Source organism: Sus scrofa, chromosome 7, assembly GCF_054392235.1.
Source record: "Sus scrofa isolate SSC_HxYL_T2T_F1_AM1 chromosome 7, Sscrofa_HxYL_maternal_Yorkshire_Landrace_v2.0, whole genome shotgun sequence".
Classification (NCBI taxonomy): Eukaryota; Metazoa; Chordata; class Mammalia; order Artiodactyla; family Suidae; genus Sus; species Sus scrofa.
In genome coordinates, this window is record NC_139389.1 from 44831691 (window position 1) to 44903779 (window position 72089).

Sequence of the window (72089 nt, forward strand, 5' to 3'; positions counted from 1 at the left end):
TGGTCTCCACTTCTCTGCCCCAGGGCCCTGCCTGCTGGTTTTCCCAAAGACAAACTCACCTTCTACCCCAAATCCTCACATGACCAGCTGCCTCCGAGTGACAGCCTCTTTGGATTAAAAAAACCCAACTCTCAGGGACTGCCGCACCCATGAGGGGCGTGGAGCGTGCTGTCCAGCATGGGGTGGGCCCATGCAAAGCTCCCATCCCTGCCCGTCCCTCTGCCTTTTCAGTTTTCTGCAATGCAACCCAACCATTGCCCCCTCCTGCATGGGTGCGGGCCCAGAGAGCAGAGTGAGAAAGGAGCCTCTTCAAAGAGCTGGGAAGGAGCTTCACGAAGACAGGTGTTCTTTCCACCGCTCAGATTCGGACACCTTTGGATAAGGTTCGCTTGTTCCCATTTGTATTTTTCTCTTTTTCTTTCTTTCTCTCTCTCTCTCTCTCTCTTTTTTTTTTTTTTTTTTTTTTGTCTTTTTAGGGCTGCACCCACGGCACATGGAAGTTCCCAGGCTAGGGGTTGAATCAGAGCTGTAGCCACCAGCCTATACCACAGCTACAGCAACACAAGATCCGAGCCATGTCGGTGACCTACACCACAGCTCACGGCAACACCGGATCCTTAACCCACTGAGCGAGGCCAGGGATCGAACCTGTGTCTTCAAGGATGCTAGTCAGATTTGTTTCCACTGAGCCACAACAGGAATTCCCTGAATTTTCTTTTCTATAGAATGATGGCTTAAGAAAGTCAAATGGAGGTTCCTACTGTGACGCAACGGGATCCGTGGCATCTCTGCAGCACCAAGAGGCAGGTTCCATCCCCAGCCCAGCACAGTGGATTAAAGGATACAGTGTTGCTGCAGCTGTCACGCAGTCTGCAGAGGCAGCATAGATCTGGTGTTACTGTGGCTGTGGCGTAGGCCAACAGCTGCTTGGATCTGATCCCCGGCCTGGGGACTCCATATACCTCAGGGCAGGCAAAAAGGAAAGGGGCTGGCAAAAAGGGGGTGGGGGGAAGGAAGGAAATAAACACGGAGTGCTGGATGCCCAAAGTAAAGTTAAAGGGACGGTATCCATGGCCCCTCCCTGCTGGAGGCACCTCCCAGTACAGGGCCAGCGGCAAAGGCTGCATCCTCCAGACTAGATGGGTTGGAAGCCTGGCCTTGGGAGTTGACGTCTGCTCTGAAGACAGAGAGGCTGTGACCACCAAAGCCCCTTCACCGACTGTGACCCTGTGGCTGGCATGGTCTAGAGGAGCCCACCCATCTTAAGGTCATCAGTGCTGTCAACTGGAAGAAATAGGTGGGGCCTAGGGTCCTCTCGCTTTGTAGATGGCAGATTAACCTGGTATCAAAGCACTAACACTGGGCTTGGTATTAAAGACTCATGGCTCCTGGACCCACCACTCACCAGCCAAAAGACTGCAGGTAAATTCCTTATGCTTGCTGAGCCTCAGGGGTTTGTCTGTAAATGGAAATATTGGAGTTCCCTGTGTGGCTCATCGGGTTAAGAATCCAACATCATATCCGTGAGGATGCAGGTTTGATCCCTGGCCTCGCTCCGTGGGTTAAGGATCCAGCGTTGCCATGGCTGTGACGAAGGCTTGCAGTTACAGCTCCAATTCAGCCCCTAGCCTGGGAACTTTCATATGCCGCAGGTGCAGCCATAAAAAGGAAAAAAAAAAAGAAATGTTAATATTCCACCGAGGTTATGAAGAAGAGAAAACGAAATCGTGCTCATGGCAGGGTCCACCTTAAAGAGCCACGCCTTACATGTAAGGCATCTGATTCTGCACAGACCTCCGGCTTTCCGTGCTTCTCCCCTTCCCACTTCATCATTTGACACCGGTTTCACTGCCTCACGCATCCATGTTTCAATACCAATAAAGTACGTTGATAAAGCCTGACTGGTCAGAGATCATCAGGAACACCCTCAAAGTCAAGGTTCAGTTGGCGAACTTGCTGCAACAACGTGGATCATGGGCAACCGTGGAGAGAACTCCGTAAGATCCTGTTGTAAGATTTGGGCTGGTTTTGCATGAACAAGGTGCTCTCAGGAAGCAGGAGCATTTTGCTGCTTGGGTATCTTTTTTTTTTTTCTTTTTGGGGCCGCACCCATAGCGTATCGAAGTTCTTGAACCAGGGATTGAATCTGAGCCCCAACTACAACCTAGGCAATAGCTGTGGCAAGGCTGGATCCTTAAACCCACTGCTCCAGGCCAGGGATCGAACCCTCACCTCTGCAGTGACCCAAGCTGCTACAGTTGGATTTTTAACCCACTGCCCCACAGCAGAAACTCCCTCCTAATCATGTTTATCTAGGAGACAAGAGGAAGGAAGCAAGGCCAGAGCCGTCAGTGGTAAAGAAGAAGTCACCCGTGTCTGCCGAAAGACAAGGATGTCCATACGTCCTTTTCATAACATGCTTGTGTTTATCATGGTCCCAGAGAAGCCTTGTCTGATGCTGATATGGTTTGATGTTATTTCAACAGGAACCGCCAGAGCCAAGGGTCACGCCAGTGGCCAGGCCAGCCATCTAGACTATTTTTCTTTTTCATTCTCAATATACAACCATAAGTGCTAACTGCTGGAGAATTCAAGTGCCCATGACTCATACTCTATATTGTGTCTACATCCAGGAAATATTAGCCCTAGTCACGCCCCACGGAGGGTTCAGCAGGGGATGGAGGCTGCTAGCAGCGAGCAAGGAGACGGGGGCCTGGGCTGGGGATGAACCAGGCTCAGGTGCCTGGGTAGACGGAAGGGTCTCCAAAGCTTGTGTCTGAAGAAGAGGAAGTCGGCCTTAGATTCTGCTCTTCACACCTGTGTTTGCCAGACCCAGACAGTAGAGTGCCAGCCCCTCCTGGATAAGCTGGCCTGCAGGAAGACGCCTTGCACTCCACCAGGCCAGGAGAACTGTTCTGAAAGAACGTTACTGACTTCGGTAAAGAGCACGGATGGGGGAAACAGGAGAAGTGAGTCTGACACCCAAGGGCTGTGTGACCTTGAGCAAATTGCTTCCCCTCTCTGAACCTGGGTGTCCTTATAAGGGTAAGAAGTAGGGAGTTAAGTAATGGTAAACCCTAGGGAGTTAAGAGCTGAACAAATGAAGAGCAGGCACCTTCCCCACTGAGGATTTGGGTTGGCAGAGGGAAGAAAGAAGAAGCTGGAACCAGGAGAGCTGACCCAGGAGCTCCAGCCCAGCTCACCATGGAAATGAGCATGAGACTCTCAGGTAGTGAAAATGACGTTCCTTGGCTTGTGATGACAAGGGACAGTTACCCACCCAGTGCTCATGATGTGCCCAGTGCTGTTCTAAGAGCTTTACAGGGTTAATAAATGAGTTTCCACAACAACCCTATGGAGCAGACAGTATTATTATTCCCCTTCTATAGATGGAGAAACTGAGGCATGGAGCTATTAAGTCACTTGGCCAGGGTCCCACAACCAATGCGTGGCCCATCTGGGATTGGAACACAGGCAGTCTGGGTCCCCAGCCCACGTTCTCAGCTATACCTGGTGATGCCTGGTGATGCCATACCTGGTGTAAACAGCCGTTTCTCACAGGATCGGCAGATGACCTGTGAACCCCAAAGACAAAACCAGCTGGCCAATTGTTTTTTGTTAGTAAAGTTGCACTGGTAGAGTTCCCACTGTGACACAACAGCAGCACCACTGCAGCGCCAGGATGCAGGTTCGATCTCCAGCCTAGCACAGTGTGTTAAGGAGCTGGTGTTGCTGCGGCTATGGCAGAGGTCACAACTGTGACTCAGATCTGATCCCTGGCCCAGGAACTCCATATGCGGCGATGCAGCCAGAAAAAAAAGGAAAAAAAAAAAAAAAAGTTGCATTGGCACACAGTCACGTTCATTTATTTGTTGACTTTCAAACAACAATGGCAGAGCTGAGTGAATGCAGCCAAGACCAGCCATGACACGCAAAGCATAAAACATTAACTCTCTGGCCCTTTATAGATCAAGGTCGCAGCTCCCAGCCTAGAGCTGGCAACTGCTGGTTCCTAAGTCACCCCAGATAAGTTGTTTTTCTGAATCTCCATTTCCTCACCTGTAAAATGGGCTCATTTGGGGGGTTTGGTGAGCTAGTACCTGCATGCACAAAATGCCAGACCCAAAGCAGGTGCTTCATGAGGGTTAGTTGCTATCATTACCAAGAATGTGATGAAAACTAAGACTGGTTCCTGCAACACCAACGAGGGTAGGTCAGGGAACTTTATTCCTCACTTCCTGGAGGGGAAGCCCAGGCACAGTGAGAGGAAGTGGTTTGCCCAGAGTTTCTTGAAGAGCGAAGCAGAACCCAGGACTGGGGGTCAAGGATCCCCCTCCCCCGCCCCTCCAGACAGAGCCTGGTCCTCATCTGTGTACTCTGGCATGGGGGGCTGCCTGGCTGTGTTTGTGAGTTTTCGGCATCTCTAAGTACCCACAGCCATGCAGAGCCTGCGGGCACAGACATTTGTCAAAGATGACACCCCAGTCATCCATGCCACCAGAGACAGTGACGGATGTGCTCTCTGGCGCTGCCATCCAGGCGGTGGAGGAGGGATGGGGTCCTGGCACCTGCTCCGCCGGCCTGTTCACAGAGCCTCGGACCAGGCAAGAGACAAATTGCAGCCGGTCAGCAGGCCAGAAGATTCAGAGCCTGCCTCCCCTCCCCGACTCGCTGCCAGCCAGAAACCCCTCCCACCTGGCCAAACCTGCCAAACCTGACCTCCACTTAAGACTTATGTCATAGATAAGGTGGATGCTCATGAGACTTAGGTCCTTTTCAGAATAATTTTAATAATAGCCAACACTCCTATAAGCTTCATTGTCCTAAATCTGAGTATTTATCCTCAGCCATCTCCTTGGAGATAGAGAACACTGAACCCAGAGAGGTTAGAGAACTCCTCTAAGGTCACACAGCAAAGGGCAGAGACAGGAGTTGAATCCAAATAGTCTCGCTCCAGAGTCCCCTGTCCCCCAGGACTTCTATTGGAAGGTCTGGGTCCAGGAGAGAGAACAAGAAGAATCCACTGAGGCTGCTGAGGTGTTGTGGGGGGCCCCCGACCAGCTTCAAGGCAGGGGGCCTCTCTCTCTTCTTCTGGGAACCCCAGGCACTGGTTCCTCTGCCTTCACACATTCCTGCCTCCACCCCGAAACCCCAGCCCGGATTCCCCCTGGAATACCATCTCAGAGCTCATTAAACTGTCACCTCTGCATCCCTGAGGCAAGCTCGCAGTCCTCTGAGATTCCGTTGGGATATTTATGGCCAGTGATGGCTAAAGGGAATAGACCGCATAAAACAAAAAGAAAAGAGAAGGAAGAGAGCTCTAAAAAATTTCTGAAATCTTGCTCTAAAGCAAGCATGTTAATTTCACACACACAGGATGACCAGTTTCCCTCTCCTTCTGGCTGAGGTTTTGAAAGATCAAAGTCTGGGGTCTGGTTTGGGCCATCACTTGCTGTGGGGCCCTCCTTTTTCTGAGTCTTGGTTTCCTCGTCTGTAAAATGGGGACAATGATTTAAGCATTTATCTCATCGAAAATGATTGCAAGGACTAAAACCCGAAAAACACTTAGAACAAAGCCTGATACGTATGAATGCTGGATAAATGCCAACTGTTGTTATTCTCTGGTTTTCAATTTCCTCAACGGGGAAATGAGGGGACGGGTCTCACGCTGGGTATGGACTTCGGGCTGGAACCTTCTGTGATTTAGTGACACACCGGTGGCACTTCCCTTTTCTCCTCCCATTCCCTTGGTATCTGTGAGCCCCGGGCAATTGCTTTACAGAAATGGGAGGCATTATGCTCTTATTCAAGGTGGGGAATTTGTTCCAACTGCAACTTTCCCATCAAATGAGCCACCTCTGTTGTCCGACACAGCTGAGGAATCTGCCCAGTGACCAGGTCCCTGCTGACTGCCCCCTGCAGTGACCTGTCCCAGTGCTACCACGGGAAACTGTCCCCATCATCCCACGGATGCAGACCCAGCCCCATCAGCGCAAAGTCTGCAGGAATCAGTAGTTACAGCTTGCGTGGGATTCCTGCAGAAGACACCCACTCTGGGAACGAATTTCTCCTACCGTTCAAGCTCCATAAACACTTGAAAAGTCATTTTATTTTTCAATCTGTGGGCAGGATGTCACCAAACCAGGAAGCATCATTGAAGTATTTCTTTTTTCAGCTTTTGGGGGGGCGTGGGGTAGGGTTTGGTGATGGCTTTCTTTTTCCCCACTGATGCTTTTTGTATAAACACATAAATCAGCATCATCTATATTCATTAGAGAACGTGCCTTGTTCAATACAAAATTACCCTTGTTTTGCATGATTTTCCCCCCTTGTGATTAATATAAATGACTTAAGTTAATTATGTTTCTCTTCGTGGAAAAATGTATTTGTCAGAGTGCTGAAACATCAATAAAAAAAATAAACAGCGTCATTTGAAGAAGGGCAGGATTGCCAACGAGCAGTCAGAGTGCGGGGGAAGGAAAGGAACTGGCCCGTCTGGGGGTGTCACCCTGATTGAGTGGTCACACTTTATATCTACTCACAGTGACAAAAGCATTTTTCTCCGTTAAGCACTCACGGGTCAGATGAGGTAGATGGATGTCATCATCATCAACAATAATGACACGGCAGACATAGAGAAAACGATGCTCTCCAGGTTCCCACTGAACGCTGCCCGGATCAAGCCTCACCTACCATTACCAGAGACAACTAACTCAGGCGATCTTACCAGCCAGCACCGCCCACCCCACCCCCCCACCCCCACTGGCCTGGCATAAGGACTTTAAAAGAGAGACAAAGAGGCAGGTGCAGACAGGGATGAGTGGAGGCGGAGGGGGGATGAAGGCAAGCAAACCGCAAGGCTGTTATGGAGTCTCAGAGGAAGAAGGAGGCTTCCAGATTAAACCGCCCAACCACCTCATCAAGCCGATGACTTGACAACGGTCCAGAGAGGGAAAGAGACTTGACCAAGGGCACACAGCACGGCAGTAGCAGATCCAAGAGAGCCCAGGACCCTTGATGCCCAGACCCTCGCCTTTTCCCTACATTCTGTGGCACCCACCCCACCCCACCCCCGACCTCACCTCGAGGGATCAAGGACAATGATGCCAGCAGACGGCTGGAGTGTTGGACCACAGGGAACAGCTGGGTTAGTGACTTTTTCTCTGGTATCGGAAATGCCTTTACCCTACCCTGCCTGCCTTGGTTTTGGCTTCCTGAAAGCAGACCCAGAGAGAAGGTCATACGTGGTGCTGGAGGTTTATCTGAGAGATGATCCCAAGACGGCCAAGTGAGGGGGAGGGGAAGTGGTGGAGGAGGGGGTGCTAATGAGGGCTTACTGCTCTGGGAACCTGCGCTCACTCCCACCAGGAGACATGGGCGCTGAACAGGAAGGCGGAAATACGCATTCACTCTCTCTCCCCAGTGCTTTGGTCTCCGGCCCCTCGGGGTCACTGTGCACCCAGGCTGAGCAGAAAAACCCAGAGACCTGGACCTGGGCATGTGCGTCGGGGAGCCAGTGCGCATGGCCACTGTTACCCCAGATGCAGGTGAACCTGGGGGTGGGGAGGGGACAGGGGGAAGCGGATGGGGTAGCCCTGGTGTCAGCTACGCCGCCCTTGTCTAAACACCCCCAGCCCCCTGAGACCCCCTCTTTCCAAGTCAACGAGATCATCCTGTCTGTCCTCTGATGGTCCGAAACCACTTACCTAGCTTTTACCACAATCCACCTTTGTTTTATTTATCTGCTTAGACTAATCTTTTCTCTCTCTCCAAATATAAATTGTTCAAAGGCAAAATTAAGGCCATAGATGTGCAGTCACTAAACAAGTATTTTTTTCTGAAAGCTTACTTAAATTCTGTAGTGCTTTATAATTTTCAAAAGTTTCAGACACACGTGGTTCATATAATCCCATAGCAACCCTTTCTCCCCCTGCATCTATCTCGCCCCTCCCCCACACCCTCTCCCCAGCGGCAACCGCTAGTTTGGTCTCTATATTTGAGAGTCTGCTTCTTTTTTGTTTTATTCACTCATTTGTTGTATTTTTCAGAGTCCACATATAAGTGATATTGGACAGTATTTGTCTTTCCCTGTTTATTTCACTTAGCATAATGCCCTCCAAATCCATCCATGTTGCCCCAAATGGCAAAATTTCATTCTTTTTTATGGCTGAGTAGTATTAAGTATTCATTAAACAGCCACTGTGTGTCAGGCCCTCTTTTAGGTGCTTGTGATACAGCACCAAAGATAGAGAAAATTGTTGTCCTCAAGGAGCTTGCATTTTAGCAGTGGAGGCAGATGATAAACAAGTAAACGCCATATTTCCAAGTAACAGTGAGTGAGTGGTCCAAGGAAAAATAAAGCAGGATAATGGAGTCACTGCAATGGGAGGTGAAGCTGCCCTTGGGGACATTTGAGCAAAAGCCTGAATGAAATAAAGGAATGGGTCATTCAAGAATCTGGCAGAAGGGTATTCGTCAGAGAGAACATCTGGGCTAAGGCTTTGGAGCAGGAACTAGCTTGATTTGTTTTTTGGTTTTGGTTTTGGTTTTAGGGTTGCACCCGTGACATATGGAGGTTCCCAGGCTAATGGTGGAATCAGAGCTGCAGCTGCTGCCCTCCACCACAGCCGCAGCAATGCAGGATCCAAGCCTTGACTTTGACCTACACCACAGCTCACGACAGCGCCAGATCCTTCACCCACCAAGCCAGGCCAGGGATCTAATCCACATCCTCATGGATACGCGCTGGGTTTGCTTCCCCTGAGCCACAATGGGAATTCTTGGCTTGATTGCTTAAGGGATAACAAGAAGGCTGCTGTGACCCTCAGCAGAGGGAAGGAGAAAGTGGTAGGAGATGAGACAGTGGAGAGCCAACTTGTGTCAGATCTTACCTTTAAACAATGCCTGGCACAGAAAAAAAAAAAAAAAAAAAAAAAAAGATTCTCAAAGCAAGCCAGATGGATGGATGGACAAAAGATTCTCAAAGCAAGCCAGATGGATAGATGGACAGATGGGTAGATGATGGATGGATGGATGGATGGGTGGGTGGGTGGATGCATGGGTGAATGGGCAGATGGACAAATGGAGGGTAGATGGATGAATAGGGATAACTATATACCAATAAAGAAAGAAGAAATTAGAGCAATTTCTGTTGGAAGAATAGTGTGGTGCCGGTTGCGCATTCAAAGTCAGGCTCTGGAGAAAAAGGAAATTCTGGACCGGAAATACCTAGTGAGTGAGATTTTAGGCCAAGGAGACTATTTATAGAAGGTTGAGTGTCCTTTTCTCCCTTTCTGTTCCCTGCAGGGGTCTGGCCACCCCACCCCCCAGCGGTGAGTATCCAATGACATTAAGTGGTACCACAGGAGTCTTAATTAAACTTCGGTGGTTGGAAGCTGGTGAATTATCCCCTCCATTATATATTATCATGTTTACTCCTCAGGGCTCCATTTTTAATCTCAGTCTTTTAATTAAAGCATGTCACCACAGTCCATTAGTGAGCAATATGGAAGAGGGACGGTGCACGTGGGTGCGGGTATAATTTAATTCGATCATTCTTTACTGAGCACGTATTATGTACTTGGCAAGTTGCTGGGCACTGTGAAAGAAGAAAGTGTCAGAGAAGAGGCTCCAGAAACTTAAGCTATTACACAAAAGTGTGTCACAAACATCTGAGGAGTACGAACATACATTAAAGATCACGCACCATGTGGCCAGAACATTTGGTTAGTAAATTTTCCCACCAGGTTTTATTTGGGAAAACCAGGCTAATCATAAGAAAAGTTCTGGCACTTAATTTTTAATCTAAATGTACAAAGTATGCTGTGTCCTGGATTCTGATGCAGGTGGATATCTTTGGGGAAGCCTCCTAAACCTCGTGAACCGTAGTCAATCTCTTTGTGCATAAAAAAGAGATGGTTCTTTTCTTTCTTTCTTTTTTCTTTTTGTGGATGCATCTGCAGCATATGGAAGTTCCCAGGCTAGAGGTCAAATCAGAGCTGCAGCTGCTGGCTTACACCACAGGCACAGCAAAGCCAGATTCGAGCCACATCTGGGACCTAGGCTGAAGCTTACGGTAATGTCAGATCTTTAACCCACTGACTGAGGCCAGGGATCAAACCTGTATCTTCACGGACACTATGTTAGTTTCATAACCTGCTGAGCCGCAATGGAAACTCCAAGAAAAGATTTTTCTTATCCAGAAACTCCAGATTCCAGCTGTAACAATTTCTCATCTGTGATCCTCCCAACCTCCAGTCCCAGATAGACCATAGGAACAGGTTTCCAGAATGAGGGCTCAAAGTCACCCTGAGAATTTCATTCACCAGAGGAAGATTCCATTATGTTCATGATAGTTGGTTTCCTGAGTCTTTAAAGAGGACCAACAAGATCTGCTTGCAAGTCCAAGTAGTTATGCAAACCACTATGTGAGTGTTGAGACAAGGTAGAGCGATCCAGCTGCTACCAAAGGGAGGTGGGCTAGATTCATGGGATGAGCCAGGGGACATCTGGTCATTTGATATGGACCCCAAAGTGGACGTTTGATCTGGACTCCTCAGGCTGGGCAATCTTTTGAGAGTAGGATAAAGGAAAGCACTTTGAGGAGTAGTCCTTTCCCCTTCCTATCTGTTCAGGATGCTACCTTAAAAGGATGTGATGCAGCAGCCATTTTGAGGCCATGAGACATCACAGACACAAGCAGAGCAGGGCAGGTTAAACCACAGTCCTGGACAAACTGGGTAGGAATAACACACTATGAGAGCCTTCCTCCAGCCATCCTATTAAGTTAAAGCTCCTAATTTAATCTGCTCTTACTCAGGTTTCTGATATTTGCAGCCGAAAGCATCCCAGCTCTTACCTACCCTATGGTACCCACCCTTCACTGTCCTCTCTTCTAGATGTGATTGATCTGTACGCTCTGCTGTTCTGTCTTCACTAGGCTGTGGCCCCTTCATCTCTGTACCCCAAACTTTCCCACCTTTTCCTTCTAGCTCTTCTAGAACTTCTCCTTCCCCACATAGTAGGTGCTAGGATCATGAGTGATAAATTAAGAAATTAAAGAAAGGCCACCCAGGATTTCCCATTGTGGCTCAGCAGTAACAAACCAGACTAGTATCCATGAGGACACAGGTTCGATCCCTGGCCTCGCTCAGTGGGTTAAGGATCTGGCGTTGCTATGGCTGCAGTATAGGTTGCAGATGCGGCTCAGATCCCATGTTGCTGTGGCTGTAGTGTAGGCCAGCAGCTTCAGCTCCAATTCAGCCCCTAGCCTGGGAGCTTCCATATGCCTTGGGTGTGGCCCAAAAAAAGAAAGGCCGCTTAGAAACCTTACCTAATGCCAATAAAAACCATTACCCCTCAGGGATCACTTCACAAATACATTTTTTCATTAAGCCAAGTACCTCTGATGGTGACCTAAAAAAAAAGTTTGAGGAGTTCCCGTCGTGGCGCAGTGGTTAACGAATCCGACTAGGAACCATGAGGTTGCGGGTTTGGTCCCTGCCCTTGCTCAGTGGGTTAACGATCTGGTGTTGCCGTGAGCTGTGGTTAGGTTGCAGACACGGCTCAGATCCCACGTTGCTGTGGCTCTGGCGTAGGCCGGCAGCTACAGCTCCAATTAGACCCCTAGCCTGGGAACCTCCATTTGCCGCAGGAGCGGCCCAAGAAATAGCAAAAAGACAAAATAAAAAAAAAAAAAATTTGAAATGGCACAGGAGACTTGCAAAAATTAAAACGCTTTGCACTGAGGGGTTGGGAGATATGGAGGTGAGTGTATTTAACCAAAACAGCACATGCGGGGGATAGCAACATTTTCAAATTAAGGGGATTTAAATCTTTAACTGCATTAACACGTAGCACGCGCCATTTAGACATCAGAAGGTTCAAAGTGAGCTTTTACGAACTTGTTTGCTTTGAATAGATGAGATGGGCGTGCACCTGCACAGACATGTCATTCTACCTCCATGACCAGGTGTGAGATGCTGCAGGTAAAAGCCCCTGAAACTGCTTAAAAAAGAAGAAGTCTGCAAATGCAGATCCTTCACCCACTGAGGCCAGGGAATGAATCTGCATCCTCATGGGTACTAGTCAGGTTTGCAACCCACTGAGCCACTATGGAAACACCTAGAGCCAATATGCCAATATTTCTACAGCACTTTACCATGAACCAGTTGCTTTTCTAGGTGCTTTACCTAGAGTAACTCATTTATTCTTCATAGTAATTTTCTAAGTACTGCTTTTGTTTTATTTTATTTTTGTCTTTTTTTTTTTTTTTTGTCTTTTTAGGGCCACACCCGTGGCATATGGAGGTTCCCAGGCTAGGGGTCCAATTGGAGCTGTAGCTGCTGACCTACACCACAGCCACAGTAATGCTTGATCCAAGCCGCATCTGTGACCTACACCACAGCTCATGGCAACACCAGATCCTTAACCCTCTGAGCAATGCCAGGGATCAAACCTGCGTCCCATGGATGCTAGTCAGACTCATTTCCACTGAACCACAACAGGAACTCCTGCATTTATCCCCATTTCACCGATGAGGAAACCGAGGCTACAGAGTTTAAGTATCTTGCTTAAGGTGAGTGGTGGAGCCAGCTGTCTGACTCACAGCAGCCTGTTGGTAGAGGTAACCATTTGTGACCATGGATTGGGAAGTTGGGATCCTCACCAGTGGAGATTCTTGAGGTCAAGACCACAGCGCTGAATCACCCCATCCTATGGCCCTGGATGCTTCTCCTGTTCTATTTGGAGACACCTATTCATAGGAGGAATGGCCACACCAGTTGCTCTGGTCTGAGCATGCCAGGGCTGTGCCAGCAGGATTTGTATGGCCCAAGGCAATTTGCATCTCCTGTTAGGAGTATTCCTCATCAGAGCAACAGAAATCAATGCAGTAAATACAGTTATAATGAACTGGCCTGCTCACCCCCCTGGCATCTTCCTAAGGAACAAGAATCATGAGAGACGTGCATTGGCTCCAGTTCCATCACATCCTCCCCCCTCACCCAGTCCTCTTGCTTCTTTAATCCTGTCAACAGCGTTTGAGGTGTTTGGGGTTTGTTATTGGATACTCTTTGTCGGTGCGTCTGTGAGCACTCAGCCCAGCTAGATTTAAGGCCAGAAGGAGTTTAACTTCTTCCAAGCCTCTAAGATGGCATCGTTCTGTCTCATAAGCAATTGAAGAAATATAAAACAAAGCAATGAGATTTTGTTTTTCATCCATAATCCTTTTTTTCTTTTCTTTTCACGGCCACACCTGTGGCACAGGGAAGTTCCTGGGCCAGGGGGTCAAATCAGAGCTGCAGCTGCAGCCTATACCACAGCCACAGCAATGGATCTGAGCCACATCTGCGACCTACACTGAAATTTGTGGCGACGCTAGATCCTTAGCCCACTGAGTGAGGCCAGGGATCAAACCTACATCCTCAGAGGCAGTGTCAGGTCCTTAACCTGCTGAGTCACAATGGGAGCTCCTTCATTCACAATCTTCATAATGAGTTTAAACTACAGTATTCAACGCTAGCAAAGGTGTGGTATGAAAAGACGCAAACGCGTACTTCTTGTTGGAATAAAAGCTGTACGTCTGTGGGATGCAGTTGAATAATAGGCTCTTTAATCAGCCCTTCCTCCTTTAAGCTTAGAACACAGACGAGTGCTTAGTGTATGGAGTTGTCCATTAAAAAGCGTCTTTGTCCCACACCCAAAATGGAAGCATCTTCAAGGTCCCGCAAGAGGGGAATTGTTACATAAATTACAATATATCCACAGGCTAAAATAGACTTTGAAAGGGTTGACTGGCATGGGAAAATGCTCACAATCTGTTACACTTAAAAATCAGACTCCAACACTGCCATGTAGTTAGTTTCTAATCATATCTTGTCCTCACCAATCCATAGAACTGTGACCAGCAAGAGAACTACCACAGGTTTTGACAGTAGCACTTCCTGGACTAGGTGGGCTAATAGATATTTCTATCTTTATTGTCTCCTCGATTTTCCAAATTTTCCTCAAATGGTCATGCATTGGATTTTCCCCCTGTTTGCAGTATTATTATAAAAAAAGAAAGAAGTCAAAAATCCGAAGTCACCCTGACTCCATTTATTAGCAGCCAAGTCTTCCAAGGCTTCGTTTGGAAAATAAGGACAATTGTACGGATGATACTTGGCAGAATTTCTGTGAAGATAAAATAAGAAAATGTATGTGACATGCTTTGTAAGTTATAAAAGCACTGTACAAATGTTAGTTGTTGTTAACGGTATCACACAAAATTAACTCCCACAATCTGAGAGAAAAGAAATCCATAATAGGATACCTAGGGCTTTGACATAGGAATGAGGAAAATACAAGAATGGGCTAAGAATAGAAAGAAGAAAAAAGGCCTCAGAAATCCTGAAGAGTACTCACCAGCATCTCTCAGTAAGCCCAGGGCAAATATTTAACTAGAAGCAAAAAAGGGAGTTCCTGTTGTGGCTCACCAGTAAAGAACCCAACTAGTCTCCAGGAGGACGCGGGTTCGATCCCGGCCTCACTCAGTGGGTTAAGGATCCAGTGTTGCTGCAAGCTGCAGCATAGACCATAGATGTGTCTTGGATCCAGCGTTGCTGTGGCTGTGGCACAGGCGGGCAGTTACAGCTCCGATTCGACTCCTAGCCTGGGAACTTCCATTTGCCACGGATGCAGCCCTTAAAACAAAAAGAGAGAGAGAGAGAAAACCTTACAAAGCAAGCAAATGTTAACAGAACTACTTCACTAGCAAGCCACATAAGACGTCTTGTCTTCTTTTAAAAAAAAAAAAATCTGAAAATTGAGACATATTCCTAAGGAAATCAGGGAGCTCACGCACTGTGACAGGCAGATGAAAATCAGAATTAACTTGGGTCAAAATGTATTGGGAGAGCAACTTGTGAGATCACCCTTGACTCCTAAGGAAAAAACAAGCATTCCAAGGGTAAAAACTAGAGTGGGGGAGAGGGGAATTTGATTATCACACGGTAATCAGAAATGACTCAGAAATGACAAGGAGGAGTTCCCACTGTGGCACAGTAGGTTAAGAACCTGACTGCAGCAGCTCGGGTTGCTATGGAGGCTCAGGTTCAATCCCCTACCTGGTGCAGTGGGTTAAAGGATCCAGCACTGCCACAGCTGCAGTGTAGGTCACAACTGTGGCTCAGATCCAATCTCGGGCCCAGGAACTTCCATGTCATGGATGAAAGAAAGAAAGAAAGAAAGAAAGAAAGAAAGAAAGAAAGAAAGAAAGAAAGAAAGAAAGAAAGAAAGAAGGAAAGAAAGAAAGAAATGACAAAGACCTAGAAAAAGGATTTGAATCTTCTTCTTATTATTATTATAATACCCTTGATGCATGGGTAGCTGCTGGCCTACACCATAGCCACAGCAACATCGGGTCCCTAACCCACTGAGAGAGGCCGGGGATCAAACCCGAATCCTCGTGGATCCTAGTCGGGTTTGTTAACCACTGAGCCACAAAGGGAACTCCTGAATTCTTTTTTATTTTTTAGGGCCTCATCCACAGCACATGGACGTTCCCAGTCAAATCGGAGCCCCAGATCCTTAACCCACTGATCAGGGCCCAGGGATCGAACCTGAGTCCTCATGGGTCCTAGTCAGGTTCGTTACCATTGAGCCACAACAGGAACTCCTGGATTTGAATTCTTCACCTTGCAAAGGAAGGCGCCTGTGTCTGCCATTCCCTCCTGCTTGAAACCTCCTCCTCTTCTAGGTCCTCAGCCCCTCACCTGTCCTGGCCGGCGGCTCCACCAACTCCCCTTCCTCTTCCTGATTCCACTCGGCACCTGCTCCAAGGCTCCTTCATTTCCCCCTGCTCTCGCCCACCCCGATTTCTCCCTGTACCCAGCTAGCACCTACAAATTTTCACCTCCACAGGAGTCCTTTCCTCAACTCTCCCACGATCTCTTGGACCCACCCCTGAGTTGAAACCCTAGAGCCACTTCCCACTAAGCTGCCCTACAGCCTAATGTGGTTGCTCAAAAACCAAGCAAATAGGAGTTCCCGTCGTGGCGCAGTGGTTAACGAATCCGACTAGAAACCAGAAGGTTGCGGGTTCGATCCCTGCCCCTGCTCAGTGGGTTAACGATCCGGTGTTGCTGTGAGCTGTGGTGTAGGTCGCAGACGCGGCTCGGATCCCGCGTTGCTGTGGCTCTGGCATAGGCTGGCGGCTACAGCTCCGATTGGACCCCGAGCCTGGGAACCTCCATGTGCCGAGAGAGCAGCCCAAGAAATGGTAAAAAAAAAAAAAAAAAAAAAAAGAAAACCAAGCAAATAAACCACAACGGGTTCACTGGGGCCTCATCTGCTGTTCCTGATAACAGACCTAGACCTGCTGGAAATCTTCGGCCTCTTGCACTTCTTCCTCTCTTCCCAAACCAACTCATCAGGTCCCAAATCCTACTGACACATCCTTTCATATTTTTCTTAAATCCCACCCTTCCCCCACCCGTGCCCGGTCCCGATCTTGATATATTCCTTGTATCGTCTAAATGCCGAACGTCCACACCCTCTCCTGACCTGCATTCTCCCAACAAGGCTTTCGATAACTAGACTATTTATGATTTTTTTTTGGGGGGGAGGGGTTTGTTTTGCTTTGTCTTTTTAGGGTCAGACCCGTGGCATAGGGAGGTTCCCAGGCTATGGGTGGATCGGAGCTGTAGCTGCCGGCCTACACCGCAGCCACAGCAACATCAGATCTGAGCCGCGTCTGTGACTTACACCCCAGCTCATGGCAATGCCAGATCCTTAACCCACCGAGCGAGGCCAGGATGGAACCTGTGTCTTCATGGATGCTAGTCAGATTCATTTCCACTGAGCCATGACGGGAACTCCTATTTATGATTAATAAAACTCTTATTTGTTTAATCTCCTTTTAGGTAACTTTTCTGTTACTTGCCGCTGAAGGCACTTCTAACTCAGTCATCTTCCCTACCAGAGTGAGAGCTCTTTGATGGCAGAGAACATATCTTCTGCATCGTTGCTTCCTCCAGCATCTATTATAGGACCTAGCCTATAATCAACCCTAATAACCATCTGCTAGCAGATGGGAAGGGACAGAAGGGAGTTTTCCAGCCCTCAAATTGTCTATTAAAGCAGACAAGACATGGGTGTTAGATAAAAACCACAGTGGTAAACTGATGAGGTGTTCTAGACCTAATTGAAAAATTTGATGTAAATAAATCCTGCTGACCAAATGGTATCCATCCAAGAACTCTGAAGGGGGTCATTGCAGAAATGTTGGCCAAAATGCACGACCTATTATTAATATAAAAGTCCTTGAGGGAGTTCCAAGGACTTTTTAATTAATTAATTAATTTATTTATTTATTTATTTATTTATCTTTTGCATTTTCTTGAGCTGTTCCCACGGCATATGGAAGTTCCCAGGCTAGGGGTCTAATCAGAGCTTGTAGCCACCAGCCTATGCCAGAGCCACAGCAACACGGGATCTGAGCCACATCTGTGACCCACACCACAGCTCACAGCAACGCCAGACCCTTAACCCACTGAGCGAGGCCAGGGATCGAACCTGCAACCTCATGGTTCCTAGTCGGATTCGTTAACCACTGTGCCATGACAGGAACTCCCTGAGGACTTTTACATTAATAGGTCTAGACTGTTATTTGAACCTGACTAGTACACATGAGGACTTGGATTCAATCCCTGACCCTGATCAATGGATTAAGGATCTGGCGCTCTGATTCGACTGGGAACTTCCATATGCTGTGGATGAGGCCCTAAAATAAATAAATAAATACCTCAGCAGAAACGAATCTGACTAGCATCCATGAGAACACAGGTCTGATCCCTGGCTTTGCTTGGTGGGTTAAGGATCTGGCGTTGCCATGAGCTGTGGTGTAGTTTGCAGACAAGGCTGGGATCCTGCATTGCTGTGGCTGAGGTGTAGGCCAGTGGCTTCAGCTCCCATTCAACCCCTAACTTGAGAACTTCCATATGCTGCCGGTGCGGCCCTAAAAAGATTTTTTATTAAAAAAGGCCTTGGGTCCTAGAAGTCTAGGTGAAGGTCATAGTCCCTCCCCACCTGCAAAACTGCCCACCAAGGAGCCTGGAACCAGAGAGCAATGGGTCTGCCTTCTGTTGCACACATGTTGATAGAATCTGTAGGAGAGATCACAGGACACTTAAGAAATAAGAACTCGGTGGAAAGTTGGCACGGCTCTTCCTAAAGGAAACGCAGAAAAAGCTAATCTGCAAATTCTCTTTTAAAGGGGAGCAATTAGGAGTTTCCTTCATGGCTCAGCGGTAACGAACCTGACTAGTATCCATGAGGGATATGGGTTTGATTCCTGGCCTCACTCAGTGGGTTAAGGAGCCAGCATTGCTGTGAGCTGTGGTGTGGGTCACAGACACAGCTCAGATCCCGAGTAGCTGTGGCTGTGGCATAGGTGGGCAGCTGCAGCCCCGATTCAGCCCCTAGCCTGGAAACTTCCATATGCCACATGTGCAGATGTAAAAAAGCAAAAAATAAAATAAAATAAAAAATAAAAATAAAAGGAAGCAATTAGAGAGGCCTGATGGGAAGAAGAGGGAGGGAGCAGTAGACAGGACATACTTAGAATCACTTAAAAATCTGTGGTGTGGCTTTAAAGCACAGGCTCTTAGGAGTTCCCATTGTGGCTCAGTGGTAACAAACCAGACTAGTATCCATGACAATGTGGGTTCGATCCCTGGCCTCGCTCATTGGGTTAGGGAACGAGCATTGCCATCAGCTGGGGTGTAGATCACAGATGCGACTCGGATCCTGCGTTGCTGTGGCTGTGGCATAGGCCAGCAGCTGCAGCTCTGATTCATCCTCAGCCTGGGAACTTCCATATGCCACCGGTGCAGCCCTTAAAAAAGACACATACACACACACACACACACACACACACACACACACACACACACACAAAGGCACAGGCTCATAAACATTCATCTGCTCTGGGAGTGGTGAGGCTATGGCCTCAAATCTGGAAATAGGATTAAATCAACACATGTCTTAATAGAGACTTGCTGACAGTGAGCTCCCCCAAGAGTCTTACTGAGACCAGTAGGAAGGAAAGAGTTTGGAAACTATTTGGAAGAAAGAATATTCACAGCAGCAACTCTTCATCTACATAGACCCCAGTCCAAAGCTCAGAAAACAGGGATAGGTGTTAGGGTTGCCAAGGAAGGAATGAGCAAGGCCAAGTGGGTAAAGCAAGAGACATTTATTCAGGCATCAGAGAGAGATAGCTGAGCTCAATTTGGTGCCAGCCCTGACAGGGACGAGGTGCTAGGTTTATAAAGGATTTGTGGTGAGACTCTGTGGTTGGAGTTCATGGTGGGAACTTGTGGCAGGAAAAATGAAGAAGGGGGAGGGGAAGGTCAAGGGACAGGTAGGGGGTCAAGGCCCCTGACAGAGGGCAGTTAATCCCTGTAGGCGGTTCATTTTTGCAGGCTGTTGTTTTTTCATAGGCCATTGTTTCCTGATGCCCAACTTGAGCGTCCACATTCTGAGAAAGGGTGTGGATCTGTGCCAGCTGTACCCATGTCGGCAGTAGGTCTCCAAGGTGAAGAGCCACATTTGGCAGATGGGGGGGGGGTCTGTCTCCATCCTCCCAGGAACCTATCAATAGGGTTGCCAGATAAAACACAGGACTGCCAATTGTATTTGTTGCTGTTGTTTGGTTGGTTGGTTTTTTGGTTTTTAGGGCTGCACCCGTGGCACATGGAGGTTCCCAGGCTAGGGGTCCAATCGGATCTACAGCTGCCAGCCTACACTACAGCCACAGCCACTCAGGATCTGAGCTGCGTCTGTGACCTACACCACAGCTCATGGCAACGCCAGATCCTTAACCCACTGAGCAAGGCCTCATGGTTCCTAGTCGGATTTGTTTTCGCTGTGCCATGGACAGGAACTCCTGCCAATTTTATGTGGATTTCAGAGAGGCAACAAATAATCGTGTAGGATAAATAGATCTCAAATATAAGCACACCGTCTGCGCATGTCGGGACACACTTACACTGCAAAATTACTCATTGCCTCTCCGAAGTGGAACAGTTAGTGGGTGTTCTGGTTCTTAGGGGTTTTGTGGGTTCTGTTTGTTAGTTGGGTATTTTTTGTTTGTTTCGTTTTTTGCTAAATCTTGTAACCTCAGACAGGGAAAATGGAGGGAAGCTGGAAGAGCTGAGTGGGGGGCAGCAGAGAGGGCTGCTGGACTGAACACTGGAGGAGAAGCAGTCCCACCTGAATCTGTGAGACATGGGCTCTGGGTCCTCAGGACCTTGGGGGTGGGGGAGGGAGGCAGAGGCGGAAACAGTGTTTAAGAGACAATAGTGCGGCCTAGTGGTGAGGAGCAGACTCTGGAACCAGACTCTCTAGGTTCAAACCCTCACTCTGGCATTTCTGAGCCTCAGTTTTCTCATCTGCAGACTAGCACAAAAGAAGAGAGCTCAGAGTTCCAGCTGTGGCTCAGGGGTAACAAACCCGACTAGTATCCATAAGGATGCAGGTTCGATACCTGGCCTCACTCAGTGGGTTGAGAATCCCACTGCAGCAGCTTGGATCACTGCAGAGGCGCACATTCAATCCCCGGCCCAGCACAGTGGGTTAAAGGATCTGGCATTGCTGCACCTGTGGCTCGGATTCCATCCCTGGCCCGGGATTTTCCATATGCCACAGGTGTGGCCATAAAATTTTTTTTTAAAAAAAAGATCAGATTTCCCGTTGTGGCTTAGTGTCCATGAGGATGTGGGTTTGATCTCTGGCCTCTCTCAGTGGATTAAGGATCAGGCATTGCCACAAGCTGCAGCATAGGTCACAGATGTGGCTCAGATCCAGCATTGCTGTGGCTGTAGGGTAGGCCAGCAGCTGCAGCTCTGATTTGACCCCCAGCCCTGGAACCTCCATATGCAGCTGCAGTTGTGGCCTAAAAAGAAAGAAAAAAACCTATCACCTCGTAGATTGCTGAGGACTAAACAGATCGACACCCATAAGTGCCTAGAACAGTACCTGGCACGAAGAGTTGTCAGTTACCGTCATCCACAGAGGGGGTATGCACGTTGGTGTCAACCTGTATCTAGTGGCTTCCCAAAGGCCAGGCTGGCCAGAGCCACTGGGTTGCCCATTTCTCTGTGGCTCAAGGCTTTGTTGGGTCACCACAGAGCACACCTGGGGGCTGACTGCCTGCAGGTTACAGGCATATAAAGTGGGGTCTCTTGGGGACAACCCTTCTCCCCATGTGTCACACTTCCTGGTCCCCAGCACCCCAAGTTCCTCCCTCTGCCCCTGCCAGGAGCAACAAGAATCTTCCTTCACAACATCTGGATCACCTCTGCATCCCCAAGCCCAGCAGCCCACAGCCTGATGGTAAATCAAGTCTCAGAGTCCAGAGCCAACAGTCTCTGTGACATCCTCTGCTGGGACTGCCCAGTAAGGACTGGCTGCCAGCCTCCCTCTGCCATGTGGACCATGGCCTGACCTTGCTCCTTCCTGGCTCCAGGCTCCTGGCTCACTGCTGACCACAGGGCAGCACATTCTTGGCCCCTCCAGACACTGCGGGGCCTCCACGTCTGTCCTGGCTTGACCTTGGATGATTATAAAGTCCTCAACCTTCTACTTGCCTGTCCCTGTCCTTGGCTCCTTGGTTCACACCCTCCTGCCCACTGGACTCACTCAGAGTGGGCTCTGTCTACCCTTGAGTAGGGGTGGGAGGGGCGGCAAGAGAAAGGAGCTACCAGTCACTGCTCTGGGGTCAAAAAAAGAAGCTCAATACAGCTACTGAATAGACCCCAGCTTCCTCTCTCTGCTTCCTAAGCCCTTTCCTTTTGCGCTCCAGAAGTGAGTACTGGCTTGGTGACCTGTGGGCAAAACATTTAAAGTTTAAAGATGAGAGTTTCCTGGTGGCCTAATAGTTAAGGACTCAGCAGTTGTCACTGTGGTGGCTCAGGTTTGATCCCTGGCCCCAGGAAGTTCTGCATGCCTTGGGTGCAGCCAAAAAAAAGAAGAAGAAGTTTAAAGATACACAAAAGATACACACAGTTTAGGAATTCTGTCCAGGCTGCTACCAGACAAGGAAGGGCTGAGGCCTGGGTGATTCAGGAGGATCACGAGTGCACAAGGCAGCAGAGTAAGGGGCTAGGTGGGTGATTCCAGAAGGAGCATCTTGGGGGAAATTTCAATTCTAACATCAAAAAGAAGAGAAACTGGAATCTTTGTACACTGCTGGTGGAAACGTAAAACTGTGCTGCCACTGTAGAAAACGATGTGATGATGCCTTAATATGTTAAATATAGAATTAGCCCATGACTCAGCAATTCCGCTCCCAGGTACGCACTCAAAGGAATTAAAGACAAGTTTTCAGGCGTTCCTACTGTGGCTCCGCAGTTTAAGAACCCAACAGTCTCTATGAGGATGCAGGTTGGAGCCATGGCTTTGCTCAGGGGATTAAGGATCCAGTGTTGCTGCAAGCTGCCGTGTAGGTCGCAGATACGGCTCGGATCTAGAGCTGCTGTGGCTGGGGTGTAGGCTGGCGGCTGCAGCTCTGATTGGACGCCTGGCCTGGGAACATCCATATGCCACAGGTACAGCTATAAAAAGGAAAAAGAGAAAAGAAAAACAAGACAAGTTTTCAAACAAAAACTTGAACATGAATTTTTATAGCAGGTCTGATCAAAATAGTCAAACCATGGAAAGTACCCAAATGTTGTCAACTGATGAATGGACAAACCAAATGCATGTGGTCACACAGTGGAGAATTAATCAGCCATAAAAAGAGGTGAAGTGCAACATGGGTGAACCTTGAGAACATTATGTCAAATGACAGAAGCCAGACACAAAAGGCCACATTCGGTATGATTCCATTTCAACGAAATGTCTGGAATAGACAAATCTACAGAGACAGAAAATAGATGAGTCACTGCCAGGGGCTGGGGGCGTGGGGAGATTGGTGGGAAACAGCTAAGAGATATGAGGGTTCCCTTTGGGATAATAAAAATGTTCTAAAATTGATTGTGGTGTTAATATACAACTCTATGAACATATGAAAAGATATTGAATTGTACACTTTTTTTTTGTCTTTTGTCTTTTTTTAGGGCCGCACTCACAGCATATGGAGGTTCTCAGGCTAGGGGTCTAATCAGAGCTGTACCCACAGGACTACACCACAGCCACAGCAACGCCAGATCCGAGCCACCTCTGCAACCTACACCACAGCTCACGGCAACACCAGATCCTTAACCCACTGGGTGAGGCCAGGGATCGAACCCGCAACCTCATGGTTCCTAGTTGGATTTGTTTCTGCTGAGCCATGACAGGAACTCTGAATTGTACACTTTAAATGGTGAATTTTATGGTATGTGAAGCCTATCTCAATACAGCTGTTTAAAAAAAAAAGTTGGCAGATGATCCAGTACAGACCTCCATTCTGTGAGACCAGGCTAAGAGAATCCAAAAATAATTGACCAAGAAAGAAGTGAATTCTACAATACACCAACCTGGAGTTCCTGTCGTGGTGCAGCAGAAACGAATTTGACTAGGAACCATGAGGTTGTGGGTTCGATCCCTGGCCTTGCTCAGTGGGTTAAGGATCCTGCGTTGCCGTGAACTGTGGTGTAGGTCACAGATGAGGCTCAGATCTAGCATTGCCGTGGTTATGGTGTAGGCCGGCAGCTGTAGCTATGATTCAACCCCTAGCCTGGGCACTTCCATATGCTACGGGTGCAGCCCTAAAAAGACAAAAGACAAACAAAATAAATAAATGTAATTCCCCAACCTAGCAGCTGTGAACAGCTCAAAAGGTGGGTTATGGACCCTTTTCTAGCCCCTCTGCTAAATTATTTTCCTCTCTCCACCCTTTGGTGCTAACGCTGCACCTTGCGAATATTTGTATCTCTCCTTTACTAAAACCAGATTGTAATTGCTGGCTGATCTGGCAGCTCCCCTGCTGGACAGTGAGGTCTCAGGGGCTGAGACCATTCCCATTGGTCTTTGTATCTTCAGTGCTTGGCACCTGGTTGGTGCTCAGTAAAGAACTGTTGAATGGAGGAGTTCCTATTGTGGCTCAGCAGTAATGAACCCAACTAGTATCCATGAGGACGCAGGTTCGATCCCTGGCCTCGCTCAGTGGATTAAGGATCTGGTGTTGCCAATGAGCTGTGGTATAGATCACAGACGTGGCTCGGACATCGAGTTGCTGTGGCTGTGGTTGTGGATGGCAGCTCTAGCTCCACTTCAACCCCTAGCCCAGGAACTCTGTATGATGCAGGTGCAGCCCTAAAAATACCAAGAACAAAAAACAAAAAACCTGTTGGATGGATATAAATTGTATAAATCCTGATCTCTTTTATGTAAAGATCTTACTGTCTCACAAGAAACTGGTTAACACCAATTGCAGTGGGGAGAAGAACCAGGTGGTTGGGGAGAGGGGTGGTAGAGACGTTTTTCCCACGCCCTAGAATACCTTTTGAATGTTATGCATGTCAACGCACTGCCTGTTCCTGACACTTATAATTCGAAAAGAAATTAATCTGTTTTTTAAAATTGTTTTAAAACGCAAGCCCTATTAGCAAAGACATAGCATTCAAGCATTTGACAAAATAGAAGAGTCGGATGTGACAGAGGTCTCAGGGGAGCAGGTGCAGGCAGCACACCCCTCAGTGGGAGGTTAAGGGGAGGGGGCCCAAAGCCCCTGGGAGAGACTATGAGGCGTATGGCTTCCTTCCTGTGACTTTAAGGAGAAAATCATACCTCTTCATTCAATCTTGGTAATGACATCAAATCTCCCTGGGCACTGCCAGCCTCAGCCATCAAACCACTGTCAGTCCCAGTGTTGACACAGACCCATCAGGATCATGTGGTTCTGAATCCTCACCAACACACCCGCCTGCCTCCTCAGGAGGCCCATCAGAGCAGCAATGGCCAGAAACCAAGAGAGAAGACCTCATCGCTGAGCATATTATCAACTGACTGGTATGGAAAGGGATGTCTAGCCCTCATCACCCAAGGGAAGCCTGGTCTTGCCCCTCTCTCAGGCCCCCCTCCCCCACAAACTTCCTGGACCCTCATCCTCCAAGCCCTTGGATCTGAACAGCGACCCTTGTGGCAATGAGAAAATGGGAAACAATGAGACTCTAATATCCCGAAAGACCCCAGCCCCCACAGTAAGCCAGCACCTGGTCAAAAGATGCTTTGAAGTTGCCCGTTGCTGTCCCAGCCTACCTGCCATGCCAGTAAGTGCCCTGGGGTAAGGTTGGTGTCTCTGAATCATCCTTCACCAGCGCCCATCTCAGACCTGTGTTAAGATATATTCTGAGGAGTTCCCACTGGGGCTCAGTGGTATCGAATCCAACTAGGATCCATGAGGACATCCCTGGCCTCACTCAGTGGATTAAAGATCCAGTGTTGCTGTGACATGTGGTGTAGGTTGTAGATGAGGCTCAGATCTGGCATTGCTGTGGCTGTGGCTGGGAGCTGCAGTTCCAATTTGACCCCTATAGGTCAAATTCCCACGTGGAAGCCTGGAAATTTTGGGTGCAGCCCTCAAAAGGGGGGAAAAAAAGATATAAACTGAGGCATATTAAAACTTTAGGAACTTATCTGAGCAAAAACCAATTCAAATCAGGCAGCACCAAACTAGAGGTGATTAGAAGTACTCTGTCTAAGGGAGCTGGGAGGAAAAAAAACTCAATAAAGAGAAAAGGCGAAGCAAATAAGGAAATTATTGATAGCCAAGAGCTTAAATCCTAGTTGGCTGTTTGTGATTGGTTCTCTCTGGGTTTCCCTTTCATAATCTCAAGGTTTTTACAAGCTTAGATATTAGTTTGCTTAGGTAGATGCCAAAGCATTAGAGCCACCTCAGTCTAATGGACTCTTTTTTTAATTAATTTACCCATTCCCTCTTTTGGTCATCCTCTCATATATGAGAGATTTGGTCTTAGTACCCCTCTCAGCCACCATCTGAGTTAAATGCGCTCCTCTCATTATGAAACTCATAGGCTATGATGTGAGACAGGTGGAAGAATTGCTTTAGCTGTTTATCCAGTTGTTCATCTTTTTTCTCTTTCTCCACGCGCAGTGAGACCATCTGATATGCTGCTGATGGCTGCAAACATACATTTAGAATCTTTTAGGGAGCACAGCACACCAGGGAGATGATAATGATGACTATTAAGATGATAATACCAAGGGACTGAAGTACATTCCTTAGCCAGGGGCTCCCATGAACATAACCGGTTGGTTATGGCATCAAATAAATCAAAGAATGTATCTGATGAGGTAGCAACCTGTGTTAGCCAAGTACCTTATGTGTTAATTTCTTGTGTTTGAGTTCCTGCAATATCAGAGGTGCTGATCCAGGTACAGCAGGAGGTATGTGTTATGGCACAGACTCTTCCTTGTTCAGCCAACAAGGAATCTAAAGCAATTCTATTATCTAAAATCACCTTAGCAAAAGAACCTGAGGACTTTTGTTGTGCAGCCATGGCCTTAGCAGTAGACTCCTCAATGGTTGCCAGAGTTAAGGATGAGTTTCTGGTCATATGTTCATCTGTACTAACTCCAAACCAAGGAAGAAGGGATGGTCCAAATGATGCCTATCCAGAGGGGTTAACATCTAGTAACCTTTTTAGTTGATAGTTTAAGTTCAAGAAAGTAGACCAATATTGAGTTTCGGAGGTATTGTGAAAGGACAATGGAGCAGTAAATATAGCGAGAGCTCATTGTCCTTTTACCCTCTAGCTGTCAAGACGATGAGTTGTCCGGGCATAGAAACCATTGCCAACCCCCCCACATAGAAAGGAATAATGTCCACAGGGCTTCCTCATGAATATTATACTCACGGATCCATTCATTGGTATGGAAGTCTTAGCATCATTCAATCCTAACTCAAATATGTGTTATTACATACTGAAAAACCACCTAAATATATGGGCCTGACAGCAATCCTACAAATGATCTGATTTACCACTTACACTGCTCTGCAGTGCCATACATATATTTTTTCAATAGATTTTGTTTTCCCTTCCCAGTTTGGGGTTAAGTTGAGACAAGGAATGGAGGTATGAAGATTTAGTATTTAAACTTTATGAAAGGAAAATATGGAAAAATTTAAGCACACTGTGGCCTTTGATCTTCTGGTGAAATTACTTAGAGTGTGAACTAAGAGGTCTCTTCCTCCATGTACTGATTTTGGTTTAGCATGACAACAACAGCATCTATTGTTTATGAAATCCTAATTATAGTGCTGTAATGTTCCCACATAGTAACAGAGAGAAAAAGCCAGTAGCCAATAGGCAGAAGAGGTAAAGGTTTCTTGCTCCATCATCTTGAGCTGTCCATCTCAAGATGTCATCTGCTTCTGGGGAGGAATCTCCCTGGTCAATCTTAACTTTAGATCTCCAGCAGGTATGCAATTCCAAGAGTCTAGAGAAGCCCTTTCCAGTTGGGAGATATAGGCCCAAGGTGCAAGTCCCTGAAGGTTTGCTCCCACCTGGGTACTGAAGACAACCTGGAATAGTCCCTTCCAATGAGGTTCAAGGGCCGTCTTTTCTAGGTGTCATTTCCCAAAGACCCACTGTCCAGGCTCTAAGTTGTAGAAAGTTCAACCATCAGCCAGAGCATCACAGAAAGCATCCTTTACCTGGTGGAAATACACTTTGGCATAATGCGCTAGAGCTTTACAATATTGACTCATATCAGAATTTATGAGTAGAGGAGACACATGTGGTTCTATCATCAAAGGCATAGGTCTTCCTGTTATTATTACAGGACTATGGCTTTGGTAGTCCAGTTAATTCCATTAGTTTCAATAGCTTTCGTTTTAAGTTACCATTTGTCCACCTGACTTTACCAGATGACTTCAGATGGTTAAGACAAGGGTAATGCCATCATGTCAGTGGTACCTTATTAAACTGCTTAATTATTTGTCCAGTGAAATGAGTTCCCTTATCACTAGAGATTTCTCTGGGGATATCCTATAAAGGAAGTATATTTTCTAAAAGTTTCTTAGCTATGGTTGTGGCATCAGCCTTTCTGCTCAGGAAGGCATCAATCCATCCTGAGAACATACAAACAATTACAGGAACATATTGGTAACCCACTGCAGGAGAAAATTGAATGAAATCTGTTTGTAAGTGTTCAAATGACCCAGCAGGTAGTGGGAATATTCTATCTAATACCTTAATGGTCTTTCCCAGGTTATGGGCTTGACAAATCAGATATTGGTCATAAACAATTTTGTAACCTTGAAGCAGTCACCCCACCCATACTTTTTCATAATTTGGATCATTTTATCTGTGCCATGATGCATTGCAGAATATAAAGCTTTTAGTGATAGTGTTTTCAGAACAGTTTTAAGAACCAGGTGGCCATCTGGGCCCTTGATGAGTCTTTATTTAATATTGAATTTGCACCCTCATTGGTCCCAATATTGTTGCTGCAACTAGGGTGCCTGATTTTGTCTTTGATATCAATTATAGACAGCATTGTTTGATATCTATAATTTGATATCAATTAATTATAGTTTGTGCTGGCTGTTTAGCAAGGAAGTCTGCTAGAGCATTTTCCTAATACTTAGGTTTTATTTTTCCAGTATGAGCTTCCATTTTAATAACTGCCATTCAGTTAGGCAATAGAATGGCAGAGAGAAGTTCATATACTTGGGGCCCGTTTTTGAATGGAGTCCCATTAGAAGTGAGGAGACTTCTCTGTGTCTACAGCATACCAAAGTCATGGACCACCCCAAAGAAGACCTGCTATTTTTATCAACATTTACTGACTTTCCTCTGCATAGCTGACAAGCCCAAGTGAGGACATATAGTTTTGCTGGTTGAGCAGACTTAAACTGGTGAAGGATTCCCCTTTCCAATAGTTCATATTGAGCTGTTGCAGCCAATCTTGTCTGATATTTCCTTTCTGCATTCTTAGCATCAATGAAGAGTATCAGATCTGGGTTTTCTAATAGAATGTCCTATAAGTCAATGCTAGGGGTCAATACTCAAGACACCACGTCGCTACGGTTACAGTGATCTATACCATCATCAGGCAAGGGCAACAGGGTAGAGCGAGGTGCAGCACTTAAGATGAAGGTTAGCTGGTGAAAGGAGAAGGATCTCATAAGATGTGAGTCTGTTTGCTGAAAAATGTTGGGTCAGATCAGAATTTAATAGACTCAACAGAACAAGGTACTTGTAAATATAAGTCATATCCTAATAACTGATTCAGCTGAGGCTTCCACCAATTTAGCTGCTGCAGCTACTGCTTTCAAGCAGTTTGGGTATGCTCTGGCTAGAGTCTAACTGTAAACCACACTAAGCAATAGGTCTGATTGCCTCCACGTTCCTGTGCAAGAATTCCTGGAGCCTCGTTATCACGCTTGCGGAAAATAAGGTGAAAGGTTGAGTGTATTTTGGGAACCCTGGGCCTGGAGTTTGTTGCAAGGCTAATCTGACTTGGCTAAAGCCTTGTGCATGATTATCTTCCCAGGGTAAAGGCTCTGGAATTGAGTCCTTGTAAGTTCCTACAGGGGAGTTACAATCAGAGAAAATTTTGGAACTCAGGATCTACACTAGCCTACAAATCCAAGGTAACTCCTTAACTGTTGTTTTGTTGTAGGACTGGGGAAGTTCGGGATGGTCTTTCTTTTTTAGGATGAGAGGGAAATGCCTTCTGCAGTCAAATCATGTTCTAGGAGGTGGACCTTTCTTTTTTTTGAAAATTAGAGTTTTTCCGTGAAGGTCTTATGGCCTTTATAAGCTAATAGCTGTAAAAGATAAATCACATCTACTTCTGAGTCCTGCCTCTCAGGGCTCAGCAATAAGTCATCTACATATTGAATGAGTGTAGAGTCCTTAGGGAACTGTAAGTTTGCCAAGTCCTGATGTAAAATCCATGAAAAATAGGATAGTGCTTCAGGTAACCCTTGTAGCATTACAGGCCAGGTATATTGTTGGTTTTTCCAAGGGAAAACAAATAAATATTGATTCTCCTTGTCAACTGGAACACTAAAGAAAGCAGAGCAGAAATCCACCACTTGAGTCATTTTGAGTCTGTAGGCACATCAGAGAACAAAGTATTGGGATTGGAACCTATAGGGAAACTTGGTACCACAATTTTCTTCATTGCACTTCGATCCTGGACCAGTCTCCCAGCTCATCCATTTAGTTTTGTCATAGGTAAGATCAGAGTGTTCCAGGGACTTGCTTGATTAAGTCTTTGACAATTGGTAGCTTCTGGGTCATGGACTGGCAACTTCTAGTTGTACCTTCTTGTTTCCGTGGATAGCGAGGCAATTTAGGCTGGAGTCTGGAAAGATCCATTTGGATTTTTATGCATTCAACATTCTTAATTTTGCTTCTATCAATTGAAGAAGAAGCCCATTGGCATTTAGGAACCTCTGAGAGACTGGGTTTTCATATGCTAGGGTCTCACTTTCATCAATTCCTCTTTGCAGAGAGCAGAGCAGCTCAGGTTCAGGAGGATCAAGAAATTCCATGATCATTTTCCCTCTGAATTAAATTTTATATGACCCCACAATTTAGAAAGCAAATCTTGGAGTTCCCATCATGGTTCAATGGAAACAAATCCAACAAGAAACCATGAGGTTGTGGGTTTGATCCCTGGCCTCGCTCAGTGGGTTAAGGATCCGGTGTTGCCATGAGCTATGATGTAGGTCACAGAGGTGGCTCAGATCTGGCATTGCTGTGGCTGTGGTGTAGGCCGGCGGCTACAGCTCTGATTAGACCCCTAGGCTGGGAACCTCCATATGCCAGGGGTGCGGCCCTAAAAAGGACAAAAGACAAAAGACAAAAAAAAAAAAAAAAAAGAAAGAAATTCTTCCTTAAATTACTAAAATGTCTTTCTTATCTGTTTCCTTTTGGGGACTATATGATGGTGCTTTAAATAATGAAACACAGTTATTAAATTCCTCCCAATTCTTCTCTTTTCCAGGCCCAATTTCTTCACGTTACTCACATGACTTGGTTTAAAGTGGGAGTGCTATCCCAGTCTTATAACATCCCATCTGAGCCACAGCACTCACAACGCCAGATCCTTAACCATTAGGCCACCGGGGAACTCCAAGACTGGTTTAGATACAGGTATACTTTGACTTTTGTAAGAAACCCCCACTACGGAAATATTCTCTTTACTTTTCAAAGGACTTGCTGTTTTATGGAACGGGGGTTTAATCCAAAGGGGCTCCACTATTCGCCCATACTGTACAGGATTCTCCATTATTTTTATCTTAGTTTCCCTTTGCTCATTTAGAGATATCATGGGGAGCAATTTATCGGCAGATCCCTTAGAGCCCCATCAATGCTCAAGATTATTTCAGTAATCAAATTTTTTAAGACTTCCCTCCAGGGAAAAACAGTCTGAATTAGTAGGTGGAGGTCCCTTAAAGGATGGGTTCAGCAGGGGGTGTGCTTTTTTCCAGTGCTCTGTTTGTCTGCAATGAAGGCAGACATTTCAGGGTGCAGAATTCTGGGCTGGCTTCCTAGAATTCCTCTAGGTTCTGGCTTGAAAAGCGTCTGTGAAGGTCCTCTCAGCTCTTGGAACGGTTACAACTGCAGAGCCGAATGTTTATTGGCTTTTTGAATTCTTTCTTGCTACGCAGATTTTCCAACATGCTCAGTGAGAGGCTGGCAACTGCAACCTACACCCCAGCTCACAGCAACGCCAGATCCTTAACCCACTGAGTGAGGCCAGGGATTGAACCTGCAACATCATGGTTCCTCATAGGATTTGTTTCCACTGCACCACAATGGGAACCCCAGCTTATATCTCTTTAAAAGGCTACTTATTTGGGGCCAGAGCCCACTCAACATTAAGGATGTCAGGGCATTTTCTGTGTCCAAATTTGATAAGGAAAGCCTAGAACATTTCACAAAAAAAAATTTCCAAACTTGTCTTACAGTCTAAGACTAGTTCATCCTTTTTTTGTCTGCAAGATATTTGTCTGCAAGATTGAACTTTTAACCTAGATAAGCTTATTCATTTATAAGTTGTTTCAGGAAAAAAAGAAGAGGGGTCCCGAATTTCCCCAAAACAATGGAATGCATTTTTTTCTTTTTAGGGCCGCACCCGCAGCATATGGAGGTTCCCAGGCTAGGGGTCGAATTGGAGCTGCAGCTGCCAGCCTACACCACAGCCACAGCAACGCTGGATCTGAACCTCATCTGCGACCTACATAATACCTTGGCAATATTGGACCCTTAACCCACGGAGCGAGGTCAGGGATTGAACCCACATCCTCATGGATATTAGTCAGGTTCTTAACCCTCTGAGCCACAGTGGAAACTCCAGTCCTGGGCTATTTTTCTAGCCCATATTGGGCCGTCACTGGCAGGGCGATTATTATACGGGTCTTTAATATCGTTTCAGGATCTTCCCATTTGGCTGCCACCATCCAATATGAGGCATCGCCACATCCTAATACCATATGAATAAATTGGTAGAGACCTGGGAGTCCCGGATCATAAGCTCCAATTAGAATTCTAAATTCCTCATAAAATCTTTGAGGATTCTCTTTGGAGTTTGAAAAACCTTTAGTGGTGGACCTAAGTTCAGCCTCTGACCGTGGAGAAAAGGTGGTTATATCTGGCATTCTGGGTTCAGCGAAGCGCCTCACTTTAAAAGGCATTTGTTTAACCTCTCATCTGTTCACTCACCTTCAGAGTGAAAAAGTTTGTAGGTTCTGAATATCTAGAGAGCAGGGTAAAGGGATGGTGCTCGCTGTCAGAGTAAAGTTAGTGTACACGTCTTTTTAGATTCATCTGCCTTTTATAAAGAATCTTTAAAGGGCCAATTTTTTGATTCATTTAGTTTCTTAGACACTTTTGCCTACCAATAATAATAAAAAAAAAATGCATCCCAGGGAGTTCCTGCTGTGGTTCAGCGGGTTAAGACCCCGACTAGTATCCATGAGGATGCGGGTTCAACCCCTGTCCTCCCTCAGTGGGTTAAGGATCAGGTGTTGCCACAAGCTACAGCATAGGTCACAGATGCAGCTCGGATCCAATGTTGCTGCAACTGTGGCGTAGGCCAGCAGCTAAAAATCTGATTCTACCCCTATCCCAGGAACGTCCATATACCTCGGGTGCAGCTCTAAAAAGAAAAAAATGCATTCTGTTGTTTTGGGGAAATTCAGGGACCCCTCCCCCCCCTTTTTTTCTGGAACACCTTATAAATGGATAAGCTTATCTAGGTTAAAAGTTCCCCACTGTGGCCAGCGTAACTGAAGGTTATCTTTGGTGAAGAAAGAGAAAGTGAAAGAAAAAAAAAAAAAAAAAAGGAAGGAGGGATAGAAGATGGAGGAAATACAGGAGGTGCCTGGGCCCCAGGCATTTGCTCTCCACTTTGAGAGGCAGCAGCTCTATTTGGTCCGTGCCCTAGAGGTCAGAGGCTGACCCAGGCTGAGCAAGCTTTCAAGAGATAGATGAATAAGCCAGAGTATCAGTTCATTATTTCCAGGAGTTTCTGTTGTGGCTCAGAGGTAACAAACCCAGCTAGTATCCCTGAGGTTGCGGGCTCGATCCCTGGCCTCGCTCAGTGGTTAAGGATCCAGCGTTGCTGTGAGCTGTGGTGTAACTCGCAGATGCAGCTCAGATCTGGCATTGCCGTGGCTGTGGCATAGGCTGGCAGCAGCAGCTCCAATTCCACCCCTAGCCTGGGAACCTCCATATGCCACAGGTGTGGCCCTAAAAAGGAAAAAAAAAAAAAAAAGCGGTTCATTAGTTCCAGAGAAAAGCATTACTTCCGAGAAAACCAGAACCTCAAGTCCACTGGTGGGAGGCCAGCGTACAAGAGCAATGAGTTCTTCTCATCAGAAGGCTGCGTGGTAAGCAAGACTTCAGGCCGGCGAGCCGCAGGATGATCGTAATGGCTTGAGTCGGTGAGTTATGACTGCCGGATGCGCCCAGCACCTCTGGGGCCCGTCTGTCGAGCTGAGCGGATGTTTCTGTCAGCCAGATGGGCCCCCTTGCTCTAGATCTCACTGGAAAAACACTGACAAATCACAGCTCCTTAGGGTTCCCTTCCTCGAGACCAAAAACAAACCACCCCCCTTTAGCTAACGCGTTTGTTTCCCACACAAGGCACATTGGGATCGATTCTATTTCACAATTGATTAGGCTTCACCATCGCAGATGCTGAACTCCATTATGCATAGATTCTTCTCGTTTTTCTCTGAAGACAACCAAGTTCTGATAAAAAACAGGGGTTGGGGAGGACAAAACACTACTCTGACCTGTTGGCTGATTTTACTTTATTCTCAAGCCTGTTGCTGTGTTTGACCCCAAGTCAGCTGTGATTCCCCGACCCAGGAAAAGGTCCCATTTGCATCCTCACAGTGTGAATATATTGGCACTGGTTGGAAGGGGGGTGCAATGGGATGGGGTGGAAACCACGCCTGGAGTGAATAGGCAAACGCTGACTCCAGTGCAAAGCCATGAACTGTAATTTAAAATACGGGAGTTCCCTTCGGGGCTCAATGGTTAATGAACCCAACTAGGATCCACAAGGATGTGGGTTCAATTCCTGGCCTTGCTCAGTGGGTTAAGGATCCGGCCTTGCCCTGAGCTCTGGCGTAGGTCGCATACACGGCTCGGATCCTGCGTTGCTGTGGCCATGGTGTAGGCCAGCAGCCGTAGCTCTGATTTGACCCCTGGCCTGGGACCCTCCATATGCCATGGGTGCAGAATAAAGTAAAGTATGTATACAATTCCACTTAAGCAAGTTTGATTTAATCCTGGCTACTCATAAAAGTGTGGCCAAAACTCGGCCTCGGTCCATCAGTGCCAAATAGAAGCACAGAGACAGAGTTTTGGCCAAAGGAGAGAGGAGTAGCTTTTAACTGTTTGGCCAGGCAAAAGCAGCCACAGCAGACTAATGGCCATAAAGACTGTGCCCTCTTTGGGGAGAGAATAGAAGGTGGTCTCATAGTTTGGGGGGGACACAGATAAGGATCCGGGTAGATGCAAGCTTGCATTCTTCTTTGAAGCTGGTCTTCCCAGGACAGGTTCTGCCAGTCCTAGAAATCACGCTGTGACTTTTCTAGAATGAAGAATGCTTCATGGAGTAGTTAACATCTTCCATTGTTCTGCTCGGGAGATCCCTTGAGGGGGAACCAGGACCCTGCCCCAAGCCTGCATTATTGTTTCTCCCTTCCCTTATCTCTGCATCCCCTCCCTTCTCTCATTCACAACTGTTTGAACCTGCTCTTTGGAACTCAGGGAAGATCCTGGAGGCTGAAAGAAGCCTATTTCCTAAAAAGAAGAAGTCGGGGGATGGACACACAGAAAGGCTTTTGTGCCCAGGAGTCCCACAGGGCCCTGCTCAGTTTCATAGGCTATTGATAGGCTGCCTAGCTTAGAGATTTTCTCTTATAGGACAAGACCCCCTTCCCACTGGCAGAATTTCCCAATACCACTGCTAAGGGTAATATTTATATTTACTGAGCGACTTCTATGTTCTAGATGCTGTGTCAAACAGTTGCATGCAGGTATTAGTGATCCATTTCTGTGTAACAAGACTCAGCAAATTAAACCACATTTATAGGCTCACAGTGTCTGTGGGTCCAGGTGAAATTGACGACCCTTATGACTTGAACCTAGCCGGAAGCCAGATTGGGACCCGAACCTGTGGTTTTTTAAATTAGAATCATTCACTCCATGTCAGGTTCTTTGAGTCTCAGCACATGAAGGAATTTAGCAAGAGACAAAGTGATAGGCAAAAAATAGATTTATTAACATAGGACGCTTGTGAGAGATGCAAGCAGGCAGGCACAAGGAGGCTCTGCCCCAAATATTAGGTGGGCTACATTTTTATCATCCAAGGAAAGTGGGAGGGAAAAAGACCTTCTTCTTCCTCTTTCTTCAGGTAGATATCAGGCTTAGATGACCAGCTCCTCCTTCATATCCGGTAAGAGAGTATTCGACCCTATGAGGTCAAACTAGGCCTGTCATGATGCTTATTCTGAAAGGATGAAAATGCAACCTGACCCCCCCCCCCCAGAACCCAGGAAGTTAATAAAAAGCTCTAAATGCCCTCGAATTTTGGACCCTGTTCCCTATAGGTAAAAGACCATACTTCTTGCTGTTTTAGGGCTTGCTTTCTGTTCTGTACAAAACTAAGTGGAGGAGAAAAGAAAAAGAAAGAGAAAATAGGCACCTGAGTACGTGCCTCTAGGCACGAAACTTCTTGGAAACTGCTTGAGATAACAGGGAAAAGGGTCCCTAACTGATTGTTTGGCTTCTGTAAAGCTGCTTGCATAAGATGAAAGGAGGGGAAGTTAATCGCTAAACCGACCCCAGTAAGATCGGCTATGCCATAAAATGTTGAAAATCCTGGTAAACATACCTTGGCGACATTATGTCTCCCCCTCCCAGGAACAAGCCCAAACACGTAACTCCAGAACAAATTAAAACTAATTGGTCCACGAAGCACGGGTTCGCAAATGATTGGTTTGTGATATTTTGAAATGATTGGTTTATGAAGCGCGGGCTTTGCTGTGAACCCCAGGCTTTGTTGTGAATCCCATAAAAACTATCTTGACTCCGCACTCGCCGCCGCAGTCCTCTACCCCTGCGTGGTGTACGACTGTGGGCCCCAGCGCGCTTGGAATAAAAATCCTCTTGCTGTTTGCATCAAGACTGCTTCTCGTGAGTGATTTGGGGAGTCACCTCTTCCAAGAGAGGGATTTTCTTTCCCCTGGCCTTTCAATTCAAATAGCAGAAGGGTGGTAATGATACCACAAAGATGATACCGGAATCCGGGTTCTTGTTCATGGCAGTGGAAGAATGAACTCCATGAACACACAGGCAGTAAGCAAGCAAAATCTTTATTAGAGAAAAGCAAATGGCTCCCAGGGCTCCTGGGAGGCGGGGGGAGAAGAGCCCCTTTGGCTATAGTCCTATAAGGGTTTTTATTCCTTAAAGATGGGCATGGGTACCAACGGAAGGGCCAGAAAGATGTGGTTTTCTCCCAGTGGCCTTGTTCAATTACCTATATCAGTCCTTGTCCAATAGGGTCTCAGGGGTGGAAACGTCCTATAAGTCTCATAGTTTCTTTGCCCTTCTCTCCCCATAAACTGAGTCACAGGGGATTCGGGATGAATGTCCCTCTGGGCGTAGGCGCACTCCCTAGAGTAAACAAGGCCTGTGGGGATGTTACTCCCTGGAGCCCTTCAGCCACAAACATTAATCAATGGCCACAGCGAAGAAGGCACCAAAGCCCACAAACATTAATCAATGGCCACAGCAAAGAAGGCACCGAAGCCCACGCTCCTCCACCAATGACCTGCGTTAATATTCTGCCTCAGTAACATCTGCTAAAATATGTCGAACCATCTCAGGTTTCCGTATAATGAGAGTCTCCTACTTTCCTACTGGGGAAAGTCGTCTTTCCTTTAAATTCCGGTCCTTGGTCCTAAGGGTCATTAGCTTGCTGAACTTGAATGCAGGCCTCATTTTATCTTTCACTTAATGACCTGAGGCATCTCATGCTTTTATTTATGCTTTTATAGTTAAGCAAGGCTGCTTTGTTCTGATGGCTCTCTTGAGCAATTAGTAACTTCGGGAATTTTCTCCCAAAGTCCCCTAGGTTTCCCTCTCTATCTGCGGTCCCCTACTGGGCCTTGGACAACTACCTGTGTGACTGTCCTACTCCATCCCTATCACAGGCTCAATTCGACTGGGTCTGCTGGTTCTCATAAGCCCACAGACTCATCTCAAGGCTCGACCAGAAGGACCCACTTCCAAGCTCACTCACTTGGTTGTTGTCAAGACTTACTTCTGCTTGAGCTTTTGGATACCATTCCTCATGAAGCTCCACAGTCCTTAGCACGTGCACTTCTATAGAGCAGCTCATGACACGGCAGCTGGCTTCATCAGAGTGTTGGGGACATGGCTCAGACCATCAGTGTCGGAAAATGAGACACCTGAACATGGGGCGATCTCAACAAGGCTCTTTACTTCTGCAAAAGGGCGCAGGTATTCAAAAAGCGCATGCGAGGAAGAAAAGACCCTCCCTGTTCATCCCTAACACAGACGATGTACCTGTCGGGTCAGGTCAGGGCACACATTCTTCCCGGTTGGCTAATTTGAAACAAATTGTTCCTGGCAGAAGAGGGAAAGAGGATGGAGGTCGCAGGAGGGTGTTTCAGCCGAAACTGGAGCAAAATGGAGTAGCCAAGATTTCTTTTGATAGGCAAGACATTATGTTACTTTCCACAAGAGTGAGAAGAGAGAGGGCAAGAGACAGTGTTAGCAAGATGGAAGTCACAGCCTTACGTAATCTCATGGTGGTGTTGCAGGAAGGAGACCTCTTCCAGGCTCCTGAGAATGAGTTGTCTGAGAAGACACATGTACTGACAAAGCAAAACACTTTATGGGGAAGGGGCACGCAGGAAGGGAGCAGCAAGGTAAGGGAACCCAGGAGAACTGCTCAACCACACAGGCAATGGGTTTTTTCCTGACCAATCATCCTGCTTGGCCCAACCCAGTTCTCTGGCCAATCATCTTGCTTGGCCCATAATTGGTCTGGCTCAGGGTCCTTCTTAGTGGCGCACACACCTCTCAGCCAAGAGGGATTCTGGTGCCAAGGATCCTGGGAGCTTGGTTGTCTCCTCCCTTATACCGGCCTCTCCCAAATCCTCCTGGTTAGCCTTCAGGGCAGCGCCGAGTTCCTTCTCAAGGAAGGACAGCTCATGCAAGTGGCTATTATCACGCCTGGCCATGGTGGGCAGTTTCAGACAATGGTCCCCTAACAGTGGGAAGGACGTCCCATCACTTTGCCATATTCTATTGGGTAGAATCAAGTCACTGGGTCCCATACATGCTCAAAGGGAGGGGATAATAAGAGTGACACCAGGAGGCAGGGATAATTAGGAGCCGTGTCAGAGGCATATGGTATCTTCAACTCATGGTCACAGTACCTGATGTCCTCAAGGTAACCCTATGAAGTGATGCTATTGTTATTCTCTGCATTTCACAGATGGCAGAAGCTGACATGCTGAGAAGTTAGAGGTTAAGTAAGTTGTCCAATATCACACAGCTCATTGATGGTGGAAACAGGACTCAAACAGAAATGCATTTCGATAACCATTCACTGGAATTCAGCCTGGCGGGGGAGGTTTCTGGAGTGAAGTGATTTTCTTATAGTGGTCCAGGATTCTACCCCCAAAAAGACCAGGCATTGTATCACTGGGTAAAGTCAGTTGCCGCTAATTTGAAGGGAACACAAATACTAGTGTCCACAGCATCAAGACCAAGATCTGAACCTTTCTCATTTCAGGCTTTTAACCCCAGACTTGCTGCAGAAATGGGTCATGCTCCTTCACCCTGGCTCTGTCAGCACAAGGCAGTGACTCACTTTGGTCACTGCTTGGTTTCCCTAGCCTGTCGTTATACTCGTGATTGTTTATCAATTACTGCCCTTGGCAACCTGCCCAATGACCTGACTTAGCTCAATATTTCATAAACATTTATCAAACACCACTCTGTGCCAAGCACTGAGCAATGCAGAGAAAAATCAGACACGGTGCATCATTGATAAATGTCAAAAGTCAGACATTTATCCTCAAAAATTTATATAATCTCTTGAATCTAGGCCGGTACTGTCCAGGACAATAGCTATAGGCCACCTACGGCTACTGAGCACTTGAAATATGGTTATATGGTTAGTCTGAAATAAGATGTGCTATTACTCTAAAACAACAGTGGGTCTCAAAGGCATATGAAAAGATAGTATTGGGGGTATTGAGTTAAAGAGAATGTACTATTGAAATTACTTTTATTTCTTTACATTTTTATTTTTTTATCTTTTGAGGGCCCCACCCTTGGCATATGGAGGTTCCCAGGCTAGGGGTTGAATCAGAGCTGTAGCCGCCAGCCTACACCACAGCCACAGCAACTCGGGATCCAGCCATGTCTGTGACCTACACTACAGCTCATGGCAATGCTGGATCCTTAACCCACAGAGCGAGGCCGCGGCCACACCTGCGTCCTCATGGATGCTAGACAGATTCCTTTCCGCTGAGCCACAACAGGAACTCCTCTTTTTACCATTTTTAATGTGACTAAGAAAATTTAAAATTGCATATGTGGCTCACTTTTGTGGCTTGGGTTGTATTTCTACTGGGTGGTGCTGGTCTAGAGGCAGAGGGTCAGATGATAATAAGGGTCCCATGTGAAGCATATGTAGAGAATCATTTAATTCAAATCAAACTCATGCAGTGGGTGTCATTATCTCTTTTACAGCTAAGGCGATGTCCCGCAGGGCTGAAGCAACTTGCCCAAAGTCCCACAGGGAGTGAGCAAGGTCCAGGAGATGAATAACCACAGCTATCTGTCCCATCAGCTATAAGTGCTGTAATGGAGGAACGAGGCCAGGTGGGGGCGCCCAAGAGAAAGCAGTCTCTCCACCTTGGAAGGCCCGAGAAGCCTTCCAGATGGAGATGAGGCTTAGGCTGAGTGAGCCTGGAATAAAGATATCCAAGTAGCCAACACGCAGAAAGGGCTCCCTGAGAGCAGACCAAGAGCAGGTGTGAAGTTGCAGAAGCATGAAACTGCATGGAGTGTTCAGGGAATGGCAGGGGATGAGACAGCTTGAGCTCAGGGACTAAGCAGAGGGAGATAAATCAGGGGAGATAAGCAAGAGCTTTGCAGGGAGAGGCCTGCCCGCCATGAACAGGAGTTTGGATTTCTTCCTGTGGGACAGCAGTTTCCACTCTGCCCACATAGTGGAATCACTGGAAGAGCATTCAAAAAATATCAGTGCTCAGGGAGTTCCCTCTGTGGTGCAGTGGGTTAAGAATCTGGCTGCAGCAGCTCAGGTCGCTGTGGAGGTGCAGGTTCAACCCCTGGCCTGGTGCAGTGGGTTAAAATATTCGGTGTTGCCACAGCTACAGTGCAGGTCACAGCTGTGGCTCAGATTCAATCCCTGGTCTGGGAGCTTCCATATGCTGCATATGTGGCACTACAATAATAAAATAAAATAGGAGTTCCCATTGTGGCTCAGCAGGAACAAACCTGACTAGCATCCATGAGTATGTGGTTCAATCCCTGGCCTTGCTCAGTGGGTAAGTATCCAGCATTGTCATGAGCTGTAGTGTAGGTCACAAATGCAGCTCGGATCTGGTGTTGCCGTGGCTGTGGCATAGGCAGCTGCAGCTCCAATTTGACCCCTAGCCTGGGAAATTCCATATGCCATGGGTACAGCCCTAAAAAGACGAAATCAACCAATCAATCAATCTCAGGCCCCATCCCAGAGAAATGAAATTAGAAAATCAGAGAGGTGGTGGCAGGGTGGCCCAGACCCAAAGTTTGTTAAACATTCCTTAAGTCATTCCAATGTGTGGCCAAGGCTGAGAACCTCATCATGATGTTGGAAATTGGTGAATGAGCTTTAAGAAATGGAGTAAAATGACCCTCGTTCTATCTTAGGAAGATCATTCTGAAAGTTGCATAGCAAATGGATTGCTGGAAGTGAGTGAGACTAGAGGCAGGGAGTCCAGGCATGTTCTGCTGAAATAGCGCAGGTCAGGGGTGCTCAGGCCTGCGGGCAAAAATGCAGTGACAGGCTATGGGGGTGGGAGTGAGGTACCTGCACAGGTAGACCATTGCTCTGATTCTGGCCTCCTTCAACCATCTTTTCTCTCTCTCTCTCTCTCTCTCTCTCTCTCTCTCTCTCTGTCCCATGGCATTCAGAAATTCCAAGGCCAGGGACTGAATCCAAGCCACAGCTGTGACCCAAGACACAGCTGTGGCAACCCACTGTGCCAGGCTGGGGATTGAACCCGCAAATCCACCACGACCTGCAATGCTGCAGTCTGATTCTTAACCCACTGCACCACAGTGGCAGCTCCAACCATCATCTCTTAATCACGTGTCTCTGGCCTCAGTCACATTCAGCTGCCCACTAGATCTCTCCCACCAGGACCCCATAGGTGTTTCCAGCTCATCACATTTTAATTGGAACTACGAATTTCATTCCCTCTGAGCCTGCTCCTGTAGGTTTTCCTAATTCTCCTCCTGGCTCCCTAGAAACCCCGGAGCCCCGAGGCCATCATCCACTCCTCTCCCCCCCTTTCTTTCCGCATCAAATCAGTCACCAAGGATGGTTATTTCTACCCTCAAAGCCTCTCAGAGCCATTCCTCCCTGTCATTCTAACCCCTCTCCTCCTCAAGACTTTCATTTATTTTTCAAACTACTATAATATTCCCTGTGGTAACCGCTATTGGCTAGTTACCCAGAGCCATTCATTCCTCTGCCTTGTTCAGAGAGCCTCGAGCATCAGGCAGCAAAGGGCCCACCCCCAGGGATGACCCCGTTTTGGTTTAGTTCAGCATGTGCAGCCCTGGCTGAACATTAGAGTCAACTGGGGTTTTAAAAAAAAAAAAACCCGACGCTCAGGCCCCCACCTCTTGAAATTATGATTCAATAGGTCAGGTGTAGGGCTCAGACACTATACAGATATATGAGTATATATATGGTACTATAAGTTATTTATATATGTACTAGGAATAATATAGTAATATATATGTCTCTTACATATGTTACTATATGTTAATATGTTAACAATAACATATTAATGGTAATAACATACATGTGTTACATGTTATTATTATGTTAATATTAATATCTTAATAACATGTGTATGTTAATGTAGCAATATTTGTATTTTATATGTATGTAAGATACATGTATATTACTATGTATTATGTATCTTATATATTACTCTATTACTATATATAGTAGTATATATGTATCTTACATGTTACTATATGTGTTACTATATATTAGTCACATGTATATAGGACTCAGACACTATATAGATATAGGACTAGATATATGGTACTGTAAGTATTTATATATGTACTAGGAGTAATGTAGTAATATATATGTCTCTTACATGTGTTACTATATGTTAATAACAACATATTATTGTGTTACATGTGTTACATGTTATTAATGTTAATATGCATATGTTAATATAGTAATGTGTGTACTGTATATGTATCTTACATGTTACTATATATGTAACTATGTTACTATATATATGAGTATATATAGATGTACTAGGAGTAACAAAAATATATATATGTATCTTACATACATATTACTATATGTGTGAGTATATCTCATGTATTATTACTATATTACTCATAGTACAACACACAGCATATTTCCACAGGTTCCCCGTGCCTTCAGGTTCCACAGGGACAATGCTGTGGGACCACATGGCACCTGCACACACAGTGGTTTGCATCATAGGAAAAGAACCCAAAGCCAATGGCCCCAGAAGCAACAAGAAGCAGAGAGCCCGTTCCTTTTCTTTCCTCCCAGGGAGGGAGTAGTTATACCATCGTCACACTGTGGTCACCTTGACCTAGTAGTTACCAGTGTGACTAGCTACAGAACTGTTTAGTCTTAGCAGGCAGATAAACCTTGAACCTGGAACGCTCGGTGGGACATGCAGGCAAGCTCCGAGCCCGTCGTGGGCTGCCTCTCCCAACCCCTGCCTGCCGATTCCAGCTAGAGCTTCTAGACGTCCACGGCTCTGGTCACCTAAGTCCCTTTCTCAGGTATCGGTAGCATCTGAGCTGGCTCAGGGCCCTTAATCCCTCCTTCCCCACTGATGCTGACATCTACCAGGCCCTCCAAAAAGAGCTGCGACTCTGCCCAAGCCCCTCAAGGGTGCTCCCAGGTGCTTCCCTGCCTCTGTGCAGAATTTTTTTTTTTTTTTTTTTTTTTGCCACCCCTCGGCACCTGGAGTTCCCAGGCCAGGGAACAGATCCGAGCCACGGTGGCAACCTAAGCCACAGCTACGACAACGCCGGATCTTAACCTACTGTGCCGGGCCGGGGATCCAACCTGCGTCCCAGAGCTCCAAAGATGCCACTGATCCCGTCGCCCCAAGGCAGGAACTCCTCTGTGCAGAATCTAATCTGACATCACAGCTTTCAGACTTTCATCTTCAACCCGGACTCCGCCTCTTGCCTGCGTCTCTTTGAATTGATGCATCCGTGAGCGATCAGTCTGGGTTCCTCGTGTGCTTCTGCAAGCCCCGGTCCCTGCGTCCTCCAGATCTGTCCTTATCTACCTTGTTTTCTCACAGCCAGCACCCTGGACTCCCCTGGGGCCAGAAGGAGAGTTCAAACAAGTGGTTCCCTGTGGCCTCTTCATCTCAGGCCACGCTTCACCCAATCAAGGCCCTACAGGAACAGCCTCCGACTGACATCTCTGCTCAATCCCTGACTGTCCACACACTCTTGACACTTCCCGACTTACATGGTTTGTTTCTGCCCCTCTGTCCTTTCGCGCATGATCCTCAGGGCCCTGGGGTGGGCTCTGCCAGCCCCCTCTACTCCTGGGGAACTCCTGCCCCTCCCTCAGGCTCATCTGAACGGACATGACTTGGGTGGAATGTCGCAGGATTCCCTGCAGCTGGCCAGACCCTCTGCCTCCTTTCAATCCCCGGGGGCCGTGAACCTCTCTTACAGGTCTCACCTTCCCAGCCTCCGTGACCAACCTGCCAGGCTCACTCGTCTCTCATTCCTGCTACTCGAATAAAAGTTCAAAAAGCAAGAACTGCAGGAAACTCCCTTTTGTCTCCCTTTCAGCCCCAAGCACAGTGACTCTGTAACATGATGGTTTCCCCGCCCCCAAGAGGATTTGAACACCGCAGCTGCTTTCTTCCAGACCAAGGAAAACGAGCCAGCCCTGCTGTGAACAGCACCGCCACCAAGCTATCCCATGTCGCCGCTACCTTAGATGCCAGGAGAAGAATGAGGTCTTCATGGCCCTGGAACAGATGTCATTTGTTGAGACAGCCAAAGGGCAAAGGGACAGCACACAATTCTACAGGAAAAGCCTGTTGGAAGGGGAGTGCGCAAAATCCTAGCGTCCTGTGCAGAGCCTCCAAAACAGAGTCTGAGAAGGGATTTCAGCTTTGCCTGGATACCTCGGCCCATGAGGTGGTGAGGCAGGGCCTGGATCAGGCTGGAGCCCTCGACCCTAAAGGGCGGTGCAAATACCATTTTCTGTATATTCATGAAAAGAAAAGGCTGAAATGCCCAGCTTAAGGGATGTCAAATTCCTAGACCCCTCAGGTTTAGTGTCTTGAGAGTTTAATCTCATAAAGGCTTAGACTGTCAGAGGGATGAGCTGTCAGAAGCACAAATAAAGGGATTTGTAAGTGAAATGAGAGAGGATAAAAATGAGGAGTCAGGAGTGGGTTAAGAATACGAGTACAGGAGTTCCTGTCGTGGCACAGTGGTTAACAAATCCGACTAGGAACCATGAGGTTGCGGGTTCGATCCCTGCCCTTGCTCAGTGGGTTGACGATCCGGCGTTGCCGTGAGCTGTGGTGTAGGTGGCAGACGCGGCTCAGATCCCACGTTGCTGTGGCTCTGGGGTAGGCCGGCGGCTACAGCTCCGATTCGACCCCTAGCCTGGGAACCTCCATATGCCGCGGGAGCGGCCCAAAGAAATGGCAAAAAGACAAAAAAAAAAAAAAAAAGAATATGAGTACAGAGGCTCAAGCCATAGCTTGGGCATGGGTTCAATCCCCAGCCCCGCAATGTGCGAAATCTGGCGTTGCTATAGCTGTGATGTAGGTTGTGGCTACAGCTCGGATTCAATCCCTGGTTTGGGAACTTCCAAATGCCAGGGGTGCGGCCATAAAAATAAATAAATAAATAAATAAGGGGGTGAGAATGGAGGCAGATCTCACGTGAATTGTAAGTGGTGAGAACAGGAGGCCACAGGTGAGAGGGGGGTGCCTGGGACGCATGCGTGGAGAACAGGGTGGGTGAAATAGGGAGGTCAAGCCCTTTCCAAAAATCCAGCTGGCTCCCTCGGTGTTTCCTTTCCTCCATCCTCCCAGCATCCTGGCAGGTGGCCAAGCACAGATGAGCCTTGTTCCTAGTCAATGTCCAAACAGCGGGACAAAAGCAGCCTTGGCTGGTTGGCTCTAAGGCCATGTTTGTGATGGAAAAGCCCATTCATCATGAAGATTCAATGCTTCCTGGCCTACTCTCTTATCTTTTTTTTCCACTTTATTCCCCAGCACTAAATGTGACTCCAGGCTCCCCCCACTTTTAAACACTGGTGTCCTGTTATATTTCCACACTGAATTTGTCCCCGTTCCCTCAGCCTTCCTGGGCTGTAAGGAGCCACGTGGCTCTTTCTGCCAGTTCTTTTTTTGTTCCTGTTACCATGGGCCTCTCTGCCCTCCCATCTCCTTCCTCAGCAGCTCAATGTCCTTTCCAATTTAAGCTGAAACCAGACTCCTTCCTCCTTGCCTTTGCTTCCCCACCTCCCGTGGCCTCGCTTGTCATTTATTATTTAACTCAATCACCTTATTATATATGCACAAGAACCATTTCTGAATATGGCTGCTATGAAAAAAAAGTAGATTCCAAAGCAGAAGCAAACTCACCTCTTCTCAACCTGCCTCCCAAGTCCCCTGTTATCCTGCTCCAGTCCTGGGCCTCCAGTGGGGGGGCCAAGCAACCAGCACAGATCGGGCTGACAAACCGTCAAGCCCAATTAACAACCTCTCAGGTCGGACACAGTGAAAAATTTCTGGATGGTTACTTACAGATATCCTTCAGTTTCGGTATGAGATGTCTTCCTGAAGGGGATGTTTAGATGAAATTCCACACGTGATTCCAAATATAACAAGTTAAATGGAGGGAGTTCCCTGGTGGTCTAGTGGTTAGGATTCAAGCTTTCACCACTGCAGCCCAGGTTCAGTCCAGAAACTGAGATCCCACATCCAGGCACTGCATGACACAGCCAAAAATAAATAAATAAATAGAAGTTCCCATTGTAGCTCAACGGGTTAAGAACCTGACATGGTGTCCATGAGGATTCGGGTTTGATCCCTGGCCTCATTCAGTGGGTTAAGGATACAACCTTGCCACAAGCTGCAGAGTAGGTCACAGATGAGTTCGGATCTGGCATTGCTGTGACTGTGGCATAGGCTCCAACCATAGCTCCAGTTCAGCTCCTAGCCCACGAAATTCCATATGTTACAGGTGCAGCCTTAAAGAAAAAAAATATAAAAATAAAAAATAAGGTAAGCAGAAAGCATCCAGGATGACTGAGTCAGGGGCCCAGGTTCTATTTCTCAGTTAATGTCCATCATTATATTATTCCTGGACTTCAGCCTCTCTAAACCTCAGTTTAGAGAGGGTGCTAGGCCAGGTTCCCTCAAGTTTCCAATAGCATGAAAATTCTAACAAGCATATCTACCCAGTTATGCACATGATTCAACTGGAGGTCCATTCCTATAGTTAAAATTCAGCTCACTTGGGGAGCTCCCATTGTGGCTCAGCAGGTTAAGAACCACATCACGTCAGTGAGGATGCAGGTTCAATCCCTGGCCTCGCTCAGTGGGTTAAGGATCTGGGACATTGCTGCAAGCTGCAGCATAGATCTCAGATGCAGCTCGGATCCCGCATTGCTATGGCTGTGGTGTAGGCCAGCAGTTGCAACTCTCATTCAACCCCTAGCCTGGGAACTTCCACATGCCCAGGTGCGGCCCTAAAAAGAAAAAAAGAAAAATAATAAGCCTACTTGGAACCAATAGGTAATAAAGAGCATTTGCCATGCTGCTGCTCCTGAGAAGGAACTTGAAATAAACCTGGTGACCCCTCACTGAATAGATGAAGAAGCCAGAGCTCAGAGAGGAGAAGCAGCTAACCCAAGGTCACACAGCAAGTGAGAGGCAGAGTCAGACAAGAAGTCAGGACCCCTGGCTCCTTGTATGGTGAGTTCAGCATGACTGCAAATATTTTGAACCTCTTTCTGTTGAAAGTTGGGTCTATGTCTCCTGCTCTTCATCTGGGTGGCTCCTTGATGCTGTAGCCATAGGGGGTATGGAAGCAAAGCCACGTAGCTTCCCGAGACAAGGACGCAAAAGACCATGCAATTCTGCCTCCCGCTCGGAGACACTTTACTTGCTCTTAGAACCCTGAGCCTCGAGCCTCCAATCCAACGATCCTGAGAGCTCCCTGCCAAAGAGGCCACACGCAGATATTAGCCAGCCCAGCCCAGCTGCCAGACTTATGAGTGAAGAAACTGGATTCGAAGTGGTCCAGACCCCAGCGGTTGAAGACACCTCCACCATTCAAGTTCTCGCCTGAAGCCCCAGACACCAAGGAGCAAAGAAGAGCCATGCCCTGCCCTCTTGTACCTCCTGACCCACAGAATCTGAGAGCACGATAAAACAGCGGTGTTTTGGATCCTTAAGCTTTGGGGTGTTATTTTCACACAGCCGTAGGTAACTCCAAGCATTAGTCAACACTCACACTGGCTAATAACTGAGCTTGGGGCTCCCTGCCCCCGAGTGAGCTATGCCAGGAGGGTGTGACACCCCGCATCCTTGCTGAAGGTGGAGGGAGGTGGCCCCGCCTCCTCACCCACTCTCCATCCTGCCTCCAGGGCGGTCACTGGCACAAGCTTTCACCCCACTCCCCTGGCCAAGTTCTCCTCCGTCCTCCAGTCGTCCTTGTTTAGATCTCACACGTCAGACTAAGCTCTGGATAGGAAGTGATTTATTGATGTCTTTCACTAGCCTGAGAGCTCTCCCTGCATTTCCCAGCCAGCGCCCTCACCCCACTGTGGGCACGAAATCAACCTGCAGGGAGTGAAACTGATGGAGACACGTGATCCCGCCACTCCTGGACCTCCAACTCAACCTCCTCCAGGGAGGGCACGGTCCTTCCCTCTCCGGGCAGGCTCCCTCTGCTTCACAGCAGCCCAGGAGCAGAGAAGCGGAAGTGGCTGGTGCCACAGCAGAGGACAAAAACTGGGCCAGCTGGGCCCAGGACCCAGGGACGCGTGTTTCGTCTGACGTTGCCTTTAAGAGCGTAGGTATCCGGAAACCCCGGTTAATTTTCTTGTTCAAACATTGGTTTAAAATTGTTGGCTCTGGGAGAGATACTGTCCTTCAGCAGGTTCATTATAAACTTTGCAACTCCAAGGTCTGATTCAGCTGGAAAAGTTCCTGGTTGCTAAGAGACCAGAGAGCAAATTACCCGCTCACAAAAGACACCGCTAAGGCCAGTAAAACAAAACAAAACAAAGTAGGAAATGGGCCTCAAAATCAAAAACAGGGTAAATAAACTGGCTGGGAAAACGTCTGATTGGAAAACACAATTATAAATATTCTTCGCACTGAAATGTAATGATGCTCTGTCAGTAGCTACACTCTTTGTATTTTGTCTCTTGAAGGAAACAGCAGGGGGGCCCCTTTTCAGTCCTGAAATTCTGTATCCAGGAGTCAGAGGGAAAAACAAACTGTCCCAGTTGATAAGGAGGCAAAAAGAAAAAAAAAAAAAAAAAGTGAATAAGGCTGCCTTTTTCATGCGCTCTCCCTGCCAGGTGGGTGACAGGCTGCCTGTGGCTGTGGCCCAGAAACATCCCTTCAAGGAAACAGAAAAACCTCCCTCAAGGAAAGGTTTCTGATGGCTGCTGGTGACACATCCCAGAGCCACAAGAGAGGGTACTGCCTCCCCCTCCAGGAGTAGGACAGACACTTGGGGATATGATCTAGGCATACAGAGTAAGAGTGAGCCGGGACTGGCCCAAAGAACAGTAATAAAGTACCAAATAGACCTCAGGTATTTCTTTCTTCAAAGCACTTTTTTTTTCTTCTTTTTTTCTTTTTACAACCACACCTACAGCATATAGAAGTTCCTGGGCTAGGAGTCCAATCAGAGCTGCAGTTGCAACCTGCTCGACAGCTTGCAGCAACACCAGATCCTAAACCCAATGATTGAGTCCAGGGATTGAACCTGCATCCTCATGGACACTATTATATAGGGTCTTAACCCACTGAGCCACAATGGGAACTCCCCTAACCTGCTTTAATAGCTGTGATTTTTAGTCATTGCTTTTCTGGCCGGATGATTGAATATCAAAAATGTTTCAGTAATGATGAAGAACAGAAAAAATGCTAATCTCTCTCAGTGAATCACATCTGTGGTGGAAATTCAGCTCCTCAGACGGAAAGACTTCCTAAGACCCCCTTGCTCTACTGGACCAATAGCACGAAAATCCCATAAGTAGAAATTACCAGTCTCTTGAGAAAGGAGTATGAAAATCTTAGGTGACCACGGAGGAGTCACAGGGTTTTGGAGCTCAGAGAAGAAAGGAAGTGGGAAAAAAGGTGGGGGATCAGAGATAGGAATTGGGAGAAAATTCAGCCCACCACTAGGCGTATGCCAGGGCGTTCTGGAGTGATGCGGCTAATAGCTATGTGACTAAACAGGTCCTACTTATCAATATTTGAGGACAGCAAAAGGATTTCCGAATATGATGGCTCCAACAAGCATGAAATCATTTCAGGGGAGAAAATACAATTCCCCACATGGCAGCTTCCTTCAGATCTTTTCTGACCGTCATTTTTTGTCAGACTTCAAACAGCATACGACTGCTGTTTTAGGCAGAATTGGTTGCTTTCCATCAAAGACTGTATTATTGTCCCAAATAGTCAGGGCCCCTCTCTGTGGGAGAAATACACACCTCTACTCTGTGGTACATGGATGTGATGCTATGACTTGTGGCCCTTGAAAGGTGAGCAGAAGTCACGCATGTCACTTGAGGTAAAGTTTTAAGAGCTAGGACGTGGCTTTTTGGCTTCTCTTTCCCCCGCTGTCGTGATGACCATTGGTATTCTAGAAAGCACTGTATCCAAGAGCCGTGGTCCTTGAGAGGACACATGATGGAGTGCCAGCGGGGTGCCAGCGGGATGCCAATAGGCTTGTAGCATGGGTGAGAAAGAAGGTTCTGCTGTAAACCGCTGAGATGTGTAGGGTGATTCCGGCAAAATTTAGCTGACCTGACTAAGGCGCCTCCCACAGGGCTAATGTGTGGTGGAGTCCTCCTTACCCAGGCTTTCCCGCTACACAGCCGCAGTCTCCCCGGGAGGGAAGGTCCTTACGCTCCCGATGGCCCACGTAGAATTCAGACATGGCACCCGGCTGAGGCTCTTTTCTAGGAAATCAAGGCTGGAGGTTCTAAGGCCCTGCTGCTTAGTGTGGTTCAGAAACCACCCAGTGCCTAGAAAAGGGCACAGCGTCTGCAGCCAAGTGGGCAGAACATGACACTTCATGCTTCAGAAATGCCAGATTGGAGCAGGCTGGCTAGTTCTAGCTTAACTCCAAACTAAACAGCACAGTAACCAAATGAGACCTTCTTGTTCATCCATCTTTAGAACTTTAGAGGTTCCTGATCTAAAAAAGAAGAAGAAAAGAAAGACAAGGAGGAGGAGGAGTCTGGCTCTCAAGGCCCTGAGCAATAATGTAAGACTTTATTGAAGAAATTGGGATTCTTTCCCCAGGCCTCTCTCATTCTTTGATTTTTTAAAAAAAATTATTTATTTATTTATTTATTTTGCTTTTTAGGGCCAAGGGTGTGGCATATGGAAGTTCCCAGGTTAGGGGATCAAATCGGAGCTACAGCCGCCAGTCTATACCACAGTCACTGCAATACCAGATCCTAGTGGCATCTGAGACCTACACCACAGCTTGGGGCAATGCTGTATCCTTAACCCACTGAGCAAGGCCAGGGATCGAACCTACATCCTCATGGATACTAGTAGGGTGCGTTTCTGCTGAGCCACAACGGGAACTCCCTCTCTCATTCTCTTTTAGGCGTTACCAGTTTTACCTTCCTCCGGTCCTCCTCACCCATCACCATGTGGGCAGGTGAGGTGGGCAAGAGCTGGGCTGGTCCAATATCCATCCCCCCCTTAGAGGGCACTGGAGAGTAAAAGCCTCTGAATTCCTCCAGTATTTTGTTCCTAACTAACTTGGTATGCACAGCAACTCGGGAAAACCCAGGTAGGAAATTAACCTTGATAGCAGCAGAAAGGGAGTGATGAGAAACTCTTCCTGGGAAACTGGGAAGACAGGGTTGGGAGCAATCCCTCAGTAGTGGCTGCTGCTCTTTATCTGGGGGCCCCTGGGAGGGGGCTGTCCTGAGCCAGGGATGCATGTGCCTTGGCAAGCATGTCCCACCCAGGGAGCGAGCACAGCCAAAGAGGAAGCTGACCACTTAATGGAGTATTGAACGGGACATGTCCTGCACTTGGAACTAATGCTAACACCCCGAAGTGGAGGACAGTAGGCATATGTGCACCCACATCCTAAAGAGGAAGTGATCTGAACACACCTGCAGGACTTATTCAAAGGGTCTCCATGCAGTCCTGCCACCCTCACCTCCAGCACCCCAAAAGGAGACGAGGTGTTCAGAAAGAATTCCCTGAACTAGGGGCATTTCTAAGAGCAGGGAGCTGTCATCCTAGTAGCGAACAAGGCTGGCATGTTCCCCACGCCCCATGAAGGAAGGGAGGGAGCAGCAAGAGATCCAGAACAGCTTGGAGGCTGGGAGGTCTTCAAAGCAGAGAGAGTAAGTCAGTCCAATGGCCAGCTGGGAGCTGGCTGAGCCCCAGAAACCAGCAGGCTGACACAGTGCTCCCACTAGATAGGACTTGGGAGCAAGAAGCAGCTGCCAGCTTCCCTGTTCCAGAGCCTGGAGGGCAAGGATGAGGATGCTCGCAAGTGGGAGGCTGGCTGGCATGGCCTGCGGGGCACAGGTGCAGAGAGGACGGGGGCAGCTCTCCTCTGATCATTTGTCATCACAACCGGCCACGTGGGCTCTGCAGAATGTATTTCTCCCCCAGGACTATGACGAGTCCTCCACCCAGAGGGGAAGCTCAGGAGTTTCCTGGTGGCTCAGCAGATTAAAGCTCCTGTGTTGTCACTGCTTTGGTGTGGGTTCAATCCCCAACCCTGGAAATTGCCATGGCCAAAACCAAAAAAAAAGAAAAAAAAACCAAACCTCAGGTGGCAGAGGAGAAGCCCAGAAGGTGGCAGAGAGAGTGATAAAAAGCAGACTATCGTCCCCTCCCCAAGCAGGTCCCCAGCTTAGGCATGAGCTGAGGATTGGGGAGGAGAGAAGTCTTGAGTTGAGCATGAGACTGAAGTTTTGATTTAGCCTTGGCTGGACCTTTCAATGCTTGAAAGAGAGTCGAAACATAAGACTAGCTGTTATAACTGAAAGTGGCCCCAAAGCTGTAGGCTCTGCCTGAGATGACATCAAAAGATGAAGACGGAAACTGCAAGAGAAAGTTTGAAAACAAGAGGCAGAGAGGAGTTCTTACCATGGCTCAGAGGTAACAAACCTGACTAGTATCCATGAGGACACAAGTTTGATCCCTGGCCTCACTCAGTGGGTTAAGGATCCGTCGATGCCATTAGCTGTAGTGTAGGTTGCAGACCCAGCTTGGATCTGGTGTCACTCTGGCTGTGGTGTAGACCAGCATCTACAGCTCCAATTTGACCTCTAGCCTGGGAAATTCCATATGCTGTGGGTTTGGCCCTAAAAAGACAAAAAAAAAAAGAAAAGAAAAGAAAAAAAGAAAAGAAAACAGAAATAAAGAAAGAAATTGTCTCTAATAAACATTTCTTTAAAAAAAAAAAAGTGGATAAAATAAATAAATAAAGCCACTTTCTAATTATACCACATTAAATCAGGTTGGTTAAAAAAAAAAAATTACACCAAGAGGAGAAATTCACCAAACAGAGAAACATGTCCCTTGAGCAATTATTATTAAGAACTTCCAGAGAACATGCCTTCCTCCATCCCATGCATTCTTGGGGAGAGTAGGGCCCCCCAAAGGGGTGAAAATTGGTCCTTAGAATGGGGAGACCAAAACACTTAGATATTTCAAAGTTTTGTGATTCTCTAAAGTTCAGCTCTCCCCAGTAGTGCACTATCACTTAGTATTTAATTTGTGTAGGATAGTAATTGCCTTGTGAGGCAATGGGTTAAGAACCGACTAATATCCATGAGGATTCAGGTTTGTTCCCTTGGCCTTGCTTAGTGGTTTAAGGATCCGGTGTTGCCATGAGCTGTGGTGTACATCACAGATGCTGCTTGGATCCTGCATTGCTGTGGCTCTGGCGTAGACTGGCAGCTGCAGCTCTGATTCCATCCCTAGCCTGGGAACTTGCATGTGCACAGGTGTGGCCTTAAAGAGAAAAAAAAAAAAAAAATATGTAGGAGAGCCAGAAATGAAATGGGGTGAAATCGTTTCTTTAAGGGAGCAACAACAAGGAAAATTTTTTAAACACTGAGTTCAAGATAGACCACATTCCACCCCAATTCAGCGTTAGTGTTTAGACCACATTTTTCTGGCTCCAAGTAGAACTACTTTCACGGAATTTGCTTCGATATCCTGCCTTTTGAGGACTTCATCCCCTGCCTCACAAGGTGATCTTTTCATAAGAACCCAGAGAAGAACTTTCTTTCAAGTCTCACAGTAAAGTAAAGCAGTGATTCTACTGGAGAAATGATTAATTTGTCTTTTATGTATACCAGAAAAATCTCAAATTAGGTCAACTTTCCCTCTTTGCTTCAGCCACAGGGGAGCTCGGGGCACCCTTTGCAACATCTGCAGAACTGGGTTTCTGCATGTCTGGGACTTTGCCTTAACTGTGCTGTTAGTATTTTTCTACTTTTAATTCTGCCTCAATTCTATCCACTGTTTTAACTCTTCTCCATTTCACCTGTTTTTCTAAGCCCCTTAACAACCTTTGTGGAATAAGTGGGGTATAAATATAGAAAGAAGAACACTTCTACCCTCTCCTTCCAAAGTGTTTTTCTCTATCCACTGGCATGTTTTTTTTTTTTTCTTAACTCAAGGTAGAACTGATACATATTCTATTAAGTTGTGTTTGTTTTTTGTTTTTTTTTTTTAGTGCCACACCCTCAGCATATGGAAGTTGCCAGGCTAGGGGTTGAATTGCAGCTACAGCTATAAGCCTATGCTACAGCCACAGAACACAGGGTCCTTAACCCACTGAGCGAGGCCAGGGATCAAACCCACATCATCATGGACACTAGTCAGGTTTGTTACCACTGAGCCACCGTGGGAACTCCTTAAGTTTTATTTTCATACTAGTTTTCCAGGATATCAAGATCACCCTGAAAGCTGATTCTGTGACCTGATGCATTTTCCAGCCCTCTCGGCTCCGTGTCATCCACAGCAGACAGAAGTGCACCATCGATATTTTCATCCAAATCATTGATAACAATGTTGAGTGGCCATAGCTAAGGCAGATCCCTGTGATTTGCCACTAGAGACCTCTTTCCAGCCAGCACCGACACATCAGTTACCTTTTCCTTTGATGTGGTGGAGACAGTGGTTAGTCCCTCACATTCCAGACATCTGTTCACTGCAATGGCCAGGAGACCTGCTCAAACACCTCTCTGGACTCCAAAGACCCTCTTCCCACAACATTCCCCAGATCTGTCCCTCTTAATGGCTCTCTCAAAAAGGAGGCAGTTGGACACGGCATGCCAGGAACTCAACTACTGAACAGTCCTGTTGCCACCTCCTCCTTAGGAATGTGACCTTGCAGCCCCAAATCGAGATGCCTAGGCTGTCAGCAGCACCAGAAAAATGATACCTCATCCAGAGCTTTGCTTCCAAATGCAAGTCTCATGTAGGTTCTCCTGACTGCACCAGCCTGGTCGCCACCACAAGGGATGCTAAAAATGCCAGTTCTCCCAGTTCTGCCTTGGGAACTCCAGCAAGAATTAGAACAGCGGAGTTCCTGTCGTGGCGCAGTGGTTAACGAATCCGACTAGGAACCATGAGGTTGTGGGTTCGGTCCCTGCCCTTGCTCAGTGGGTTAACGATCCGGCGTTGCCGTGAGCTGTGGTGTAGGTTGCAGACGCGGCTCGGATCCTGCGTTGCTGTGGCTCTGGCATAGGCCGGTGGCTACAGCTCCGATTCAACCCCTAGCCTGGGAACCTCCATATGCCGCGGGAGCGGCCTAAGAAATAGCAACAACAACAACAACAACAAAAAAAAGACAAAAGACAAAAAAAAAAAAAAAAAAAGAGTTAGAACAGGATCCAACAGGCGCCAAGCAGTCACACAACATGATACATGTCCCTGGAGCCCACGCAGTGCAGCGTGGCTGCCACACAGAGCCCAGTCTCCACTCCGTGGATCTCAGCCTCTGTTCCAATTTCCCAGGAGCAGGAACCTCATTGGCTGGACTTGGTCGACCTTGAATAGGGTACTCTCCTCAGGCTCAGCCAGTTGGGCCAGGGCTGTGGCCAGGGCAGTGTGTGAAGGCTGTCAGTGCCCCACCCACATCCCCTCAGAGGCTTTGACCAGCCCCCAGGGTGCAGCCACCTGAGTCAGCCAGCCAACCTATCAGAGGACAAGAATTCACATCCTCCTGGGCACCCCTTAATCACTGAGTGACAGTTTGAGGAATAAACATACTGATGCCTCCTCCCCAATAAAGACAACTCCAAAGTGACACCTACCCCATTTAAGGTACCCTTTAGACTTGGTCTTGTATGGCCTTCTCCCCAGCCACTTCCTCACCTACTTACTGATTTTTTTCCTGGCAACACTTCCTAACACTTTCACACAAACCCTCATCTCAGAGTCTACTTCTGTAGAACCAAACTGAGACAAATATGGCCTCTGGAGGTCCACAGAGGTGAGTCAGGTATCACCGAAAAGGAGCCCAGTGAGAAAAACCCTAAAGTGTCCACCTTCCCCTTGGCTTGACCCTCTCCAGACCACCTAAAAGTGAAAACATAACTTCCAAATTTCTGCCCCAGGCCTGCCTTAATCCAGGACCAGAGCTAGGACTCAAAACCAACTGTCCTGTAAAATGGAATACTACTCAGCCGTGAAAAAGAACGAAATAATGCCATTCACAGCAACATGGATGCAACCAGAGATTCTTATACTAAGTGAAGTAAGCCAGAAAGAGAAAGACAAATATCTCATGATATCCCTTATATGTGGAATCTAAAATCTGGTACAAATGAACCTATCTACAAAACAGAAACAGACGGATAGACAGAGAGAACAGACTTATGGTTGCCAAGAGGGAGGGGGGAGGGAGAGGGATGGACTGGGAGTTAGGGGTTAGTAAATGAAAATTATTATATTTCGAATGGACAAACAAAGTCCTACTGTATAGCACAGGGAACTATAATCCAATCTCCTAGGATAAACCATGATGGAAGATAATATAAAAAAGAATATATATATGTGTGTGTGTGTGTGTGTATATGACTGGGTCCCTTTGCTGTACAGCAGAAATTGGCACAACATTGTAAATCAACTGCTTTTAATTTTTTTAATTGAAAAAAAAAAAAAAAAAGCTCTCCTGAAGGCAAACACACACATACCTCATAATCCTGCTGGTGAGACCATCTCAGCCCCCACGCTGTAACTTCCAAAATCTACTCTTTTCCATCTTCTGAATGTCAAGAGCACATATGCCCATCCCTTGTCTTTGATCACAAATCTCCTCCTCTATAATTTATCAAAGATTAACGACAGTGCCTCTGAAATCACTTGTCAAGTCCCTCCAGGACCACAGGACATAATTCACCAGGCTCAGAGCCCCGAGTTCATTACCGTTGCTGGGCCTGGCTGTCCGGCCTCTGCCCCTGTCCTTGACTTCAGCCCCCTCTTTGCAATGCTTTCCTCACCCTTTCCAGCTGGAAGACCACTTTCCTCCCTGGCGAAGAAGGAGGTAAAAGTAATTAAGCGGCACTGCCCTCACTTTGTCTTCAGCCCTAAACAGTAAATCATTTTCTCTAAGCAACACTGGCCCTTGCTCGTTGCATGCTCAACAGAGATAAATAAGATTCTTTATGGAGTTCATAGCTCGTAGCTCATTCAAGGCATCAGACTCGGGGTTCTTAGAGATGGGGACATGCTGCTGGATTCAGCCTCCCCCTGTGTCATTCAGGGGGCCCCGAGGACTCTTTCACACAAACCTTACCTCCATGGCCACTGCTGAATCCCAGGACAGCGGTTTTGGGGACCCAGCCTGCTGCTTCTTTTGCCGCCAGCTGTTCCTCCTCCTGTATTCCTTGCCATCTCCCTCCGTAAGAGCCTGACTAAAACGTCCTCTGTCACCCAGCCTTGGCTCAGCCTTCCCGTCTTCCTTGATTTTATTTTTAAGGGCGGGCTCATGAAATCGCCCTCCTCCATCCCTTCGCGAGGAGGCCCACGTGACCGGACCTCAGGAAGCACGTTCTTCCTGCAAGGTTGGCCCTGTTGGGGGAAAGCGACCTCAGCTCGGATCATCAGTGTGGGAGAGTGAGACACACAAACACGGGGAGATCCCGCCAAGGCTCTTTACGGCTACAGGAGGGGGCAAGTCCTCAAAAGGCGCCCGCAAAGAAGGGACCCCCCTCCCATGCATCCCTAACGCAGGCGGGACATCTGTCCCCTTCCCACTGGTCAGGTCAGGGCGCACGTTCTTCTCGGTTGGCTAATTTGAAACAAATTGTTACTGGGAGAAGAGGGGAAGGGGGGGGCAGAGGAGGGTGTCTCAGACAAAGCTGAAACGAAATGGGGTAACCCAGGCTTCCTTTGATAGAAAAGACATTTGTTAATTCTCACAGCCCCCAGGCAGTTATCTTTAGCTCTGAATGCTTGAGACTCTAGCCTCAGTGATGCCCCTAGTTCTCAGCTTCTCCCTTATGTGTCCCCCCATTTCCAACTACTATTTTCCTCCCACTTTTGTACTATTCTCTTTTAATCTAGACCATAGAGATTCACTTAGTGCTTTAGCTAAAGCTTCCTTTTCTTCTTCAGCTGGATCAATGCTATTTAAAAACAACAATGCCAGGAAGAGTAAATGAAAATCTAATGGAAATAGTTATCTGCCGGAAATGGGTAGAAGTGTGGTGGAAGTGGTAAGGATGACATTTCTCTGCATTTATTCCTTTTTATGTATTTTTGATTTTTCAGTCATTCAACTGTTTTATATGTTCCAAAAATAAAATTCAATCAACTAACTCTGGATTAAGTCATATAGAAAAAAAAACCCATAATTCAGGTAATGTTGACTATACACCCTTAGTGTATGTGTTTTCTTATATATTCCAAAGAGAAAAAGATCTGCACAGAATCTTCAAACCTGATTTAGTAGGTTTGTTGTTGGTAGTATTTCTGCGGCAGTAATTCTAAAATGACTTTATGTGCATTTTAGGATAAAGAAAATTAGTAAATATTAGTGTAAATTATTGACACTGCTGAGAAGCAGGTTCTCACTGTGAGAGAGAGGAAACATCAATACAGAATGTGGGAACAGGAGAAAGAGCCCGTGGTGTTGGATTTGATTGGAAATATCAAAGTGAATTCAAGATTTGTTTAAAAAATAAAATAAAAGAGCATTTCTAGCTCTGTCCTCTGAAAAGGCCAAGAAATAACAATGCGCCAACAATAATGAGCATAGCAAGTCCCCAGATCTTGGTTTTTAAATACCATTCCCCATTAAAAGGAACCAGGCAGGACTCCTTGGAGAAATGACTAATTCAATTCTGCAGCAGAGAAAGTACAGGGTGAGACTAGAATATCAGGTTATACTAAAAATCAAGAAAGTGCTTAAATTCTAATTTAAGACATGTCAAAGGAACAGAAGAACCAACCTGAAGGGGCTCCCACTGGCCAAATTTGGGACAATTTGAGCTTTAATATTTGTAATGAATTATGAGATATTGGATTTTTTTTTTGTTAGGTCGAGTTCATAGTAATATTCAAAAGAGGGGAGAAACTCTATAGAAGAAAGAAAGTCTGTGAATGAAGTAAAAGGAATGAGAGAATTAGGAAAATTACCATTTACTCTATTACAGTGCGCTCATATGCTCCACCCAGGGTCATCAGTGTAGGCTTCCAGGTGGGTAAGAGGTTGGTGGGGAAGGCATACAATCAAAGTGTAATCCTCTAGGATTACTTACTAATTAGAAAGGCACAAGGGAGAACGGTGGTGGACACCACTCGACCAAAGGCTCAACTAAGCATGACTAAGAGCAGGACCAACTCACGCTACAGTGGGAAGCCCACCCACCCATGCAGTGTTCTCACCCAAGGGTTTCACCTGAATTCCATCAGATGAAACAATCAGAGATCAGACTGTGGGACACTCCTCACCCCCACAATAGAAATGGCATGGATTCCTCAAAAAAAAAAAAAAAAAATCAATGCTGGAGTTCCCATTGCGGCTCCGCAGGAATGAATCCAACTAGTATCCATGAGGACGCAGGTTCGATCCCGGGATCAGCGTTGCTGTGAGCTGTGGTGTAGGTCTCAGACGAGGCTCGGATCTGGCGTTGCTGTGGCTGTGGTGTAGGCCAGCAGCCATGGGTTCTGATTCAACCCCTAGCCTGGGAACCTCCATCTGCCTCGGGTGCAGCCCTAAAAAGACCAAAAAAAACCCCTCTGGTTCTGCCAAAAGCCTTTACCGTGCGGCCACGGCTGAGAACCCACTGACCTATATTATTCAGAACTGCAGCTTTCACCCCCACCATCTGGCCTCAGCCTCCCAGGACTCTAGACATATAATTCCTTAAAAGTCATAGGGCATCTGAGTCTCCAGCTGGCCTGGGCTGCTCTGGCTCAGAAACTCCATTGGAGGAGGAGGGAGTGAGCAAGGCTTTGTGGAGTTTCTGCTTAGCACAGGAGCTCTGACCACGTTGAGGTCCCCCTGCCTCCCTCTAGCAGAAGGGCATCTCCCTTCAAGGAACCCCCTCCCGGCACCCCCGTGCTCTGAGGAGCTCCCCCATGCTGCCCTTCAGCTCAGCTTTGAGAACCCTGAGGCCAGGGCGGGTCCTCCTGGCCTGTGCTCCCGTGGCCTCCTGCGAGGGCCTGGTCTCCTTTTAAACCTTCAGTAAAATCCTGCCAGGTGGGCGCCTCGGTGGGAGAGGCTTGATCTGAGAGCCCTGAGGCAGAAGACCAAAGCCAAGAGAGAAAGACGGAAGACCGGCTTTTGCGGAGAGCAGGGTCATGCTCGATCGCCCTGGCCTTTCTAGGAGCAGACGCTGCCGATGTGCTGTACCTGCCGTATCTTATGAAATCCAACCAGTGGCCCAGCCTCATGAGGCAGGTACTACTGTTGTCTTCATTTTATGCCACAAAATAGGGGGCCCAGAAATGTTGATTAACATGTGCAGCATCACACAGCTCGAACCCTAGCAATCTGGGACCAAAGCCCACAGTCTTCACCACTGTCCTGCACCATACTGCTCACATGGGGCCTGAAGGGAAGGGAAGCAAGAGGTAATATTTATCAAACACCTACAAAGACATTATCTTTTCAAATTCTCTCTGCAACCCCATGAACTGGGCCTTATCATCTCTCTTCTTTTTCTTTTTACAGCCCCACCTGTGGCATATGGAAGTTCCTGGAATCGGAGCTACAGCTGAGGCCGACACCACAGCCACAGCAACGCCAGATCAGAGCTGCATCTGCAACCTACACGGCAGCTTGTGGCAATGCCAGATCCTTAACCCAGTGGGAGAGGCCAGGAATTGAACTGACATCTTCATGGATACTGGTAGGTTTCTTTTCTTTCTTTTTTTTTTTTTTTTTTTGTCTTTTGTCCTTTTATGGCCACACCTGTGGCATATGGAGGTTCCCAGGCCTAATCGGAGCTGTAGCCGCCGGCCTACCCCAGAGCCACAGCAATGTGGGATGCGAGTCATGTCTGCAACCTACACCACAGCTCACAGCAACACTGGATCCTTAACCCACTGAGCAAGGCCAGGGATCGAACCCAAAACTTCACGGTTCCTGGTCGGATTCGTTAGCCACTGAGTCACAACGGGAACTCCTTATCTTCTCTTGATAGAAGGTCAGGAAATGGACTCTGCGATAAAGTGATTCTGTTCCATCACCTTACCCAAGGCTAAAAAACAACCCCACAAGCATTGTGTCTTGTGTGTGTGGTACCTGGAGTCTGTTGAGGCCCAGACACTGCTTCCCCACCCCCTGGAGTTGTACAATGCAGGCCCTGAAGCAACGTGCTCAGGGTTACCCTGCCAGGACATGATGGCCCCAGGATTCAAAACCAGAGCCTCTCAGACTGGAGCCCTTTTCCCCTGCACTGGGAAAATCCCTGCTCCCCCTCAGCCTCCAAGGAGGCCAGACATCTCCCTGCAAAGATCAGATCCTCCCTTTGTGTGAGGAGAACCGTGTGTGCCCCACAAGGTGGTGTCAGAGGCACGAGCCCTTCTCCACCGATCTCAGCTATTAAAAGTGTGAGGAATTCCCAATGTGGCTCATCAGGTTAAGAACTCAACATGAGGATGTGGGTTCAGTCCCTGGCCTCGATCATTGGGTTAAGGATCTGGCATTGCCGCAAGCTTTGGTGTAGATTACAGATGTGGCTCGGATCCCACGTCCCTGTGGCTGTGGTGTAGGCCAGCACCAATTCAACCCCTAGCCTGGGAACCTCCATAGGCCCCAGACGTGACCCTCAAAAGAAAAAAAAAAAGAAGAAGAAGAAAAAACTAAATAAAGGTGAGAATTTTGCCTTCCTGTGGGTGAGGAGGTATGTGGGAAGGGGGTTGAGAAACGAGAGGCAGAAAAGTCTAAGACACACCTGCCCCAGCTCAGCTCACTTGGAGTAGTGATACATATGACGAAAGTGAGCAACTCATCCAGTTTTCCCGGGATTTGCCCAGTTTTAGCTCTGAAAGTCCTGCATCCCTAGAAGCCCTCAGTCTGGCAAATGGATGAGTTGATTCTTTGTCAGTACTGGCTGCGCTGGGAAGAGAGGATTGGAGAAAGTGAATATAGACAGCTCCCAGGGTCAGCATTTTCTACCTCAGTAAAGTGTCCCAACTGCAATAAGAAGCCCCAAATGGCCTGTCTGTGTTTCTTTTATCTCCGGGTCTCCCCAACACTTAATGGGCTCTTTATCAAAATCTACTGAACTGAAATCAGGTAAAATGTCCTTCCTGTGATAGGAAAAACCAATAGGTATACAAAAAGATGCTCAATGCCACTAGTCATGAGAGAGAGGCAATTTAAAAGCATAATGAGGTATCAGCATGGCTATTATCAAAAAGACATACACAAGCTGGTGAGGATGTGGAGACAGGGGATCTCTTGTGCACGGTTGGTGGGACTATAAACTGGTACAGCCACTATGGAAAACAGAATGGAGGACCCTCAAAAAAAATGAAAGATGGAACTAACATGTGATCCAGCAATTCTGCTTCTGAGAATATATCGAAAGGGAAAAAAACACTAACTCAGAAAGATAAGCATGCCCCCATGTTCATAGCAGTGTTATTTACAATAACAATGACGTGGAAACAACCCAAGTGTCCATCAATGGTTGAAGAGGTTGAGAAGTTGTGTTATGTATATATACAATGGAATATTATTCAGCCATGAAGAATGAGGAAATCCTACCATATGTGACAAAAAGGCATTGTGCTAAGTGAAATAAGTCAGAGAGAGAAAGATAAATATGTAAGATTTCACGTATATGTGGAATCTAAAAACAAAACAAAAAACACTCATAGAAAAAGAGATCAGACTTGTGGTTGCCAGAGGCAGAGGATGGGAGGAGAGGGAACTGAAGAAAGGTAACCAAAAGGTACAAACTTGTTAAAACATAAATAAGTACTAGGGCCATAACATACAACATGACGACTAGAATTAGCACTGCTGCATGGTAGACAGGAAAGTTGTTAAAAGGTTCCTAAGAATTCATATCACAAGGAGAATTTTTGTTTTTTTCCCCTTTTCCTTTTCTGTTTCTCATATCTATTGGAAATGGTAGGTGTTAGCTATATCTATTGTGGTCATGATTTCATAATATATGTAAATGGAACCATCACGCTGTATGCCTTAAACTTGCACAGGGACGTATGTCAGTTATTTCTCAATAAAGCTGGGAGAATAGAGTCCTTCTGCTTATGGTAGGGCAAGGGCTGGGGATGTGCCTCCTTCTCAAGCCCTCGCTCCAGGCTCCAGGGATGATGAGCCCACCATCCTCCCAAGAGTCCTTCTCTCTCAGGAAGGTCAGCACTGGTCAGCACAGGTGCCCAGGGAGGCTTCAGATGACCTCACACAACAGGAGGGTCCTGTGAGCATTCCTGGATGGCAGCTAACCAAGGGAAGGGAAGAAGAAATCAGTGGTCAGGAGCAGTGGAAGGACTTGGTTGAAATAGAGGAAAGAATTGAAATCACTGAACAAAATTCCAGCAACAACAACTGCTTACGGTGCTCATGTTCTGTGCCGGACCAAATGCTGTACCTGTGCTGACGGCATCTTAGCTCAGCTCAGTGCATCCCCCATTCTCCTGTGAGTTTGGCTTGATAAACCCCACCCCACAAAGAGTGACCCTTCTTGGAGTTCCCATCGTGGCGCAGTGGTTAACGAATCCGACTAGGAACCATGAGGTTGCGGGTTCGGTCCCTGCCCTTCCTTGCTCAGTGGGTTAACGATCTGGCGTTGCCATGAGCTGTGGTGTAGGTCACAGACGCGGCTCGGATCCTGAGTTGCTGTGGCTCTGGCGTAGGCCAGTGGCTACAGCTCAGATTAGACCCCTAGCCTGGGAACCTCCATATGCCGTGGGAGCGGCCCAAAGAAATAGCGAAAAGACCAAAAAAAAAAAAAAAAAAAAAAAAAGAGTGACCCTTCTGCCTGAGGTCACGTGGTCAGCAAGGTCCGAGGCTGGCCTTTCTCAGCCCCGCACAAAGCCTTTATCCTGGAAGGGAAGAGAGAAAGGAGGTAGGAATATTAGAAGAACGAGATCAAGTCACCCGCATCACCCTCTCCTTCCACGTCATCAGCTCCTTGGTCACCACCCCCTCTGCCTTTCCCAAAACCACCTTTGCGGGCTGCGTGGACGTCCAGGCCAGTGGGTGGAGGGCTGGGGCCAGTGCCGAGAACGCTCCCCTTAGCCATCACCGCTACAGAGGCTGAGGCTTCCTGAACTCACTCCTGACCTTGACAGCAGCCCCGCAGCCAACTTTCTCACGGTGGCAGCTGCTTTCGGTGTAATTGAAGAGGATAGAAAACACACCCCCTCCCTCCCTGTCCCTGTCCCTCTCCCTCTCCGTCCATCTCTCCCTCTCAGTCTGTCTCTCCCCCTCCACCCTCCTCCTCCCCCTCCCTTCGCCCCCCCCATCTCTCTCTCTCCCCCTCTCCCTCCCTCTCTCTCAATCATCTCTCCTGCTGGCTCACCTCGGCATCTGAAATTCCACCAGATTTAGGTCCAGCAGAGACCTAGGCAGTTGATATTGTTTATTAATATAAATGCCCTACCCCCCATCCGGGAGGCTGGGATTTCAAAGCTGGGAACTGGGACAAAGAGATCTGTTGTGCTGGAGGGAGGGATTGCGAGGTGAGACAAGTGGGGTCTTGCCAGAGAAGAGGCAGCCTGGGAGAGGGGGACCCCGGGGAAGGGGGTGTCTCTTGAGAAGAGGGAAGCCAAGCATGGGAGAGGGAAGGCCGGGAAGGGCCCTCGCCTACTCTCCTGGGTTGTGGTTTGGTGCAGCCATGAGTGTGAGCTCAAACACCCAGGGGCGCCGTCAGGAACTAAGCGGTCTCAGGAAATGTGCTCAATCGCATCACCTCCATTGATTTACCCTTAAATTAGGGATAATGGGGATAGCATCTTGCAGGGTTGTTGGAGGCATCAACAAGGTAATCAATCCATGTGGGGTGTTTAACACAGTTCACAGCACTGCGAATGGCCCCGCAAGTGTTTAATGCTATTATTCAAATTTAAATGAAGCCTGGAGCCTGTCTCCACCACCAGCCTCACCAGCCTCCAGCTTCCTTTGGAGTCGGCCCAGGGTCTAAAGGGTCACAGATGCTCTGCGTGTGAATGGCTTGTAAACTCCAACAGTAGAAAAACATCTACAAATTGATTGTGAAAAGATCTCAAGATCCATTTTTCCTTGAAAAAAAAATAAAATCAGAGCACAGAAGAATGTGGGGAAAGTGAGAGAATGTAATATGCTCCCATATCTAGTTAATATGCGTAGAATAACTCTGGGAGAAAACGCAAAAAAATGGTAATATTTTCTCTGAGGAAGAGAACCACGGGGCTGAAAGACAAGGTAGTCCCCGAGTTCTCTTTTATGCATTTCGAATTTTAAACTGTTAAAAATATAGAGACTGGAGTTCCTGCTGTGGCAAAATGGGATCAGTGGTGTCTCTGCAGGGCTGGGACCCAGATTCAATCCCCTGCACCGCACAGTGGGTTGAGGATCTGGCATTGCTGCACTGCAGCTGCGGTGTAGGATGCAGCTGTGGCTCAAATCTGATCCCTGGCCTGGCTCAGAAACTCCATATGCTGCAGGGCAGCCAAAAAATAAAAATAAAATTTAAACATTTTTTAAAAACTAAAAAAAAAAGGCGTTCCCATCATGGCTCAGCAGTAACAAACCTGACTAGTATCCACGAGGATGTGCATTCAATCCCTGGCCTCGCTCAGTGGGTTAAGAATCTGGCATTGCTGTGAGCTGTGGTGTAGGTTGCAGACATGGCTTCGATCCGGCGTTGCTGTGGCTGTGGTGTAGGCCAGCAGCTATGGCTCCACTTTGACCCCTAGCCTGGGAACTTCCATATGCCGTGGGTGCAGCCCTAAAAAGATGAAAATAAAAATAAAAATATAGAGACTTTTGTTTCAGAGCATTGGACTTGGAGTCAGACAAATCTGCATTCAAAACCCAAACCCACTGGCTGTGTGATATTGGGCAGGTCACTTCGATCTCTCTGAGCTTTGGTTTCCCCATATGCAGAACAAAGGTGAGAATAATACAAATATGACAGTTATTGTGAGCATTCACTGAGGCTTTGCTAAAAACAAACAAGCCGACCAACCCATGGGGAAGTGGCTAGAACAAAGGTGTTTTTCAATAAATCTGAGATGGATCTCAATGCATGTCCTCCTACGTGCCCAGGAAAGAGAGAGCACTGTGGGTGAGGTTAGCGACAGTAGGTGAAATGAAAGACATGTCAAAGTAGGAAGCGTCTATCCTACAAGTCGTGAAGGATGGCAGGTCCCCTCACGCATGTGCTCTGCTCTCCGTGCCACGGTTTGCAGTGGGCAGTCACTGCATCCTCCCTGAGGGTCCTGTGACATAAACAAGACAGAGACTCACGGCACAGTTTTATAGACACCGCTATCCCGGGGAGCTGCATAAGGAGTTCCACGGCATGAATCAAGCAGCCCTGGCTGGAGAGGCAACCTGTCAAAGCGGAGCGTGCAGCAGTTCCGGGGAGAACAGAGAACACGCTCTGACTGGTCATTTAATCACGCTGAGCCTCGCGTTCGGCCTCCCCGACATGGAGACCGTGACAACACCTCCTCTGCCAGACGTGAAATGAATTAGAGCTTCGCGCACGGTGACGGGGATGTGGTAGGGGTTCGATCAACGGCAGCTTACCGTTATTTGTGTGGGATTAGTGGTTGAGAGGTTAGCATTCATGGGTGCCCCCAAATGGGACTTAACAACTCAAAGCATCTTTGCCTTTAAAGAGCTCACAGTCTAATGAGAATGAGAGAGAGAGAGAGAGATGGATGTCCATATGGGTATCGTAATCTGTCTCCAACCAAGTTCCCCTTAAATAAAATCCTGGTTTGCACATGTGCATTTCTGCATATGACGACGGTCTCATAAGTGCCATGTCAGTTGCTCCCATTGGCCATGACTTTAAAATAAGAAGGTAAAGGTAGGAGGAGGGGAAAGGTGGTGAGGCATACGCAAAGCAGAAGAGACGTTTTGCAAAGAATCTTGGGAAGATAAAGGAAGGTGAGGGAGAGGTCCATAGGACCTCCCAAGAGCATCCTTTAGGGGGCATCTGTGAGGAGGGGGCACAGCAGGATGGATGTGTGACAGTGAGGTGATGGCAGGGATCTTGACGTAGGGTTGTCACAGACAAGATGAGTGGGGAGGGGAGCTGAGACATGGTGCCCCAGCGGTCTGCGTATGTCGCCTGCAGAGTCTATTTAGTTTTTCCTTAGGAACCGTAATTATGCTAGAAGCTGAGACAACAACCCTGAGTCATAAAGTCAGAAGACATTGACACTGGGATACTGATAACAGCAGAACTTGGCACCAGGGCTCTGCTGGGAAGGATCTCCTTTCATCTTTAGGATGATCTGGAGAACGGGTACTATTTTGTTTTAATTTTTTAAAATTAAAGTGTGTGGTTGATTTACACTGTTGTGCCAATTTCTTCTGTACAGAAAAGTGACTCCGTTCTACATATACATGTGTACATATGTGTGTGTGTATATATACATATATACTCTTTTTTGTGTTCTTTTCCATCATGGTCTATCCCAGGAGATTAGATATAGTTAGATATATATTAGATATATTAGATATAGTGCTATACGGCAGGGCCTTGTTTATTCATCCTGTATGTGACAGGTTGCCTCTGCTAACCCCAAACTCCCCATCCATCCCACTCCCTCCCCCGCATCCTTGGCATCCACAAGTCTGTTCCCTATATCACTGAGTCCCTTTCTGTTGTGTAGATAGGTTCATTTGTGCCGTATTTATCATCCCCATTCTACAGATGGAGAAACAGGCTCCAAAAGAGTGACTTATTATTTCTGTCAAGGTTCCACAGCCACCCCGGGGAGAAGACAGACTCCCCAACCAAGTCTGTCTGTTAGCAAGACTCCTGTGCTCCCTCACTGCACTGTGAGTTGTTAACATACTTTGCGCTGCTATGAAGCCAAAGATATTTAGACACAGCAGCGGTGGTATAGGAATGGATGCATGTGATAACATTTCGTAAATTATGCCCAAAGACATATCAAAAAAAAAAAAAATGAGTACTTTGAGTTTCCGTTGTGGCTTAGCGGTAATGTACCTGACCAGTGTCCGTGAGGATGCGGGTTCGATCCTAGGCCTCGCTCCGAGGGTTAAGGTTTCGGTGTTGCTGTGAGCTGTGGTATAAGTCGAAGATCCAGCTTGGATCTGGCGTTGCCATGGCTGTGGTGCAGGCCAGCAGCTGCAGCTCCAATTCTACCCCTAGCCTGGGAGTTTCCATATGCAGCAAGTACAGCCCTAAAAAGACACAAAAAAAAAAAAGAAAGAAAAGAAAAAAGAAAGAAAAAATGAGTACTTGCAAAAACATGAAATCCCAGTAAGGTCTATCGTCTAGTTGATTGCGTTTCGTCAATGTTAGTTTTCTGACTGTTCTAATGCATGATAATCAGTAACATGCCACCATAGGGAGGAATGAGTGATGAGTTTGTTGGAGTTTTCTAGTCTCTTTATGCAGCTTTTGATAAGTCTGTGCAAAGTGCAAATCTGAAAAAAAAAAATATATATATATATATACATAGAGAGAGAGTAACACCCTCTTGAAAATACAGAGCCAGGGCTGGGGTGAGGTGATTCTACATAGTTTCCATCAAGTAAAGAACAGCATAGGACAGTAAGCATGCAGTAGTAGGAGTTCTCACTGTGGCACAGTGCGTGAACGATCTGGTGTGTCACTGTGGAGATGCCAGTTCGATGCCCGGCCCGGCGCACTGGGTTACAGATCCAGTGTTGCTGCAGCTGTGGCATAGGTGGCCCCGTTCAAGGTCTGGGCTTTGGATGAGTAGATTTCCAAAGGTAAACCTCAAAGAGTATGGCAGGAAGACCTCTGCCTCATGTGCATGTGTGCATGTGCGTGTGTGTGTGTGTGTGTGTGTGTGTACTGCTACAGCCAGTTGGGCAGTTAGTCATTTATCCCCATGGATGACTTGACTTTTGATTGAGTTAACAAGCACTTATTGGACACAGTTTCCTGAAGGGCTGCAGTAAATTGGATGCTATACAGGAACCCTATAAATTTTTACAACTGTTCATTCTTCAAATATTGGACTAGTACAAAAGATAGCTGAGGAGGAGCGGGAAGAAGGAGCAAAGACTAGAGAAGAGAGAGCTTTCTTGTTTCCAAGAACCAGTGAGGGTGTTCACAATGAGAGAAACCAATCCACGGTGCAAATGACGAAAATACAGAATCCGACCAGTCAGAGCCGATCCTTATTACAGCAGTTCCCATCTGGTGAGTGCATCCTGAGAGTGGGCACTAAGCTAAGGGCGACACACACACCATCTCATTTAACCCGGGCAACCCTGGAGACTGGCACTATGATGGTAGCGCTGCCGTTAATCCCATTTTGCAGATGCAGAAATGGAGGCAGGGGAGGTCATTCAACTCATTCAAGGTCACACAGCTAGAAAACGACAGACTCGGAGTTCCCATCGTGGCGCAGCGGTTAACGACTCCGACTAGGAACCATGAGGTTGCGGGTTCGATCCCTGCCCCTGCTCAGTGGGTTAACAATCTGTCGTTGCCATGAGCTGTGGTGTAGGTTGCAGACGCGGCTCGGATCCTGCGTTGCTGTGGCTCTGGTGTAGGCCGTCGGCTACAGCTCCGATTAGACCCCTAGCCTGGGAACCTCCATATGCCATGGGAGTGGCCCAAAAAAATAGCAAAAAGACAAAAAAAAAAAAAAAGAAAAGAAAAAGAAAACGACAGACTCAAGCCTGACTGCTTCCTGACCTTGTACCCTAACCACCATGCCTGACCAACACTGGTTAGCCGTGGGCCTCAGTCTCCTTGTTTGTGGAATGGGGTCATTACATTCAGCTCTGCTTGCCCCTGAGAAATGATTGTCAAGGAGTTCTGGGAACTTGCAAAGCCTTATGAGAAAGGATTGAACAGAATTACTCCAAGTTTGGCTAGAAGGTGCCTATTTCAGAGAATAAACCAGTTAGGACTAGCCAAGATTAAAATAAGCTTCCTTTCAGAGTTCCCATCAGGCCTCAGGGGTTAATGAACCTGACTAGTACCCATGAGGACATGAGTTTGATCCCTGGCCTCACTCATGGGTTAAGGGTCCAGCGTTGCCGTGAGCTGTGGTGTCGGTTGCAGACACAGCTCTGATCAGGCATTGCTGTGGCTGTGGTGTAGACCAGCAGTGACAGCTCTGATTCGACCCCTAGGCTGGGAACCTCCATATGCTGTGGGTGTGGCCCTAAAAAGACAAAAAATAAAATAAAAAATAAAATAAAATAAAATAAGCTTCCTCTGCTTGGAAACAACTTCAAAGGAAGGATGTTGTTGACTTGGCCAGCAGGGGACATTTCCCAGCTCCCAGCCACCTCGTCAGGACATCTGGGAGTCACTGACATAACTGTCATGCGTGAAGATACTCAGAAAGTCCTAGAGAGAGCCCTATGCAGAGAGGGACTGGTCAAACCTTCAGATAATGCAACTTAGAAACCTTGAACCAAAAACCATGCCTGACTCCCTGATCCGTAGAAACTCTGAGAGATAATAAATGACTATGGTTGTTTTAAGCCACTAATTGGGGGGTTAATTTGTTACACAGCAATAGGTAACTCATACATAGTCTACGCTTTCATGGCTTAGGTATAATATTAAGGGGTGTTAATACTATAATAATAATTATAATAATAATGTATATATAGCAATATTATATTAAATATATATTTACCATAAAAACATGTGTTGAATAACATAACAATATAAATAATACACAATATTAAGGGGTGTTTGGTTCTTGGTTCCAAGCAAGAGAAACCAATTCTGGCAAACATAAGCCAAAAGGAAATTTTCTGGAAGGGCCTTCTGGCGACCTGGGCCACAGAACCCTGAGGAGCAATAACCATCCCGTCATCCTGGCTCAGGGAAGGGTGCCACAACAGAGTGCTATTGACTAGGCGGTTTAAACAACACACTTTTCGTTCTCACAGTCCTGGAGGCTGAAAGTCGAAGAGCAAGGTGCTGGTGTCTGGTGTCTGGAGAGGGCGCCCTTCCTGAGTTCAGATGGCCATTTTCTCATGTTCTCACACGGTGATTAGCAGAGCAGAGAGAAGGGATGCGGGGTCCCTCGTGTTTCTCCTACGGACCCCAATCCCACTCGTGAGAGTTCCACCGTCACGATCTTACCACCCCAAAGGCCTCACCTCCAAATACCATCATGCTGGGGCCTCAGATTTCAATACACTGAATTTTAGGGGGGTACAAACATTCAATCCATAGTACCTCCTTGAAACTGAGCAGGACCCTGTGGGGCTCCAGGGCACAAGTCTTTCTGTGTCCCTCATTTCTTATTTTTAGGGAATGGGCTTCAGTCTGCGTGACCTTCCCTGCATTCCAAAGGGCAGGTTCAAGCCGTTGCTAAGCAGGGAAGGAAGGGGACGCAGAGACCAGGGAGGAGCCATCCA

General features: G+C 47.2%; 1 long non-coding RNA gene across 1 annotated transcript; it reads right to left on the reverse strand.

The window, feature by feature from the left end:
• Nucleotides 1-41675: 41675 nt before the first annotated feature.
• Nucleotides 41676-58028, reverse strand: LOC106504407 (uncharacterized). The gene is made up of 2 exons (XR_001297853.3): nt 57849-58028; nt 41676-46790 (listed from the first exon to the last, which is right to left on the reverse strand). It is a non-coding gene; the product is annotated as an uncharacterized LOC106504407 (long non-coding RNA).
• Between the last annotated feature and the right edge of the window lie 14061 nt (nt 58029-72089).